The sequence below is a fragment of the Physella acuta genome, unplaced genomic scaffold (genome assembly GCF_028476545.2).
Source record: "Physella acuta isolate Inbredline_101_S28 unplaced genomic scaffold, ASM2847654v3 ptg000243l, whole genome shotgun sequence".
Taxonomy (NCBI): domain Eukaryota; kingdom Metazoa; phylum Mollusca; class Gastropoda; family Physidae; genus Physella; species Physella acuta.
The window spans coordinates 649,580-715,924 of record NW_026731762.1 but is presented as its reverse complement, the minus strand read 5'-3'; the positions used below and the strand labels follow the sequence as shown (position 1 = coordinate 715,924).

Sequence of the window (66,345 nt, the reverse complement as noted above, 5' to 3'; positions counted from 1 at the left end):
CTTAACAAAATGCAGTATACATGTAATATTTAGCAAAACGACAAACAGGAAGGGTTAATTAAATAACGACATTTAAAAATAAAAGCGCCAGAAATCTAAATATGGCTATTAATAAGCTATAGCACTGATCCTGGCGCCCACCGGGATTTTTCCGACGGCCCAGTCCACTGCCTAAAAGAAACATTGGTTGGGTTAGGTCAGTTAATGCTAAGTCAGATCCAGTGGCGGAACTAGAAAAAATGGGCCACCCCGCAAAAATTTTTTTTGGGCCCCCCTATATATGTATATATATATATGTATATATATATATATATATATATATATATATATATATATATATATATATATATATATATATATATATATATATATATATATATATATATATATATATATACACACACACTCAAACACAATACGAATATAGGATACTCCTTTCTGGCCTGATCGAGTTTTGAAAAAAAAATTCAATTAAATCTAATCACACCAGCATGTCATGTGTATGAGTGCATTGGTCTGTTTTGAAAAAATCTCTGTTTTCATGTACATAAAATACTTCTAATCATTAAGTCGGTCAAAAGTGTATGAAGCTTTGTATAAGTAATGGTGTCTCGTGTTATGTTTATTTTTATGTTTTTTTGTATTTATATTATTAACTTTAACTACGTTTCATTTTTATACTATATCAATCTTTAGTACTTATTTTTTTTTTTAAAATAATAATTAAGATAAGTAATTGCTTTTTAATTTGATTATTAAAAAGAGTTTTTGAGCACCCCTATTTGACTATTTGAAAAAGGGAAATAATTTATGCAAGTGGTTTGAACGTTTGCCTATCTTTCACACTACAGCTGTGTTCATTTTTTTTTTAAATTTTACGCAACAGCATGTCTTAGCTACTATATAACATAACTACTGTATTAGATCTGTATTCTGTTTGTTACTTACAAAACCACTATCAAGTTGCCAGTGACGAAACTAATTTATATATATATATATATGTATATATATATATATATATATATATATATATATATATATATATATATATATATATATAACACGCTATCATTCGTGTATTCATTTGAGACGTCTGCCTTGTTCTCTAGAACAGTGGTTATTAAACGTAAACAATGTAGGCATTTATTTCTTGGATATTAGTTGTTGGAGCGCTAGTTTATCAAAACTACCACCGATTCGAGCCAGCGTTGTTGTTGGAGCGCTAGTTTGTCTACACTACCACCGATATGAGCCAGCTTAGTTGTTGAGGCGCTATCTATTCGCTTCTTGTAAGGCTAAGAGCGGGAGGGGAGGTCTGAGAAAGGAACTTAAAAGGGACAACAAAGCACCAATGTGATTTTATCCATCAGTACCAAATTTGGGATGGTCTCAAAATGCCGTCTTAATATCTAGCGGTCTCTCGCGCAATAGATGTTTTTTCAAAAGAATTTTGCCGACAACAGCGTGTGTTTGTAGGAAAAAGAATATACAAGTGCGTGGGATGGTGTCTATAGAATAAAGATACTCCAACCACAGCTACGGTATTCTTTTTCAAAACAACCATCAGGTCAAAAATGCAAGAAAAATAATTTTAACTATAACAAATTTTTTATGGGCGGCTGTGGGCCCCCTAAACGGCTTGTTCCCCCCCCCCCCCCAGGCATTGCGGGGTCTGGCGGCACTGTAGTTCCTCCCCTGGGCTGTCCTCAACAGCTTTCAAAGTTTTCATGGCGATTGGGTAAATATGCAGTAATGCAAAATAGACAGAAAAATGTTTTTCACATGCACAACTGTATGTGGCCAGCTCACGCGTCGGATAACCTTCTGATTTAAGGGGGGGGGGGGGGGGGGGGGGGGAATCCACAAATGACGTCACATTTTTTAACGACTAACAAAAAGCCAGACCCTCACACACCCCCACCTCAATAACATCATTTATAAATAGTAATTGACTATTAATTATATAATAATGTTCAATTAATTTTAAACGTTCTAATTAATTTCTAAATAATTATATAAAAAAATAATCTTACCTTCCTTGTTTTGTGAATTAGATGTGCCTAATACTAATACTATGCAAATAAATCAATATATGTTGACTAGTGCTGTCTAATGTCAGACAAAATGTGCTAAAGTGGTGAATCGTACGGTTAGGAAGTAGTTCATAAACGATACATTGGTCTACTCGATACTCGATAAAAAAGAGGGATGGGATGGGGGTCGGCTCGGGAAAAAATTTTGAAAGAGACAACAAAGCGTCTATGTACCACCGCCCATTAAAAAACTTACTCAGGGGAGATAATTCCAAGTAAAGGCCTTAAAAGTTTACTATGATATTTCTTGTAAAAGTAAAAAACAAGTAAACGTATATAAAAACGAAGTTTCTAGTATTATATTCTTTTTTATTATTTGTAGGATTCAAGATAGTACAGAATACAAATTCAACCACTATCACAAACACATGTACAATGGATTTCGGCGGGTCCCTAATTTATGCCGCAAAGTAGAACCGCGCATCATGAAAGCCACTTCATATGTAGCGGCTTCTCGTGCTATGGTCTTTGTTGTTTTTTTAAAAAGAATTTTGCCGGCGACAGCGTGTGTTTGATTGTGGGGAAATAGAACTCGGCCTTGACGGCCTTAAAAAATACAACTATAAATAAAAAGAAATTTGATCCCCATCCCCTGCCCCATCCGCCACAGTACACTTTGGAGGATCGGTCAAACAGTTACGTGTCCTCTATTTAGCTATTAAAGGGGGGCAACGAGTCAAATGTGTCATTCAAATTTGAAGCGTTGCCTATATTTTACACTGTATTTTGTGTAAAATCGATTTTTTTTTTGCTGAAGAGCGTGGTATAGTGACTGTAAAATAAAGATAATCGTACCGCAGCTACAGTGTTTTTCTTTTACAAACTAAATATCAAGGCAAAAATGCACGAAAATTAAATTCAAAATAAAAAAAAAATACTAATTATGGTCAGCAGTGGGCCCCTAAACGGCCTGCCCCCCCCCTCGAGTTTTTCTCTATATATTTTGCTATGTTTTGCCTTGGTGTCACCCCCCTAAATGGTGTCACCCGGTGCGGTCCACCCCCCCCCCCCCCCCGAAGAAAAAAGTCTGGAAGAAACACTGCCAAAGACCCACCCATATTATAACAGAATATAACCCCTCCCCGTTACGGGCTAAACATGAAATTAAACATTAATACATTCAAAGGTGATATAGATCTTTTGGTTGTTTTTAGGCTTAAAAGCTAGATCATTGTATCCTAAATTTGATTAACTTTAATGTATTTAGTGTTAATAACTAATGTTCAATTAATACGTGTACTAATTATAAAACAATTAATAATATAAAGACGAGCCTTACCTTCCTTGTGTAAATTAGACTCGTCAACAAAATACTTCATCAGGTAAATGAACAACTACTGACTAGTGTCTTTAACAAAATGTGCAGAAGTGGTCAGTTTACAGTTCAGTAGTTCATAGACGGTTCGTTAATCTATGCATTACATCTTATTGTAAGAGTAAGATTGTGGTGAGGGGTAGAGGTGAGGGGTAGGGGTGAGAGGGGGTTGAGGGGGGAGGGGTGAGAGTTGGGAAGGTTCAAGGGAAGGGGACTAGAAAGTGCCGATAAACATCTACATCAATAGTGCCGACTTTTTCCGGTCGTCTAGAAGACCAGAATAGTCGCCGTAACATTTCCCCAGCCCGATTTCAAAGCGTGCCGGCAAAAACTTCAGATGCTTCGCTAAAGGGAGATAACTTAAACTTTCACAAGTTTATTGATACAGTTGTTAAAGTAAAAATGAACGCAATTATAAATGTATGACATCGAAATAAATAATTATATTTTTTGTAGAGTCCAGGCCAGTAGTTTAAACACACAATCATATATATATATATATATATATATATATATATATATATATATATATATATATATATATATATATATATATATATATATATATATATATATATATTTAATAATGTAAACAATATAACAATCCTTTTTTGTTCTCCTAATCGACGCCACTAAAAGTAAAAAGGTAGGTTACGTCTTTGAAGTTGTCTATATGTCTGGCGGTCTCTCGAGCTATAGTCTGTGCATTTTTCTCAAAGACGTTTGCCGACTATCGTGTTTTTTTGTAACTGTAGAAGAAAGATAACTCAACCTCCACCTAATTTAAAAAAAAAAAAATTAATTAAAAAAAAAAATTTTTTTTTACATTTTTTTTAAAAATAATTTAGCCAGGATTTTTGGGCCCCCAATCGGTCTGCCCCCCCCCCCCCCGCATTGCGGTGTCTGGCGGCACTGTTGTTCCGCCCCTGCGTCTTTGAAGTTGTCTATATGTCTGGCGGTCTCTCGAGCTATATTCTGTACATTTTTTTCAAAGACGTTTGCCGACTATCGTGTTTTTTTGTAACTGTAGAAGAAAGATAACTCGACCTCCACCTAATTTTAAAAAAAAAATTTTAATTTTTTTTTTGTTTTAATTTTTTTTTTACATTTTTTTTAAAAATAATTTAGCCAGGATTTTTGGGCCCCCAATCGGTCTGCCCCCCTCCCCCGCATTGCGGTGTCTGGCGGCACTGTAGTTTCGCCCCTGCGTCTTTGAAGTTGTCTATATGTCTGGCGGTCTCTCGAGCTATAGTCTGTACATTTTTTTCAAAGACGTTTGCCGACTATCGTGTTTTTTTGTAACTGTAGAAGAAAGACAACTCGACCTCCACCTATTTTTTTTTTTTTTTTTTTTTAATTTTTTTATTTAAATTTTTTTTTTTAAATAATTTAGCCGGGATTTTTGGGCCCCCATTCGGTCTGGGCCCCCCCGCATTGCGGGGTCTGGCGGCACTGTAGTTCCGCCCCTGGTCAGATCACTTACGTAAAGTTCGGTTAAGTAGTTAAGGTATGTTGAGATGGTGATCGGTAATACTTAATTAATAGGCCTACTAATAAATCATTATGGTTTTGATAATATAGTCTTGATCACTGATAAGCCATGCCCGTAAAAGCGTAGATTATGTAATCTTTGCTACAAATCTGAAGACAAGTGAAATAGATGTGTACTTTATAAAAATCGCTAATATTAGGTAGATATAGGACTACTGTTAATGTTATAGCTGGTCCTAAAATTGAAAAAAAAAACCTAATGTGTTATTAAAATGTATCTGAGGTTAGGTGCCTAAAAACAGCATTTTACACTATACTTAACTAGGCCCTACACTTTATACTAGCCTAAACGCTAACAGCGCAGTCGACTCTCTAGCGAACAGCCAATCGGTGTTGATCCAAGCTAGCCTGCCAGTTAATTGACGTTTCCATGGTAAAGTTTGTGGGAAGTATCCACTTTCGTTTTCTCCTTCGACGCCTTTTTGTTAGATTGGGTAACTGCACTAACTGGTGAACCAGACTAGATGTGTAGTGCAAGTTGATTAAGTCAATAAACTTATGTAGCAAACATAAAGGAACTATTATGTATACCATAGAGTGGCTCTATAGAGATTTAGAATAAGCCTATCTTTTAATAATTTAATTACTAATTCAGCTGACATCACGAGAGTCGAGGCCAGTCGAGGGGTAAAAATAAATTTTTAAAAATTTAACAAAGTCACCGGGGACGTTGTGTTTTACTGTTTTACTGTACATTTTACGGACACTATCGCATTTATAGTTTATATAACTCTGTGTGATTCAGTCTGCCTTCTCAGTTACAGTTATTGAGTTTCCGTTATGTGCGCCGTTATTCCGGGTGTTACTAGACCGTAACGGCTTGCTTGGATACCAACAAAATCCATGCCTGTCCCAGTGTTACGACATTCATTTACCAGACCAACACTAACAGTAACAGCAGCAGCAAATGGTGTCAGTAGTCATTGATGAATTTTTCTGAGCTTAAACTAAAACTGTTCAGTAATTTGTTAGATTGACAGTTGATATTTTGTTATAAAAATGGCTGACCACAATGAAGAAGATGGGGGTCCTGGTGAAAAAGAAATAAACAAGGCTGATAGCCCAAAGCCAGACACAGGAGATAATGATATTTCTCCACCTCTAATTAGCAAAGATCCGGATCAAGGTAAAATTGATTTAAAACTATTTTTATATGCAATTTAAGTTCATGTTTAAATTGTTTATTTATATATAAATTATTATATATAATATTAATATATTTTATGTATGATATGATTATGATAATAATGATATGAATGGCCTTCATGGTCTGTAACTATTACTATAGTCAGTCGTTTATCAAATAAGTGGGTCTAATAGTATTAGATTTATAATTTATAAATAAATTAGGTTGATGGCGAGGGCATTTAGAAGCTATTTAGCATTTTAAATTAGCGCTACCCTACATTAGACCTAACCTTAGTCCTGACTTTACAGAACCCTGATCCTCTTCTCTAAGCAAAATCTGTTCAGAACTTTTCACTATGATACTGATACTAACATATATCACCTATCCCCAACCTCATATGATGTAATAATTTCTCTAGACCAACACCCCTAATATTATATGACATCAAAACACCCTCCACACCTCCTCCAATGATGTTGCCACAAATAGGCAGTAGGTACCACAAAATGTTGGGATTTTAAAAAAAAATTATGTGAATCACATTATTTCAAAGAAAATTACTTTCTCTATTATCATTAGAAATGGTAGCTAAGTTTTATATTGATTAAAAAGAAACAAAATTTGTGATAGACAGTGGTATCAACTTATTCAAAATGATTCAAAATAGTACAAATGTTGCAAAAATAAAAATAATAATATAGACAGTTACCTTTACATTAAAGCACCCCTACCCTATATAACTCTAGCTAACCTCATAAGATAGTTTGTACCAGCCAGATTTACTGTTAATTTCTTATTGATCAATACTTTGAGAACTCTGACCAGATGATTTATTACATCTTTATTCTCCATAAGTGGTATTCTCCAATGAAAGAACCTTGAAGCGAAATAAATTGCTAAATTGTAAATAACTAATTCATTTTACTTCTTCGTCTTCATTCTTAATTGTAGTGTTGGATGAGACTTCCTCCAACACAATTAAGTATGTAAACCTGTAATGTGCCATATACAAAGTTGACTCAGATTTAGTCTGTTTTTCTTTTTGAATTTGCTTTAATAGCTTTGTCCATCCAAGAACAATCTAAAATGCAGCAGTTTGATGTTTTTTTTAGTTTACAACTATTGAGCCTCGTTTATCAGGGGTTCAAACTCAGGTTTTTTGGTTAAGCAACCTTGAGTTTTACTGACCAGACAATTTGACCCCCTTCATTTACTGTAAACTTTATTTTTACACAAATTCAGTAAACATTATATAGATTCTACATTCATATACAATAAAAATGTCTAGATTTAAAAAAAATGGACTCATTATTCCTTATAACCCTTGACCCCCTATGGGGTATTGAAAATTTACAAGTCTTATATAAAGTAAATAAAGCATGTGAAATTTTAGCTTTGACAACACATCAACTGTATAGAAGACATATGGTATTTGTCAGTTTTTTTGTATAATCAATATTTATTTATATTCATATTGGCTCTAAGGCAAGCTTGTAAAGCATAGAGTCAAATTAAAAACTATAGAGCAATTTTATTATGAGATTAATACTAAAAATGATTCTTTCTCATGATTTCATTATTTGGGTACTACATATAGTACCAATTAGTCCTCAATATATTTAGTATGTTCTTGTATTTTAAAATCTAGCTAAGAGGGATTTTCATCAGATAGGTACAGGCTCATAAAACAATTGCAAACAACATTAAAAAATATCAAATGCACTTCTTAATCCAATATCAAATATTTTAATAGAAATATATTGCTTTGTTAAATATTTGTGTTTGTGTTTGTATTTTCATTTTTTTAATGTACTATTTTCTCTGTATTCAATACCTGTAGCTCATTGAGGAATGATGTTTTATTTTTATAAGAAAAAATAAAAATCGATGTTTCCTTTTATTGAATGCTTCATGTGTCACAATTATTGTATTAAATTACAGTTAAGGACACCCACAAGTGTTTTATTTTTACTGATAATAAAAAAATCAATACCTCAGTACATAATTGACCTGATGCTTTCAGATGCAGAGAAAGAGAATGAAACTGGGGAAAAGAAGGCTGGAGGGAAGGTGTGTAATTAATTATCAATGTACATTAGTATTGATTGAATGCCACTTCGATCTAGAACTTTTGAAACTTTAATGTCCGGCTCAAATCAATGTTTTTTTTTTTTAAATTGGTACCGTAAGGTTTTGTTTGTTAGGTGTTTAATTAGATTTTTAGATATAGAAGTAGCATTTCTTTTATGAAGATGAATTATGTAGCCTACTTACAATAATATAATTTTTACAGTCAAGCAACATAAAACCTAAGCCCACTGCGGCTCTTGCTGGTGATGCCATGAAACTTAACAAGGCGAATAAAGATGAGCGCCGCATGACGGTAACCTTCTACCTTTAACACTTATATAACATCCAAAACTCGTTTGGATTAGAAGCTGTTTTCTATACATTTGCCTGCTTTTTAAAAGAATGTTTCCACCAAATTAAGAAATACAATTTGGCATAGAAATTAAAATCTATGACTCTAAGTTTTAAACCTTAATACTATAAAAGTAGGATACAAAAAAATAGGATGCCTTAAAGTTACAACTCAACCACTAACAGTCTAATGCTCAGTGTTTCTTTCTGGCATCTCTCCTCCCCTGAGAACATTTACAGCTCCCCCCACCCCTTCCAGACAAAATAGTAAAAGTATATTATTGATATTACAAATCTATACTTTAATCAGTTTCCATTCATACCCCAAGGTTTCAAGTCCCTCCCTCTAAAGTTTCAAGCCCCCCCTCCCCCTGAAAAAAAAATTACTGAATCACATTAAGACCTAGAGAAAACCAATTGATTTATTCTTACACTATTTTCTGACTTGGTCTACTAGGCAAACACTTGAGACTTATACATTTTAAATTGGCATCAAAATATGTTTTTAGCTAGAGTTTGAGAACTTGTAACTTTGATAAAAATCTTAATGCTACACTTGTGACTAAAAATAGGCCTATACATAAAATTGCCAACATATCTTTGTATGAAAACAAAAAATCAGCTCTATTAAATCAATGTCTTTCAGGTGAAATAAAAAAAAAGAAGTAGTAAACATAGATTCTACATGTAACAAAACAAGTACAGCTTGTCATAAACTTTATTAAATATTTTATATCTTTCTTTTCCCCAATTACATTCATCTTTTTACCAGTAAAAAAAAAACGCCCTATTTATTTTATATAGCCAAGGCATTCAGTTGACATAAAAGGTTTTTATTTGCTTCATCTGTTGTATTAGTTTTGTGTATGTAGTCCTTGGTTCTATAGTCTGGAGTCAAAGCATAGTTTCTTTATAATAAATCAATACCCACACCTTTGGTATTGGCTACTTGCCAACATTTCTATGACAATGGGAAAACAATGAAGTTCTCTTTTTACACCATTACCCTAAGCCAGGTCAACAGGCTACAAATCTAGCAGAGGAAAATATAATCAGCTAGAGATAAAATGGCAGGGAATATGGGTTAAGTTGGATACTTGAACACATAACTAACATCCTAGATCTATAAAGAAACTACTATTTCTCCTTTTCCTACATTTTCTTAAAAGATGTTAATATTTTAAGTACAAATTAGCTTAAAAAACCACAATTTAAAAAAAAAATGGACAATTGAATCCAAACTAGCAGAAAATTAATGTAGGCCTATTAGTAGTCCTATATAAATATATTTCCTACAAATTTTAGGTATTATTTAAAAAAATAATGTATGTTTTGCTTTCTTTTCATAATAATAACATACTTTTATTTGCTCCTAAAAATTATTTTATCCAAATAATTTAAGTGTAAGTAAAATAAAAATCAGCTTTATGTAAGAATACAGGTTTAGTAATAATTTCCTATAGGGCATAGGGCCAATGCCTAACTACAAACATTACTTAGGATTTTTAGCTTAAGTTTATCTTTGCTACAGAAAGAAATGAAATCTGAACTAATCTCAAGAATTTGATTTGGTTGTAAAAATAAACATTAGGAAAGCTCTAAAAAAATGTAAATTTTATGTCTAGCCACAAATGAATGCTTTCTCATTAAATAATTCAATACATTGGCTTGCAGCTTTTAATCATTGCAACTAGATTATTCAGTTTGCGGCATACATTCTCGGCTATATGCAAGTTACGCTGTGACTTTTATTTAACTAATGACAATCAAATAGCTCTCATAAATGTAGTAACACAGACTGTTTGACGTTTCTATACAAATGAATATAATAGCTCCCCCACAGCTGTTCAATAGGCAAAGCTAAGTAACATAATACAGGACCTTATTATCCGTGGTTCCTATGCATATGCTCAGTGGACCAGAAAGAAATTCAATTTAGTCAATGAAAAAAACTGGCTATTCCTCTCAGACCAGCTTAAAGGCAAGCCTGGTGTGATATTTAATTCTGTTAGATTGTAGATCAATAAGCTGAAACAAGGCATTGATTTTATTTGACAGATTGCCAACAGCATATGTCAGAGAACAGAATTTGTGATAGCTAATGATCAAGCTTTAAACAAAATTCCTTATACACTATACATACAAAATAAAAGATTACAATCCATTTTCAACATTGGGGTTTTAATGTTGAAACATTCATTTACATTTTTAAAGATTAATACATATAATTAAAATTAAAATACATCTGCATAATAGTAATTTACAGGTAGCAATAAACGATCATGACACCGATTTGTTCTTGAAATACCAAAAAATAAAAATCACTAAATTACTTATCACTTGGCCTTAAATATTCAATTTCTAATCTTACATTGTAGGCCTGTTTGTTACACTTACAGTTATTATGCTTGAAACAAAGGTGTATGTTATGAAAAGATAAAACCGGAATCAACACATTTTTAAATGGCATTTTCATTATGAGCACTGTCAGAAAGGATTAAATAAAAACAAATTGATTGCTACTCAGAAGATTTCATTCAATGCCCATAATCAAAATGTAGTTAGGAATTTTAGCTTGTTAGTAGCACTTATAAAGGCTAGGTTGGAAATAGTTTAGACCCCTAGGATAGAGAATGTGTGAGTTGTGGTTAGTGTTGTTGTATTATTTGCTCTAAAGTTGAATGTGGGTATAAAATGTGTGTGAACAAATGTTTGGAGGGGATTTAAATTAGATGGCTAGAATTTTTGGCACAATTTTTAAACCACTTGGGGCTAAAAATTGTTAACTGGTGTTGTTCATTGTAAAAATCTTTAGTAAGCTGTGTCTTCGTATAAGTTTTTCTAATGAGCACCATATATATGCTAAAAATAGTACAGTACTCATAATAAAAATAAAATAAAAAAAGAATTTTGAATTAGGAAAAATGTGAGTACAAGTTTAAAATTGACAAGTGTTGTTAAGGTTAGATCACCTACATCTGACCCACCATAACTCCACCAACATGATTGCAAAAACAAGCATGTACCTAGTATGTGATTTTCAAAAAGAATATAAATCAGAATTGTTAATACATAATTTGTAATTTTAGATGGACGCTCGCCACAAATATCTTGTTGTTCAATTGGCGACTGCCCTTAACCTTGATGCTGGGGCAGTGGAAGAATTTATGGTTTCAGATGACAGAGTAAGTAGTTCAAATAATTAATTTTGTAAATAAATAATGAACAAAATATCAAATTATAAAAACTGCTCCAACCCTCCTGCCCTAGCACTAGTCAGTGCCTCCACCTGGCACTTTAGAAACTGTTACTCTACAGGATGTTGGTTTGTCCCATCCAGCTCTGATAAATATCTAACGTAAGTTAGGGAAAGAATAGAAACTTGTTTGATAACAAAAACATTGTTGAAACAAATAAAAATTGAAATAAAGTTATTTAAATAGGTTTACCATTGGTTTTGTAAACTGTTTATTTATAATGGAATATTTTTAAAACTGTATTGTTTGATTTTTTAAAATATCTAATTATTTATTTTAATATCTTAATTACTTCTAGTTTGACATGATTGAAGATTTTTTCAAAGCTGATGGATCTCGCAAAATTATGTTTTTTTATCAAGATATTGCAGTAAGTTTGAATTTTTAAAATCATTCAGCTCTATCCTTTTTATAAAATGTTCATTTGATGTCAAGTGCATTTTTTTTACCACAAAAATTGTTTTTGTTTAATCAGAAAGGATCATCAGACAAGAAAAAGCTGTTCATCACCCCAGGAGATTCAGAAGTAAATTTCTAGCATATATTGGTTTTTTAAAGAAATTTTTTTTATACTTTAACATATCTCTTTAGTTATTACGTTTTTTTAACACACAACAGTAATATACAACATTCCTACAATTAGATATTTAAAGTTTTATAATATTTAATTTAATATTAAGATGAATAGTGAAATGCTACTTTTCTTACATCTTTTAGGGTCTACATGGCATTTGCTTATTTTTCCTGCGAACCACTACAAAAGCTATTACACCAGCTAACATTGCTCAGGAAGTTAATTTTAGTACAATGGATTGTACTGGTGGGAAAATCCTGGCTGGAGTCGAGAAGCATTTATCAAAGATAATTTTGCCTTCACTTAAATCTCTTGAGGCAAGCTAACAAAATTTACTTACTTACTTTAAGGTTTTAAGGTTTTCTAACACTCTTTGTTTATGCATTGATGCATCATTTAGATTTCCCTATAAAAAAAGTATTGATTTAATTTTTATAATGAACTTTTAGGCTTGGGGTACACTATCAAAAGAAAATGGAACCATTGCCCAGGCAGAAGATTTCTTGGAGCACCTTGAAAAGTTCATTAACAGTATTATGTCTGCCTTGAAAAATATGGAAGGGCAAGTAACTCTAAAAGAAAATGGACACAGCACTATCATTGACCACATTAAAGCACCAGCCGATTATCAAGACATTGGTAAGAAAACATTTATAATGTGTAAAGATGATTGAAAAATATTTTTACAGGTTAAGCTTAAAATTGTTGAAATAATTAACATTGTAAACTATTTTTTAAACCTGTTTTACCCAAACTGTTCTGATATGACATAGCTAAAGTTTTTTTGTCTGAATGGAAAGGGATATGATAAATAAATTAAATATCCACATCAGCTATAAACTTTTAGTGTTTTACATTTCATTTGAAAACATTATTTTGTTTTAGCAAGCAACAGTGAATACCTGGAAAAATTGGAAGAACTGTTAGTTCTGTGGTCAAAACAGATTGAGCAAGTCCTGGCAGAAAGTGAGCAGATGAGACGAGAAGCAGACGATATAGGACCAACAGCAGAACTGGCGTATTGGAAAAGTAGGATGGCTAAATTCAACAAGTAAGTCTTCAATTTTAACTATTTGATTAACTCTTGATGTTATTTAGCCTTCAATTCAGGGTTTATTGGGTTAAACTATGGAACTTTTGCTAAGGTTAGATTGCTAGACCACATTATCAAAAGCACTGGTGAACACACATTCTGCACATTCAGAATGATGAGAAGACAATTACTAATACACTTTTATACAAATGTAAAAAAAGTTGGTGTAACACCTTTTTCATTTTAAAAAATAATTATTTAACCCCTAGCCTCCTAGAACAGATGAAATGTCCAAGAGTAAAGGCTGTAATTGGTGTACTTCATGTTTCTAAGTCAAAATCTCTCAAAAAGTGGAAAGATTTGGTAGGTTTTTCTTCATATTCTTTATAAATTTGTATATTCTTACATAACTTGTATTAAGTCATTTTTTAATACTCTTTATGCTACCGTCTAGGATGCCCGTATTACTGATGCTGCCAATGAAGCCAAGGACAATGTCAAGTACCTGTACACCTTAGAGAAGTTTTTTGGTCCATTGGTCAAGTGTACACCTGTAAGTTCAATTTTGTTTTTAGAAATTTGATTCAAATACTTTAATGCTACTGAACAATGCTTCAACTTTGTTTGGAAAATCATTTTAAAAAAATAGAAGTTCAGTAATTGCAATATTAAATATATACTGTTATTTCAATGATATAAGCAGACAAAGATAAAGAAAATAGTCATAGTAAAGACTAAATTATTTAATTAGTGTTAAAAACCAGCAACCCTTACAGATTCATACAATTTTATTATCAAATTAAGCCTGTGTTGATGCTTTAATGTCTAAATTGGTTAGCCACTGCAATGACTTAACTATTCACACAAAAATTATTTATTTCCACAGGCCTCGATGATAGAACATATCCCAAGTCTGATGAATGCCATCCGCATGATCTACAGCATCTCCCAGTATTACAACACCTCAGAAAGAATGACCTCACTCTTTGTTAAAGTAACCAATCAGATGATCACCACTTGCAAGGCCTACATCTACCAGGGTGTTACCAAAATCTGGGAACACCCAAAGTAAGTGTTTTTAGAATCATATAAATTTGGCCACACCCAAAATAAAATTATTTAAAACCATTTGAATTGAATGTAAACACACTATTAGATTGGAATGGCGATTATAAGGAAAATGTGCAAAGACCACACGATCTTCCTTAAACTAAGAATGGGTATAGCAGGGGGAGCTTACTGGATCTAACCAGTTAAAGCACTAAACACAAAATGTTGTACAAAAAGTGCTTGTAAATTACTCTTCCTTTCAACCACCCAATCATTAGTAGGAAATAGTTTTATACATTTATAAACAGACTTATATAAATTACATTTGTGTGTTCCTCGTCAGAGATGAGCTCTTGAAGAGGTTGAATGAGTGCATCAACTTGAACAATGAGCACCAGCGACAGTTCCAGAAAACTAAAGAAAAGCTTAGAGAAACACCGTCTGAGAGGCAGTTTGAGTTCAGGTAAGCTGGGAACCTTTTTAAATCAAATAAACAGGTAACCAGTTGAGTTTAGTTTAAAGATGAATTAATTTTTTTCAGTTATCTAACAGAACTGATTAAATTGCTACTGACCATAGTGTCACTTTTTACTCAAGAGGTAATTTATTTTTATTGAAAGCTCATCCACAAATTCCCAAACATTTTCAGTGAAAACTACATCTTTGGCAAATTTGACACCTTCTGTAGAAGACTTGAGAAAATTAAAGACATGGTGAACACCATGGAACAGTTTTCAGGTTTGGTCAACATCAAGATTGAAGGCATTGACACCATTGTTGTCAGATACAAAACTATTGTTGAAACTACCAAGAAGAAGAGCTATGACATCCTGGATCATAGGAAAGGGGAGGTAAGTGACCACATACACTGTTTATATGCTGAAGTCACAGTAACATGATTTCTAGATTGTTTGCCTCTTAGACCATCAAATCTGATAGACCAACTTTACATTCCTTTTACTTTCAAGATTTGATTTATAATGTATACTCTTGTTATTTCAGTTTGACAATGACTATGTAGATTTCAAAACACAGATTGAAAATTTGCGCAGCTCAATTCAAGCTTTTATGGACTCCTGGTTTACTCGATCACTCACTGTAAGTAGTTATTAATTATTTTCTTTGTGAAAAGAAATTAGAAATCAAATTTAAAAATTAGTTAGATAATTATCAGTGATACTTTTCTAATAATATAAATTGTTAATAACTTTATTAAAAAAATTCAAATGCAATTATCTTTCACAGTTTGCTTTTTCATATCTTGTATCAGTGAAGTTAATAGTTTATTCTGAACTTAGCTTTATTTTGTGTTTTTTTTTCTAAGACCGAGAAAGCCTTGGAACTGATTGATAAATTTGAGGCCATTAGTGCAGCTCAGCTGGACTTGACAGAGAAGTACATGCGTGTGATGAATCAGTATGGACGCGACCTTGAGTCTATCCGAAAAGTGTACCAGAAAAACAAAAGTGACCCGCAGATTCCAAGAAATCTGCCACCTATTGCAGGAAAGATTGCCTGGGCTAGACAGTTGTACAGAAAGATTGAAACACCAATGAAAATTTTCAAGAACAAGCCTGAAATTTTGAAGGTAATTTCTTTTTTCATTTGAACTTAGTATTAATAGACAATTGTATAGTATTTATAATTTTTATGAAATTTAAATGTTTTTAGTCATCCAGTCATGTTTTTTACTTTCTCGTATATACGTAGTATAGAGAAAGTATTGTAATCGTGCAAAAAAAAAAAATCGAGATTTTTACAAATCTCGACGTTTTACACCTCACTGATACGGAAAAACATAATTTTGCAATCTTGTCCGTATGTCTGTGTGTGTGTGTGTGTGTGTGTCTGTCTGTGTGTCCGTGTGTAAACACGATAACCTGAGTACCGTTACTGCTAGGTTGATGAAATTTCATATATAAGTATTTTATCAAAATCGTAGATCCGTATCAACTTTTGAGCGATTTCCGATAACCGGAAGTGGTACTTTTTCTACTTTGAATTTTTCAAAAGCCTATAACTTGAGTACTATTTCAGATAGATAAATGAAATTTCACATGTAAGTAAAATATCTAATTCTCTACCTTCTGTTAAATTTTGAGTAATTTCCGTTGACCAGAAGTAGTAATTTACGCTACTTCCGATTTCTCAAAAAACTAATGTAAATTTTAAAAGTACTAATAATATTGCGCACTATTATGCGCTTTTTTATTTCGCGTTCACTTGGTGTGCAATTAATTTGTCTACGAGATTTTATTCTATTTTTAAAACTTTAAGTATTTAAAATGGATTAAAAATCATGTCTATAGCCCGAGTTCCCATCCCCTGTTATTTTATATAAAAATATTCGAGAAAGTTTAGGGGAGATCACTCCCGGTTTATTTTATTAATAGTCTGAATTTGTATTTGTAGAATCCAGAATCCAAGAAAATAGTGCGGAACTTCAACAAAATGGCTGGTGTTCTTTTAGAATATGAGGTAATTTAAATATTTAAAAACTATTAAAAGGTTTTGTTTTTCTTTTAATTATTTCAAACAAAATGGTGGTTAATATTTTAAAATTATTATTCAAAACTTGTATTAATTTAAAAAAAAAATCTTTTTTTTTGTATTTCGTAAAAATAGATGCTGTACCACAGAGGTTGGTATAGAGCAGTAGAGGCTGCTAAATCAGGACTCCATGCCTCTCTCCTTGTGAAACACCCTGAAACAGAGGAACTCTATGTCAACTTTGACACACAAATTATGGAACTTATCCAAGAGGCTAAATGGCTTCAGGTAAAGCAATTTATCTGATAATAGAAATTGGCCTACAGCTGTTTCCTAAAAAGCTTCTGTCAGTTAAAAACATTACTATAAGTTTTTACTACTTTAAAAAAACAAAGATTTCTGTACTTTCTTCACATTGGCTTCTATAAAATTTCATTTCTATTAACTTTATGTTTACTACATTAAACTTCCTCCATCTTTAAATATTTTTGAATAGCTTTATGCCAAAATAGAATATTATTACCATAAAGGCAAATTGTTTTTTCTCAGGTGATGAACCTTGATGTTCCTGAAGCTGCTAAAGAGCTGATTGTGAAGGAGGAGGTCATGAAGGAAAACTTTTTAGCGTAAGTCTAGCAGTGATAAGAAATATTTCTTATTTGAAAAATATTTAGTTTAGTTTAGCTGATCTCTAATTTTGTATCGACTTTTATTTTTCTTACAATAAAAATGTTCTTTCCTATATTTCAGATTGAATGAAATGCTTAGTGAGTTCCAAAGGATTGTTCAAGCAATTCCTACTGTGTTACTTCCCCTGATGAAGCCCTACAAGCAGAGAGTTGAAGAAGCTCTCAAACCAGGGATAACAACTCTTACATGGACCTCACTCAATGTGGACACATGTAAGCTACAATCTGATTCATTGGTAGTTTATATTTGATTATTGCCTACCTCCAAACTTACTGATATCATTGTTGAAAAATAACATCGTGACATTAGTGAATCATTTAAAGTTGCACTGTTAAATTAGTAATCTACAAGATTAATCAAATAAGCCTAAGTTTAGTTTAACCTACATAATTACTTACATTTAGTATTTTTATTTTTTACCTAACAATTTAAATTGTCATTTAACAATCACTTGGATTTCCCTGACAGACATTAAAAGTATTTACCTGACAATGCATGACCTTGAGAAGCTGTCCAAGACGGTGAAGGACATGCTGGATTGCCGCATTGAGGCTGTGCTTGACGACATGTCCGCCACCGCCCTGTGTGACCTGCCTGAGGATGAAGCTGTGACGGCTGAAAAATTTCTCCAGCTGACAACAGATATTGTCCAGTCTGCTTCGGAGATCTTGGCTACGTATGTTTTTAGCTGTCCAGTTTTTTTTGTTTTTACAACAAACACATTACTCAACTGTTTACTAATACATTTGCTCTAAGCCTTATACATTAAGTTATTTCCTTTATGTCACTTTATATTGCTTGTGTTGGTAATTATTTTTTTGCTACATGGAAAACATTTTTTGAACAGGCAGAGCCAATTGGTTGAAAGAGCTGTCAATGAACTGGTGGATACACTCAAGCTAAACCTTACAGCTGAAGAGCGTGTTGGAATTTCTCCAGAGGAAGGTTACGCATGTGCTCAGCCTGATACCAAGAATAAGAAATTAAGATGTCAGGAATGCTTGCCATGCTGTTTTTACAATTTTCTGAATTATTTCACTCAAAGAAACACAGAGGCTCTTGTTAAATGTAAGTTATTTCTGACAAATCAAAAATGCCAAGTGTTTGTACTTTAAAATGTTTTTTTTTTAGATTATTAATTCGCTTGAAAAAATTACTGAGGCTGTTGTTGAATTAATGTTATTTCTATATAATGTGGAATGGAAGATGTTGTTTAATACTTCAGTTGATATATTTTGGTTAAAATTGCTTTTAAATTCTTTGAATATTCTTGTTCATATTCAATATGTGGTTATATACATATAATTTTTAAAAGATAATATTTAATTAAAAAAACTTTAAGAAAATACAACATTTTTTCAAATAAAAAACACAATTAGGTACTCGCTTGACTATGGATGTGCTAAAGCGCAGGCTGCAAGCCAACCGCTACATCATTGGGGATGAGTCACGTGAAGAACACAAGGCACCACTGTTCCGTGTGGATGTTGTTTTGGAGATCCCCAACATTGTTGTCAGACCAAGCCTTGATGAGCTCCAGCACACATTAACCAAGGGTGTTCAGATCATTCTCAGAGCCTCAGAGAACATGAACTTGTGGGAACATCAGATTTTACACCAGCGTCAGCTTCAAAAGGTAGAGGAACATTTTGTTACACATGGACATTACTTCCTGTCACTTTCTGTAACTATTTTTTTTATCAGTTGTATTATCTGTTAAAAATTAGTTAAGGTTTTTAGAATTGTTTGAATTGTGACTAGTATTCACATTTTTCAAATATTGTTGTTTGACGATGTAATTTTATTTTTATTTTTATCAGAAAAAATGTGCAACATAAATATTTCTCTCTCTTTTTAATGTAGGAATTAGAACTGCAAGCCCTTGAGGATAAAGATGAAGGTGCTAAAATCATGCCAAGTGCAGCGCAAGCCAAGCCTCTTCACAAGGTAACTCTTCTGTTTCTAAGATTTTGATGTTAGTTTTATGTAGAGAGTTGTTTGGGACCTGACCAATCCTGTTCTCCGCTTGTCTTGGTTAGGTGATCAGTGAACACAAGGACATCACCAAGATTGTCATCCAGCTCAACTCTATCATCAGCACATTCAAAGGAGACGTGCAAGAGTGTCTAGAAAACTTTACTAACTATTCTGAGCTGTGGACACAGGTCAGGTTTCTTCAATCTTAGTTTTTAACTGTTGCACATTTTTGGAGATATCAACTGAGAAAATATAAAAATAAAAATTCTACCCAGTTGGCTTAAGTATAATTTTTTAATAAATGCTGATTGATTAAGATACAAATATAATTTCTGTCATTTTTAAAGATTTTCTTTTAATTAACAGGAGCCTGAGACTAAAGTCAAAGAGTTCATGGCAAACAAACCAATCATGTCAGAAATAGAAGCTCAGATTCGCTACTACCAGGTGAATTCTTGAACTGTCAGATATATACACTCTCATTCATTTGTCATGAAACTTTTAACTGTCAGATATATACACTCTCATTCATTCTTCATGAAACTTTTAACTGTCAGATATATATACTCTGATTCATTCATCATTAAACTTTTAACTGTCAGATATATACACTCTCATTCATTCTTCATGAATCTTTTTACTGTCAGATATATATACTCTCATTCATTCTTCATGAAACTTTTAACTATCAGATATATACACTCTCAAACTTTTGCAAAAATCCAATGTTATTGTCTTTTTAATCAGCCTTTTTGAAAAGTTTATCAAATAGGATCAAATCTTACAAGTTTGTAACTAAATTTTTAGAATTTTTGGTTGAACTGAAAGATTATTAGTATCAAATAATGAAGCTACTTATTTTAATAAACAACAGTTGGTAATTTAATTATGTTACATTTTGGTTTTCTTTTCACAATGTTTTAAGTATTTATTGTTGGTGTATTCAATACTTACAGAACATGGAGACAAAAATTGAGGAAATGGTTCCATCATTCCGTGTTGGCTCTGTAATTTTCCTTACGGAGCAGTTGAAGATGGCTCTAGTGACTGAGACCAGAAACTGGAAGATGGGCTACGCTAAAGCTCTCAATGAGAAGTGTGGCAAAGAGATGGACTCAATGAGCGAGTTTGTGGACAATCTGATGAAGCGCCTATCCCGTCCAATCAAGGACCTTGACGATGTCCGTGGCGCCATGGCCTCTCTCAATGAGATCCGTGAAAATGAGATTCGTATAGACATGACAATCACACCCATTGAAGAAACATATGCATTGCTACACAAGTACAACATTTTCTTTAGTGATGGGAATGCTGAAAGGGTCGACTCCTTGTCGTATGGATGGAAAAAACTCAATGCACAGGTAATTACATTTTGTTGTCACTAGAGTGTGAGATGTAGTTAGATACTTTTTGGGTGTTGAAACCTACCTGAAGTATAGAACCCATTTCTATATAAATACAAAGTCAACATGATCTAAACATGGTTACAGGGGAGGTAATTATTAAGAGAGAGAAACATAGTTAAAGGGGAGATCATTTTAAAAGAGACTACTATTAACACTTCAGTGTTAGTTGATAACTAGTTTTCAAATCTTGAACTGATTAATATTCATAGGGTTACTTTTTCCCCCCTAATTGTAGTTATTAACTTCGGATAATCACTTGAGAGAAACGTAGTTGTAACATCATCAATTTCTTAAGTGATGAGTGTGCACTAACTGGAGTTTGCTTTGTATTTTTTACTATTTGGCTGTTGCGTGCTGTGACTTTTTAAAAATAACCCCATGACTTTTTAAAATATAAATAATTTCTTTTAGTTTAATTATAATATTAAATCTGTTTATAAATAAAATAAAAATTCTCTAATCCAACAATATAAAAAAAAAACTCTTCAAATAGTCTAACATTACAAATTTTCAGTCTCTCAATAATTAATTATTTTTTTTAAAAAATCAGCTGCTTCTGTATTCTTACTTGAAGGAAAATCTTTTATTAAAACATTCTTTAGAAATCACAAACAGATTTGTAGTCCCATCAATCACACAATTAAATTAACTTTGTGGAGTAATGATAGCCTACATCTTGTCCAAGATATCTTTAGTCATATTCTGTGTAAGTAGTATGTCTTCTGCATTGAAAGTATCCAATGTTTTAATAGGTTCTAATAATTGGGACCCAGAAAATAAGGTAACAAACAGGAGAGGTTAATCCAGTTTAATCTTAGATAATAATTGCTTGTGTAGTTAAAATTTTAGACTGCTCTAGAGTTTTAGACCTTTGTCTTGCTACTTTGAAATAAATTATTCTCTTGTTTCTAGTCTACTCTTTTGAAAATACATATTTTCCTTTTCATAATTATCAAAATTAAGTAATTTAACAAATTAGATTTTCTACTTAATAATTATGTAAACAGTTATTTATTAATTAAAAGTGTACAATTTGTATTGCTAGAACATCAGCATCAAAGGACCTTTATTGTAATGCTAGAGTAGCTACAAAATATTCCATGACAAAAATGTTAATCTAGTATCTGCTTTTGATTTAAATTATTTTCTTAAATTTTCAGCCTGCTGCAATCTGTTCCAGTAAATTTCTTTTCAGGTTACTTTAAAATAAATCATTGGATTTTCCCTTTTCATGTTCAGAGTTATCTTTCTTAACAGCACCTACCTTAATTATAATGTTGGTGTTTCATTAAAATTCTACTATTTGTTTTGTGTTTGAATACCGTAATTTGGAATTCTATTTTGTGCTGTATAAATAACTCATATAAGACAATTTAATACTATAATTAATTTAAAATCAACTATTTAAAATCCTCATACCAAAAGTCTTTTCTTATTTCCCCCATCCCCATATTATCATTATTGACTCCTATTAAAATTCACATGCTTATATAGTAGATATATTTCTATTTAGAAAATTCCTTTTAATTTTTATCTTTATTTATTAAATTATAAAATGATTCATTTTAGTGTTTATTCAAATTATGCACCTATATTTTCTATCATCGAAAATGCTTTTACAATTTAAATTTAAAATATTTTTTTTTATATGAATGTATTACTAATTTCACTTACCAATTGAGTAAAGCAATGATGCTTATTAAAATGTCAACAAAATAAATCACTTATTTGTTAGTATGAACACACCATAATATAATAGGAAAACTACTTGCCTTTTGTAAGAAATAGCAATCACATTTGTAATTTAATTTTTTTACTGAATTTTAAAATATTATTTTAATCTTAAACTTTATAACATAGCTAAGAATTTAATATTTGAGAGGGACCTGAATATAGAAAAACTTAATTTACTTAAAACCAAATGAGTTTGTGTAATCCAAAGTTTTGAGAAAATATGTAAAGACTTGTGTCACTTTTTCAGGCTACACACATCCAAGAACACCTGCTACAAATACAACCCACATTCAAGGCTGACCTCTTGGCTGGGGTTGAAAACTTTGTTCAAATTAATAATGAATTTGTCTCTTCATATGACAAAGCGTAAGTTTAAAAAAAACCCAACTATCTATTGAATTATGTAGTCATGAGTAAAAAGCAAGCAGGTAAAAAAGAAAAAAGTGCAGTGGTTCATTACATCTTTTTTATATCTTTAAAAAAAAATATATGTATATAAGAAATATATTTGTATATTTGTACACTTTATATGATAAACTCATACAGAAACATACACTTGTGTGAATACATTATATATATATATATATATATATATATATATATATATATATATATATATATATATATATATATATATATATATATATATATATATATATATATATATATATATATATATATATATATATATATATATATATATATATATAATGTTTCCTTTTCAGTGGGCCCATGGTAGATGGCATAGCCCCACGAGAAGCATCTGATCGCCTGAACATCTACCAGGCCAGGTTTGATGAGCTGTGGCGCAAGTATGTGACCTACTCCGGAGGTGAGGAGCTCTTCGGCCTGACTGTGACAGAGTACCCTGACCTGATGAGGATTAAAAAAGAGCTGAACCTGCTGCAGAAGTTGTACCAGCTCTACAACACTGTGCTGGAGAATGTCAATGGCTACTATGATATTCTTTGGTCTGAAATCAATATTGAGAAAATTAACTCTGAACTTCTTGATTTCCAGAACAGGTGAGTTACACAAACATAATACTAGATAAGCCAAATTTAAACTCCATTCATAAAACTTTGGAATACTTGCTCATTAATATGTGTAATATGTTATTTTAACATTAAAAACAATTATTTAAAAAATTATTTTAGATGCCGAAAACTTCCAAAAGCACTCAAAGAATGGCAAGCTTATGAAGACCTCAGGAGAACAATTGATGACTTTAATGAAACTTGTCCAATTCTGGAGATGATGGCCAACAAGGCCATGCAGCAGCGCCACTGGGAGAGAATAGCCCAGATCACAGGCCACACATTTGATGTGGAGTCTGACAGTTTCCTGCTCAGAAATTTGATGGAAGCTCCACTGCTCAAGTTCAAAGAAGACATTGAAGTAAAAAACATAGCTAAATATTTTAAAGATACTCTAAAAAGCTATGTAAAAAACTACTACTAAAATAAATTGTGGTGTATCACATACATAAACTACTTAGTTAAGTGATAAAATACTACTGAAAGTAATTCTAATAATTTATTTTGGAAAAAAATAATTCATTAGTGTCAATTAAAATTGTATATATTTTTATTATTATTTTTCCATTTTCTTAGGATGTTTGCATATCTGCTGTTAAAGAAAAAGACATTGAAGCTAAACTCAAACAAGTCATCAATGATTGGAGTGCACAATCATTCCAGTTTGGCAGTTTTAAATCAAGAGGAGAACTTCTACTCAAGGGTAAACTACTCTGTTACACTAAAAAAAAAACAACGGATCAATCTTGTTTTATTTATAACTTGCTCTGTTTATAATTTTGTTTTAACTTATAAAAAGTTGTATGTACTTTCTGAACTATGTCATTGTATTCAACTCAACATCAAAATAAAGTTTGAAATATCCACAAAACTCTTTCTAAATTCTAAATAAATTACCTTCTTGTACAGGAGATTCCACAACAGAAATTGTGGCACTGATGGAGGACAGCTTGATGGTACTGGGTGCTTTACTTAGCAACAGGTCAGTTTAAAAAAAATATTATTACAAGTCATGGAGTGTAAAAAAAATCTTCTTACAACTAAACTCTGATGAAATCTGTGATTTTGTATGCAAACTTTGTTTATCAACATGTAGGTACAATGCTCCATTCAAGCCCAAAATCCAGGAGTGGGTTCAGAAACTGACTGGAACTACAGAGATCATTGAAAACTGGCTGATTGTACAAAACTTGTGGATTTACTTGGAGGCTGTCTTTGTTGGAGGTGACATTGCCAAACAGCTACCACAGGTTTGCATCAGGCTTTTCTTTTAGTATCTAGAAAATACTAACTTTAAAAAAAGCCAAAATAGTCATCATAATGTAACAAAACTTAACTTCACAATTCTAACTTGCCGTGACCAAATCTACTAGTTACATTATTTTAGAAAAGAATAATTAAAACAGTTATCTATTCAACATAAAAAATACATTAGTGTATAATACATATGAATTATAATTTTCTCAATCATAAGGCAACTTGGTATTTTAATACATGTTTTCACTGTACAATAAATACTTGACTAGCTGGCAACTGGCAAGAAAATATTTTTGACAAAAAAACAACGATGAATAGGAATCATACAAACCAGTATGTTGTGTGTATTGAAGTTTAAGAAAATACACAAGTTATTACAAACATAAATGAATTAAGTAAACAAAACAACATGTCATAACATTAAGTGATTGTATTTCTTTACTTAAGCCATGGTTTAAGGTAAGCTTTAAACAGATGTTTTTATGTTAAGATATTCAACTATCACCAGGGCTGCTGAAAAAAAATGGTGTGAAATGTGTTTAAAATCACAGTCACATTTTAATGAGTTTTATCACCAATGTTTTAAATCACATGCCTGCATTGTCAATTATTTTATTATTTTTCAAATTCTATTTGTTTAAAAGATACATTTTTATTATTGCTCATATTTTTGTAAGCATCATCACACAAAAGATCACAGTTCTTTGTAACTACCTACATACAAGTGTTATTTAAATACATATATTGCTGTTATTTAAACAGAAATAAATAGAATTTTTTCTTTTACTTTGCTATGTATCAACTTATTTTTTAATATTCCAAGTAATTAGCTGTATACAAATGTTTAATAGCCTGTTTAAGTCTTACACACCTATTATGAAATTCTGTCTTGTTTTTTAAAAAAAACTATGTATTAATATTTACTTATTACTTTTTAAAAATTTATTTTAAAATATGTAAAATAATAACAGAGTTTTAAGTAAAGACCTTTGTTAAAATTGTTGTACTGCTACTTGAACTGTTCTAAAATTTGAGAATCACTGATACCTTAACCAGGAAGCCAAGAGATTCAGCAACATCGACAAATCCTGGCAGAAGATCATGCAGAGAGCCCATGAGAACTCCAACGTTGTGGGGTGCTGTGTGGGGGACGACACCCTGAGCCAGCTGCTGCCCCACCTCCTGGAACAGCTGGAGATCTGCCAGAAGTCCCTCACTGGCTACCTGGAGAAGAAGAGGCTGCTCTTCCCCAGGTTCTTCTTTGTGTCTGACCCTGCCCTGTTGGAGATTCTGGGTCAGGCCAGTGATTCTCACACTATTCAGGTAGAGAATGACTTTGATGGTTTTAATTGGTTCATAATGAATACGCATAAAATATATAAGCTTAATAATATAAAATCTACTAAAAACATGATATTATTGACAAAATTTCAAGACCAAAAGCAACATATAATAAAAAAAAATACTTAATCTATGAACTAAAAAGTAACTTAAAAAATGTAGAAAAATACATTTATTATTGCAATCAATACAATTTTTCTCACATCAATAATTCTGTTCATTTCTTTTTGAAATCAATGGTCAAGTTTTAAAAAGTAAGAAATATGCTTTTTTTTTATTTTATTTAAATGACTGAATTGATTTCTTAGAACCACCTGTTGAGTGTTTTTGACAACACAAGACTTGTCACATTTGATGAAAAAGTTTATGACAAAATTCTGGCCATCAATTCTCAAGAGGGTGAAAAAATTGATTTGGATGAAGCTGTACTGGCACAAGTAAGGTCTTCTTTTGAAAGTAAACAAAACAGAAAATACCTTTGTTTCATGTGTATACAGGGCCTAACTAAAAGTCAATTATTTATAAAAAAAACCTGACTGTTTTGTTTTACTCTGTATTGTAGGGCAATGTTGAGCAGTGGCTGGGAGATTTGCTAAGAGTGGGTCGTCGCTCATTACATGGCATCATCAAGATGGCAGCTATAACAATCCAGGACCAAGGTTTCAACCTTCTAGAATTTGAAAACACTTTCCCATCTCAGGTTGGGTTTTATATCAGTCTGTTGAGTTATGTTGTTTTTTTCAGTCAGTATCTCTACCATTATACTGTTTTCTGTTTTTTGTTGGCTGATAATTTTGTACATAGATTCTGTGTTAATTCAGGGACTTATAGTAAGTTATGATTTATAATTAAATGAACTTTTAGTAAAATATTGGTGATAATGACAATGTATGATGTCTAAAACTGCAACTTTCAATATAATTTCTAAGTAAAAGTGTTAGACTGATTATGAAACCATGATTTTTATGAAGAATCTTGTAATGTACCTTGAGCCTACCTAGCCGTAAAAGTACCCAAAAATATTTGTTGAGAAATAAAAATTGTAATGCAAAGTAAACTCTACATGCAGACTAGACAGTAGATGGGGCAGGGGAAGTAGGGTTCCTCTGTTTCTCTGACCTTAGCCTTTAAAGGGATCGTGTGGTCAGCTCTTTACTTCCATTCACCTGAGTCAGGTACCCATTATTGCTGGGTAAACTCAAGTTTGTGAACCAAACTCTAGGCTATCAGTTTAGCAATTGATTGCTTACCACTTGACCATGATATTCTCAATTTTTACTTAAGATTTAAAAAAAAAATTGTTATGGTTACCTAAACTGTATACAAAATGTTTGAATGTGAAGGTCGGTCTCCTGGGCATCCAAATGATCTGGACCAGAGACTCTGAAGATGCCCATAGTATGGTTACCTAAACTGTATACAAAATGTTTGTATGTGAAGGTTGGTCTGCTGGGTATCCAAATGATCTGGACCAGAGACTCTGAAGATGCCCATAGTATGGTTACCTAAACTGTATACAAAATGTTTGCATGTGAAGGTTGGTCTCCTGGGCATCCAAATGATCTGGACCAGAGACTCTGAAGATGCCCATAGTATGGTTACCTAAACTGTATACAAAATGTTTGCATGTGAAGGTTGGTCTCCTGGGTATCCAAATGATCTGGACCAGAGACTCTGAAGATGACCATAGTATGGTTACCTAAACTGTATACAAAATGTTTGCATGTGAAGGTTGGTCTCCTGGGCATCCAAATGATCTGGACCAGAGACTCTGAAGATGCCCATAGTATGGTTACCTAAACTGTATACAAAATGTTTGCATGTGAAGGTTGGTCTCCTGGGCATCCAAATGATCTGGACCAGAGACTCTGAAGATGCCCATAGTATGGTTACCTAAACTGTATACAAAATGTTTGCATGTGAAGGTCGGTCTCCTGGGCATCCAAATGATCTGGACCAGAGACTCTGAAGATGCCCATAGTATGGTTACCTAAACTGTATACAAAATGTTTGTATGTGAAGGTCGGTCTCCTGGGCATCCAAATGATCTGGACCAGAGACTCTGAAGATGCCCATAGTATGGTTACCTAAACTGTATACAAAATGTTTGTATGTGAAGGTCGGTCTCCTGGGCATCCAAATGATCTGGACCAGAGACTCTGAAGATGCCCATAGTATGGTTACCTAAACTGTATACAAAATGTTTGAATGTGAAGGTTGGTCTCCTGGGTATCCAAATGATCTGGACCAGAGACTCTGAAGATGCCCATAGTATGGTTACCTAAACTGTGTACAAAATGTTTGTATGTGAAGGTTGGTCTCCTGGGCATCCAAATGATCTGGACCAGAGACTCTGAAGATGCCCATAGTATGGTTACCTAAATTGTGTACAAAATGTTTGCATGTGAAGGTTGGTCTCCTGGGCATCCAAATGATCTGGACCAGAGACTCTGAAGATGCCCATAGTATGGTTACCTAAATTGTATACAAAATGTTTGAATGTGAAGGTTGGTCTCCTGGGCATCCAAATGATCTGGACCAGAGACTCTGAGGATGCCCATAGTATGGTTACCTAAATTGTATACAAAATGTTTGAATGTGAAGGTTGGTCTCCTGGGCATCCAAATGATCTGGACCAGAGACTCTGAGGATGCCCATAGTATGGTTACCTAAACTGTATACAAAATGTTTGAATGTGAAGGTTGGTCTCCTGGGTATCCAAATGATCTGGACCAGAGACTCTGAAGATGCCCATAGTATGGTTACCTAAACTGTATACAAAATGTTTGTATGTGAAGGTCGGTCTCCTGGGCATCCAAATGATCTGGACCAGAGACTCTGAAGATGCCCATAGTATGGTTACCTAAACTGTATACAAAATGTTTGTATGTGAAGGTCGGTCTCCTGGGCATCCAAATGATCTGGACCAGAGACTCTGAGGATGCCCATAGTATGGTTACCTAAACTGTATACAAAATGTTTGGATGCGAAGGTTGGTCTCCTGGGCATCCAAATGATCTGGACCAGAGACTCTGAAGATGCCCATAGTATGGTTACCTAAACTGTATACAAAATGTTTGTATGTGAAGGTCGGTCTCCTGGGCATCCAAATGATCTGGACCAGAGACTCTGAAGATGCCCATAGTATGGTTACCTAAACTGTATACAAAATGTTTGAATGTGAAGGTTGGTCTCCTGGGTATCCAAATGATCTGGACCAGAGACTCTGAAGATGCCCATAGTATGGTTACCTAAACTGTATACAAAATGTTTGAATGTGAAGGTTGGTCTCCTGGGTATCCAAATGATCTGGACCAGAGACTCTGAAGATGCCCATAGTATGGTTACCTAAACTGTATACAAAATGTTTGAATGTGAAGGTTGGTCTCCTGGGTATCCAAATGATCTGGACCAGAGACTCTGAAGATGCCCATAGTATGGTTACCTAAACTGTATACAAAATGTTTGAATGTGAAGGTTGGTCTCCTGGGTATCCAAATGATCTGGACCAGAGACTCTGAAGATGCCCATAGTATGGTTACCTAAATTGTATACAAAATGTTTGAATGTGAAGGTTGGTCTCCTGGGCATCCAAATGATCTGGACCAGAGACTCTGAAGATGCCCATAGTATGGTTACCTAAACTGTATACAAAATGTTTGAATGTGAAGGTTGGTCTCCTGGGCATCCAAATGATCTGGACCAGAGACTCTGAAGATGCCCATAGTATGGTTACCTAAATTGTATACAAAATGTTTGAATGTGAAGGTTGGTCTCCTGGGCATCCAAATGATCTGGACCAGAGACTCTGAAGATGCCCATAGTATGGTTACCTAAACTGTATACAAAATGTTTGAATGTGAAGGTTGGTCTCCTGGGCATCCAAATGATCTGGACCAGAGACTCTGAAGATGCCCATAGTATGGTTACCTAAATTGTATACAAAATGTTTGAATGTGAAGGTTGGTCTCCTGGGCATCCAAATGATCTGGACCAGAGACTCTGAAGACGCCCTGAACAATGCCAGAACAGACAAGAAGGTCATGGCCAACACCAACCAGAAGTTCCTGGACATGCTGAACCTGCTCATTGACCAGACGACCAAAGACCTGACAAAGATGGAGAGAACCAAGTACGAGACCCTCATCACCATCCACGTCCACCAGAAGGACATCTTCGATGACTTGGTCAGTTTGTTTTTTAAATTTAACTCACTTTCACCATGGCATGATTAGGTTATAATTAAATTTATTGCAACAAATGGCCAGTTTTATAGGGTTAATTTTAGACAATATCTAAAATAATTTTGTTATTTACTCAAATACATTATCATAAATTAAGTGGGAGGTGGGGAAAAAATAAATCTAGTAGATTCTATTTTTAGATCTTGGGCACACAGAGGTCAACTAATTCTGTAAGGGAGTGAACTATGTTTATTCAAGTCTTTTTTTTTCTTATTTCCCTTTAGGTCCGCCTACACATCAAGTCTATGAATGACTTTGAATGGCTGAAACAGTCCAGGTTTTACTACAAGGAAGACATTGACACCTGCATCATCTCCATCACTGATGTCGACTTTACTTACATGATGGAGTTCCTTGGTTGCACTGATAGGCTGGTCATCACACCTTTAACTGACAGGTGAGTCATCACATCCCTAACTGACAGGTGAGTCATCACACCCCTAACTGACAGGTGAGTGAGTCATCACACCCCTAACTGACAGGTGAGTCATCACACCCCTAACTGACAGGTGAGTCATCACACCCCTAACTGACAGGTGAGTGAGTCATCACACCCCTAACTGACAGGTGAGTCATCACACCCCTAACTGACAGGTGAGTCATCACACCCCTAACTGACAGGTGAGTCATCACACCTTTAACTGACAGGTGAGTCATCACACCCCTAACTGACAGGTGAGTCATCACACCCCTAACTGACAGGTGAGTCATCACACCCCTAACTGACAGGTGAGTTGACAGGTGCTAGTCACCTTCCCTTCACTGATATGAGAGTTGATGAGAGGTGTTAATTATCACATCTAAAGAACACAATTGAATTTCTTACTTTAAAAAAAAATACCCACCAATTCAACATGTCCAATATTTCTTCAGATGCTACATCACACTAGCCCAGGCTTTGGGTATGGCCTTGGGAGGGGCCCCCGCTGGTCCTGCTGGAACTGGGAAAACAGAAACAACCAAAGACATGGGACGCTGCCTGGGCAAGTACGTTGTGGTCTTCAACTGTTCTGACCAGATGGACTACAGAGGACTTGGCAGGATTTACAAAGGTCATACAAATGTATATTTATAGATTTCTTAAGCTTATCACAATACTAAAATAAACATAATGGTCACATGAGAGTTAAAAATAGAAATTAAAATTTTATTTTTTCTTTCCCAGGTTTGGCCCAGTCTGGGTCATGGGGTTGTTTTGATGAATTTAACCGCATTGAGCTGCCAGTGCTTTCAGTAGCCGCACAGCAGATTGCTATAGTTCTTCAGGCAAAGAAGGAAAGAAAAACTGCATTTATCTTCACTGATGGCGACAATGTGGACCTAGATCCTGAATTTGGCCTCTTCTTGACCATGGTAAAAAAAAATAACATTTGTGGTGTATTTTACTGAATGCAATATAATGTTAAAAATAAAAGATTTTGTAAGGATTTGCCATAAGAGCCACTTGTTATCTAAATAATATTTTAATTTTCTCTACAGAATCCTGGTTATGCTGGTCGCCAAGAGCTGCCAGAGAATCTGAAAATCAACTTCAGGACGGTGGCCATGATGGTTCCTGACCGTGCCATCATCATCCGTGTCAAACTGGCCAGTTGTGGTTTCCTGCAAAACATTGTGTTGGCCAAAAAGTTTTTCACTCTGTACAAACTTTGTGAGGAGCAGTTGTCCAAACAGGCAAGTCAGACCTGTGTTCATGACATTACACAACATCATTTTCTTCTTATTTTTGTAATTGTTTTTGCTCCTCTGTAAGGCTGACACTATTTTTCTTCCAACAAGCATAATTTGCAGATTTTTTCTATATCCCACACATTATTATTTCTTTATTCCACATTTTTAGTGCTATGTTACTGCTATGTCGTTACCATGCAATTGCTGTTGTTGAATTGTTATTTTATTTGTTTATTTTAAAACGGCCAATGTGAAAAAAGGCCTTCATGCCTACTATTGTTACCGTAATTGAATAAATTGAAAATAAATTGAATAAATTGAACACTCATTTAAGCATCCCAAATATTTTTTCAACTTATCATCTCCAATTTGTCAGATGAATATATTATCTCCATTAATTTGTTAAATTTTATATCTAAATTTTTGATCTAGTTTTTATTTTGTGATTTTTTTTTCTCCTCCACCCCAGGTCCACTATGACTTTGGCCTGCGTAACATCCTGTCTGTGCTGAGAACTCTGGGAGCATTTAAACGAGCCAACCCAGAGGACGGGGAGCCCATGATTGTGATGCGTGTGCTGCGAGACATGAACCTGTCCAAGCTGGTTGATGAAGACGAGCCCCTGTTCATGTCACTGATTGAGGACCTCTTCCCTGGCATGACCCTTGACAAGGCTGGGTACCCAGAGATGGAGGCAGCCATTGAGAGAAAGGTAAATTCTAGCAGAATTTTTTTTGTTAACTGTCACATAAAGCTTTTACTGATGGTTTTAATGCATTTATTGTTTGATGAATCTATTCATGATATTCATCCTTTAAAGTCAAGAATATGGAAAAAAAAATTATTTAACATTACAAAATTCTCAAATATTAAAAAATAAAAAATTGAATAAGAGTCAAAACAAAAAATCAATAATCATCTGACCTGGAATGATGTAAAAAGGCTTAACTATTTCACAATTTACAAAATAAAAGTTTTATTAAAATTATTAATATCACGTTTGTTTAAATCATTGATCAATAAAAACGAAAGAATACATTTTGTCTTTTTGAATCTTTGGCATACCTTTGGAAAAAATACTTTGCTATAACATGAGTTATTTTAGGACTAATGTTTGATATTTTCATTTAAGACAGCATATAAAAGAATGAGGTATTTCAATAACAAAGCATTGTTAATTTTTCAGGTAACTGATGCTGGACTGATCAACCATGCACCCTGGATCCTGAAGCTGATCCAGTTGTATGAAACACAGAGAGTCAGGCACGGCATGATGACCCTTGGCCCCAGTGGTGCTGGGAAGACTTGCTGCATCCACACCCTGATGAAGGCCATGACCGACTGTGGCACCCCACACAAGGAGATGAGGATGAACCCCAAGGCCATCACGGCCCCTCAGATGTTTGGCCGTCTTGATGTGGCCACTAATGACTGGACGGATGGAATTTTCTCAACACTCTGGAGGCGAACTCACAAAACAAAGAAGGTTCGGACATTTTGAATTATTTAAAAAAAAATACAGCTATTGCCACCAGTAACATTTTAATCAAGGCTTATAAACTTCAATTATTCTACTGTATCAGTTAGAATTTGTTGATGTTAATTGTTATGATAATTAAAAAATTAATAACCGTAGCATGTTATTTTAGTTTGTCAATAAAGCATTCTCAAAATGGTATGATTAAAGTTGGACCATAATTCCATGTTCTTGATTAGTCATTTATTTTTTACTTAGGGTGAGCATGTCTGGCTAGTCTTGGATGGACCAGTCGATGCCATTTGGATTGAAAATCTAAATTCAGTCCTTGATGACAACAAAACCTTGACCTTGGCCAATGGTGACAGGATCCCCATGGCACCAAACTGCAAGATCATCTTCGAGGTGCACAACATTGACAACGCATCACCAGCAACTGTGTCCCGCAATGGCATGGTCTTTATGTCCAGTTCCATTCTTGACTGGGAACCCATCCTCAAAGGTGTTTATAGAAATTGTCTTTATTTTTAATAGATCACAAAATAAAAAATAAAAAAAATTAATTTTTTGAACAGACGAATGAAATTTAATAAATATAATATTAATGTTTTAGAAAATATCTATTGTTTTTAGAAGGTACAAGGCTTTAATGAACGATTATTTAATGAACAAATAACAGTTTGAGTTTCTATTTTTAGGTTGGTTGTTGAAGAGGCCACCCCAGCAACAGGACTGTGTGTTCAATGCATTCCAGTCTGTCTTCCCTAGACTTTACAGCTACATCACACAAAGTCTGGAGCCCAAAATGGAGGTATGATTTTTTTTTTCAAAGTTTTTTCAAAATAATGTATGGCTAAAGAAATTATTAGTGTTATTGTGTATCTAGAGACAATAAAATTAAGGATAAGTTACAGACAATTGAAATGTTTTTTTTTTAAATCAGGTTTTGGAGTGCAACTACATCCGCCAGGCCATTGACCTCTTGGATGGGCTGATGCCAGGGGGAGAGGAGCCTAAAGACATCAACAGTGACCACATAAGGAAACTGATTGTCTTTGCTCTCATGTTCTCTCTTGGATCCTTGCTTGAGCTTGAAGACAGGAAAAAGGTTAGAAATAATTTCATAATCTGCCGGTTTCATGTTTGGGTGAACTATGTGACAATTTAAGTTTTTATTTAGCTTTTTGTAAACTCACTAAAATTTTTTCTTCTTCCAGGTACAAGATTGGCTGCAGGAGAACAGTGATCTCCCCTTGCCCAAACTGTCCAATGATGACACCATCTATGAATATGTTGTAGGGGATACAGGCCAATGGGAGCACTGGAAGACAAGGGTCAGTTATCTTTTGTTTTCTGTCATGTCCATCATAATTTAATTAGTGCTGATTGAAGATTCAGATACTGTTTGTTTGTAACAATGATGCACCTCTTTAAAACCAGATAATTTTAAGTTTTGAGGATCAGCACATTAGTAATATATTTGTATTGATACACATTTTCCGCCTCACATAATTTTCATTTTATCTGACAATAATAATTAAAAAAGGTTGTTAAAATCAATATAAATTGAAAAAAAATCAACTTTGTTTTAGAAAATTATGTAATAAATGTTTCAATATTAAATACAGTATATTATTCAGTTGCAGCAAATGCCTAATTACAAAACTAAAAGAAAATAATTAACTCCACAGGTTCCAGAGTATGAGTACCCCACAGACTCAACACCTGAATACACCTCCATCTTGGTTCCCAATGTGGACAACATCAGGACTGATTTCCTCATTAAAACAATTGCAAAACAAGGAAAAGCTGTGCTTCTTATTGGTGAACAGGTACCTTATCTTAGTACACAATCTGTAGCTGGTTTATAGATTCATTTGTAAACTATTAACTAAAAATATTTCTGGTTGAATAAAAATTCTAGGTTCCATAAAAAGATGCATATTTTGGTAAATTAAAAATATGCCACTCATTAAACGAAACAAATGATTGTTTGTAGGGAACAGCCAAAACAGTGATGGTGCAGGGTTACTGTAACAAGTTTGATCCAGAGGCTCACATCTTCAAGAGCTTCAACTTCTCAAGTGCCACCACACCCATGATGTTCCAGGTAAAATTAGCCAAATAATCTTTTTTACATTATGTCATAATGTTTGTGATTTATTATCACAATTTTCTTACAGACCTGACTTATTTACTTGGATAATCTTTTACATCATGTCATAAATGTTTGTTTTTCATTATCACAACTTGCTTACTTTAATGTTTTTTCTATGAGTTTTCATCTTTCAGAGTATTGCCAATAAAAACTTTTTTTTTGTAGTTTTAACTTTAAACATATCTAATAGTGCATCTTTAAAGTAACCAGCATTTAATTTATCCATGTATATTTCTTTTTTTCATTACAGCGCACAATTGAGAGCTTTGTTGACAAAAGGATGGGTACAACCTACGGCCCCCCTGCTGGCAAGAAAATGACTGTGTTTGTTGATGACATCAATATGCCCATTATTAATGAATGGGGTGACCAGGTTAGACTATATGATTACAGAACAGTATATTTTTTAATATGAAATTATTCCCACTGTTTCTTACTTTTTTCTATTCAATTACCAAATTTTTTTAAATTAGCTGAGTAATGTCTTGAAGATTTGTTTAAGTTTTAAAAACCTAGTCCAACTATAGAAACAACTTGAATTACAGTTGACCAATAAAAAAGTAGTTCCACCACTAAAACATCTTAACTTACAGGTAACCAATACAAAAACTAGCCCCACCACTAAAACACCTTTATTTACAGTTGACCAATAAAAAAGTAGTCCCACCACTAAAACACCTTAACTTACAGGTAACTAATACAAAAACTAGTCCCACCACTAAAACACTTTAATTTACAGGCAACTAATACAAAAAGTAGTCCCACCACTAAAACACTTTAATTTACAGGTAACTAATACAAAAAGTAGTCCCACCACTAAAACACCTTAACTTACAGGTAACAAAAACTAGTCCCACCACTAAAACACTTTAACTTACAGGTAACAAAAACTAGTCCCACCACTAAAACACTTTAACTTACAGGTAACAAAAACTAGTCCCACCACTAAAACACTTTAACTTACAGGTAACAAAAACTAGTCCCACCACTAAAACACTTTAACTTACAGGTAACAAAAACTAGTCCCACCACTAAAACCTTAACTTACAGGTAACCAAAACAAAAACTAGTCCCACCACTAAAACACCTTAACTTACAGGTAACTAATACAAAAAGTAGTCCCACCACTAAAACACCTTAACTTACAGGTAACTAATACAAAAAGTAGTCCCACCACTAAAACACCTTAACTTACAGGTAACAAAAACTAGTCCCACCACTAAAACACTTTAACTTACAGGTAACAAAAACTAGTCCCACCACTAAAACACTTTAATTTACAGGTAACTAATACAAAAAGTAGTCCCACCACTAAAACACCTTAACTTACAGGTAACAAAAACTAGTCCCACCACTAAAACACCTTAACTTACAGGTAACAAAAACTAGTCCCACCACTAAAACACCTTAACTTACAGGTAACAAAAACTAGTCCACTAAAACACCTAAACTTACAGGTAACCAATACAAAAACTAGTCCCACCACTAAAACACCTTAACTTACAGGTAACAAAAACTAGTCCCACCACTAAAACACTTTAACTTACAGGTAACAAAAACTAGTCCCACCACTAAAACACTTTAATTTATAGGTAACTAATACAAAAAGTAGTCCCACCACTAAAACACCTTAACTTACAGGTAACAAAAACTAGTCCCACCACTAAAACACCTTAACTTACAGGTAACAAAAACTAGTCCCACCACTAAAACACCTTAACTTACAAACTTACAGGTAACAAAAACTAGTCCCACCACTAAAACACCTTAACTTACAGGTAACAAAAACTAGTCCACTAAAACACCTAAACTTACAGGTAACCAATACAAAAACTAGTCCCACCACTAAAACACCTTAACTTACAGGTAACCAATGAGATCACGAGGCAGATGATGGAGTACAAAGGTTTTTACAACCTAGAGAAACCTGGTGAGTACACAAACCTGGTTGACGTGCAGATGATTGCTGCCATGATCCACCCCGGGGGTGGCCGCAATGACATCCCCCAGAGGCTCAAGAGGGCGTTCAACATTTTCAACTGCACCCTGCCCTCCAATGCTTCTATTGACAAGATCTTCAATACTGTTGGCCTTGGACATTTTGTGAAGGTAAATTTTCTATAAAATAAATCAACGTTTTTATATTGTGAAATTTGTTTTTGTGTTATATAAGCTAACAATTTTATCAGGATACACATTTTGGTAATAATGTTTTTATATTTCTTTTCATGTATTTACTAATACTTGATTTAATATTTGTTCTGATATTTCACTGATTTGTTATAAAATTTGTAAACTTTTTGAAATTTAATGTGTTGATACATGAGTTATGCTGTTTTATTTTAGGAGAGGGGCTTCCCTGATGAGGTGCATGAGCTTGTGAAAATGTTGGTCCCTGCTACAAGAAGCCTCTGGCAGAAGGTCAAAGTAAAAATGTTACCCACACCAGCCAAGTTTCATTATGTCTTCAACTTAAGAGATCTTTCTAGAATCTGGCAGGTAAGCTATTTTTTTTATCATTCATTAAATTGTTTATTTTGTTGCATTTTTATGTTTTTGTTTTATAAAAAAAAAATAATCAAGCTTCACATTAGTTGTATCCTTAAAATTGTGTTTTTGTTTATTTAAAGTTCAACAGATTCTTTGAGATTCAACTTGTTTTTTTTTATCAGGGCATGTTGAAAACCATTGGCTCAGTTGTGACCACTACAGGAGTTCTGATGTCCCTGTGGAAACATGAAGCTACCAGAGTCATAGCAGACAGGTTCACAGAGCAGGCAGACAAAGACTGGTTTGAGAAAACAATCAAGCAGGTCAGTCTAGTTAACTGTTTAAACAATCAATCAGGCAGGTCAGCCTAGTTAACTGTTTAAACAATCAATCAGGCAGGTCAGTCTGGTTAACTGTTTGAGAAATCAATTAGGCAGGTCAGTCTAGTTAACTGTTTGAGAAATCAATTAGGCAGGTCAGTCTAGTTAACTGTTTGAGAAATCAATCAAGCAGGTCAGTCTAGTTAACTGTTTGAGAAATCAATTAAGCAGGTCAGTCTAGTTAACTGTTTTAGAAATCAATCAAGCAGGTCAGTCTAATTAACTGTTTGAGAAATCAATTAAGCAGGTCAGTCTAGTTAACTGTTTTAGAAATCAATCAAGCAGGTCAGTCTAATTAACTGTTTGAGAAATCAATCAAGCAGGTTAGTCTAGTTAACTGTTTGAGAAATCAATTAAGCAGGTCAGTCTAGTTAACTGTTTTATAAATCAATCAAGCAGGTCAGTCTAATTAACTGTTTGAGAAATCAATCAAGCAGGTTAGTCTAGTTAACTGTTTGAGAAATCAATCAAGCAGGTCAGTCTAGTTAACTGTTTGAGAAATCAATCAAGCAGGTCAGTCTAGTTAACTGTTTGAGAAATCAATTAAGCAGGTACACATAGTAAGCTGTTTTAATTTAGGCAAATTACCTTCTTGTAAGATAGGAAATAATATTTGCATAGTAAGCATGGGCTCTTTTTTTTGCGAGTAAATTAAATATTATGAAATGGAAACTGATGTTGTCTCAATTAGTTTGGGTTTGTTTTATTGTAGCAAATTAAATATTTCCTGTATTAAATGATCCTAATTTCCTAGGTGGCTGATGAGGTTTGTGGGTCTGTTGTGTCCAACACAATGGATGCTGAGCCTTACTTTGTTGACTTTATGAGAGACGCCCCTGAGCCAACAGGTAAAAAATTCATTTTATTTCACAATATGTTGATTTCTTCTTACATTTTAAAGCTTTAAACATTTAAAACAGCACCTGTCAATGTAAGTACCTACTAAAAATAAGGATTAAAAAAAATTTAAACCTGCGAATGACAAATGGAAAGATATTTCACATACTCTGAGAATGACATGAGTTTTTTGTGTGTCTAAAAATCAGGTGAAGAGTCTGAAGATGCTGACCTCGAGGCCCCCAAGATTTATGAACCTGTTGCCACACTGGAAACCCTGGCAGAGAAGCTCCAGTTCTACCAGACAGGATACAATGAGAGCATCAGAGGCAGTGCTATGGACTTGGTCTTCTTTAAGGTAAGTTCATGTCAAAAAATCTGGGGAATGGACACACAATTCATGTCAGTACACATAATCGACACAATTAATGTCAGTGCATGTAGTGGTTAAACAGTTAATGCTAGCACATTAAGGTGACACAATTAATTTCAGCATATGTAATGGTTACACTGTTATTGTCAGCACTTGTATTGATTACATAATTAATGTCAACCTATAAAAAATATATAATAAATACAGTATTTGTAAAATATAAGCCCTGATATTGAATGCAAATATTCGTTGTTAAATGTGTCTGTAAAATCATGTGAAGTAAACAAGTCATTGCCCTGGTTGTTTAGTTGATTTGTTACAATATGTGAAGTAAACAATTCATTGCCCTAGGATGCCATGACCAACCTTGTGAAAATCTCTCGCATCATCCGCACACCACGTGGACACGCCCTTCTAGTGGGTGTTGGAGGCTCAGGCAAGCAGAGTTTGACAAGGCTTGCCTCCTTCATTGCTGGCTACTCCACCTTCCAAATCACATTGACCAGGTACATTTAAAAAATATTATGCTCTATTTCACCTTCACTTTTAAAAAACATTTAAAACTATCAGATTTGAATAATCTCTTAGCTCTTGTGAATAGAAAAGAGTCAAAATGTTTGATCCACTGTTTAGATCCTACAACACCAGCAACTTGCTGGAAGACTTGAAGAACTTGTACCGCAGGGCCGGACAGACTGGCAAAGGTGTCACTTTCCTCTTCACAGATAACGAGATCAAAGATGAGGCTTTCCTTGAGTACATGAACAACATACTGTCCTCTGGAGAGGTAAGTCTGGTCATATCATTACCAGCCAGTGATAAAACATCATTTACTTGAAACAGTTAAATCCATGTTCAGAAGTGTTATCAGGGATGAGCAAAGTCTTGAAATAAAAAATTGTAACGATAATTGGGTGATATTTTGTTACACATTTACCCTTTATATGCCTAATGATTGGCATCAAGGATACAGTAGCTTTTTTTTCCTTATCTCTTTATCACCACTTGTTAATGCTAGTTAAAGTTGTCCTATATTACAGTTAGAACATTTGAAATTAAATAATCAAAAGCTTAACCTGTATTTGCATTGGTTTTAAATTCTCAATTTACATAAATTTTTATGAATATGTTTACTTAGACAAGCAAATACATATAATATTACACATAGGCCTGTATAGTTTGATATGTCTAAATTTATTCTGTTTGCCTATCAATGTTAACTTTTATAAATATCCACCAGGTGTCAGGCCTGTCCATATTATTTGTTCTATAAACATCCATGTTAACTGTTCTATAAACATCCACCAGGTGTCAGGCCTGTCCATGTTATTTGTTCTATAAACATCCACCAGGTGTCAGGCCTGTCCATATTATTTGTTCTATAAACATCCACCAGGTGTCAGGCCTGTCCATGTTAACTGTTTATAAATATCCATGTTAAGTGTTCTATAAACATCCACCAGGTGTCAGGCCCATGTTAACTGTTCTATAAATATCCACCAGGTGTCAGGCCTGTCCATATTATTTGTTCTATAAACATCCACCAGGTGTCAGGCCCATGTTAACTGTTCTATAAACATCCATGTTAACTGTTCTATAAACATCCACCAGGTGTCGGGCCTGTTTGTGTTAACTGTTCTATAATTACCCACCAGGTGTCAGGCCTGTTTGCCCGTGATGAGATGGACGAGATCCTGCAGGAGCTGATCGCTGTCATGAAGAAAGAACATCCTCGCAGACCACCCACCAATGAGAACCTGTATGACTACTACATGTCCAGAGTCAGGGAGAACTTGCATGTGGTCTTGTGTTTCTCACCTGTAAGTTGGACTCGTTTAGACATGTAAATTTGACAGTAAATTTTTTAACAGTCAAGTTCCCTTTCAGACCTAATGATCCCTTGGGCATGAAGTAGAATTCATCTATTTCTTTAGCTAAGGCATACGAAGATACAGCACTATGACCAAATACTGTAAGTTACGTGTGACCAAATACTGTAAGTTACGTGTGACTTGAGTCAGGTACCTGAGGACTTTGGGGCTTCATACAACATATAGCATGGAAACAACTTGAGGCTTCAGGGTCAACAATATTAAGCTCGACTACCTAAGCCCACTGTTTCAGCACTAATATTAATACTTACTTACATAAAATGAATATGAAAATCTCCAGAAAAAGAAAATATTTATTAAACAAGGTGATAGGTTTCTCAAATGTATTATGTATTCTGATAAACCTTTTATGTATTATAAACCACACACGTTTTCTTCTTATAGGTTGGAGAAAAGTTCCGCAACCGTTCCCTCAAGTTCCCTGGTCTAATCTCCGGCTGCACCATGGACTGGTTCCAGCGCTGGCCCAAAGATGCTCTAGTGGCCGTCTCTAACCACTTCCTGTCATCTTTTGACATCAGCTGTACGGCCACAGTCAAGTCTGCTGTTGTCAACACAATGGGCTTGTTCCAGGTAAGGTCACATGACCCCTTCCCTTGCCTGTCAATACAATGGGCTTGTTCCAGGTAAGGTCACGTGATCTGTCAACACAATGGGCTTGTTCCAGGTAAGGTCACATGATCTCTTCCCTTGCCTGTCAACACAATGGGCTTGTTCCAGGTAGGTCTCATGATCTGTCAACACAATGGGCTTGTTCCAGGTAAGGTCATATGATCTCTTCCCTTGCCTGTCAACACAATGGGCTTGTTCCAGGTAGGTCTCATGATCTGTCAACACAATGGGCTTGTTCCAGGTAAGGTCACATGATCTCTTCCCTTGCCTGTCAACACAATGGGTTTGTTCCAGGTAAGGTCACATGATCTCTTCCCTTCCCTGTCTATACAATTGGTTAGCTCCCTGTAAGGTCACTTGATCTGTTCTCTTCACTATTAAAACGAGCTGAAATTTAAAAAGCCTGTAGTGCTAAATTCAGTAAACGTTCTTATTTCTTAAAGAAAAGAAAACACAGAATTGATTATTAAATTTATTTAATTATAATTATATCAAATTGAATTTTAAAACATATTCCACAAATACTTTACTTTTAAATAGATTTTTGACCAAGCACCAGAAAATAATAAAATGAATAGGCTAAAATTTTAATTGAACTGTATCTTAATTATTTATTTTTTTAATTGAATTTACCTATTCTGTCTTGAACTGAATCATATTTGTAGGACATGGTGGCAGAGATGTGCGTTGAATACTTCCAAAGGTTCCGTCGTCAGACCCATGTCACTCCCAAGTCTTATCTGTCATTCATTTCTGGCTACAAAGTTATCTACAAGGAGAAGAAAGAAGAGATTGGTCTCTTGGCCCAGAGGATGAATACAGGTGCTTAGGCTAAATATTTATATTTTCTTTGAACATATTGTTGAATTTTCATTTATTTTAGTCAATCATTTAATCTTCATGATGTTTGGGTTAAAGGTCTAGAGAAGCTGATTGAAGCCACAGAGTCTGTGAATGAGCTAAGTAAAGAACTGGCTGTCAAAGAAAAAGAGCTGGCAGTGGCCTCAAAGAAAGCTGATCAGGTATTGGCTGAGGTCACAGCTAAGGCTCAAGCAGCTGAGAAGGTCAAAGCTCAGGTTCAAAAGGTCAAGGACAAGGCTCAAGCCATTGTGGACTCCATTTCTGTAAGTGTATTGACAGGTCATAATCTAGAAGTGAATTATTTTTAATCATGTATTTTCTGTTGTATAGGTTGACTTTAAACACAACAAAATCTTCAGTGTAGGTTTAGTTTATCCCAAATTTTAGCTGGAAAATAGTGGGTTGTCTTATACAACCAAATTTTTATCCTATATGCCAGAAAATTATTATTAAAAACTGAGAATAACTCTTGATAAATTCAATCAACTTAAATTAACTCACCGCCACAGGGTTAAAATGTTTATTTAAAATATAATTTTAGGCGGACAAGGCTATCGCAGAAGAAAAACTTGAAGCTGCACGTCCAGCTCTAGAGGAGGCTGAGGCTGCACTAAGTACCATCAAGCCTGCGCACATCTCCACTGTGCGTAAACTGGCCAAACCTCCACATCTCATTATGAGGATTATGGATGCTTGTTTGCTACTTTTCCAGGTACATTTTTTTTACCACCATTGAATGCACTTAGCCTACAATAATTTTAATAGTGCGTAATATTTTTTTTCTTTTAAAATAAAAAAAGCACTTTATATTAATTTAAATTGTAACTAAACACAAATCTTTGGAGAACTATAATCCAGTGAAATATTAAAAACTTTCTTCTTTAGAAAAGGCTGGATACTGTAACAATGGATCCAGAAAAAAATTGTGTGAAGCCATCTTGGGGTGAAGCTCTGAAGTTGATGAATTCTTCCAACTTCCTGGGTATGCTGCTCAACTTCCCTAAGGTCAGTAAGTTCTGCCTAAACAGCTCAGTTGTTGAATACAACATTTATTCTTTCTATAATCATACATCTACAGGATATATTTGGTGGGAGTTTTGAGTGTTGAGCTGACTGTATTATGGTTTACATCAACTTATGTTGTTCTTTATGGCACTTAAGTGGACCATGTTACCTTTAATTAGTTCATTTATTTTATGTTAACTTGGCTTTTTCCCACTGTGTCAGATTATCCATCATATATTTTGAGTATGGCTTATGTCCCCTTGTACCATCTGATGATGAATATGGCTTATGTTCCCTTGTGCCATTCTTTGTAGACTATGTCTTATGTCCCCTAGTGCCATTCTATGTTGAGTATAGCTTGTCCCCTAGTGCCCTCCTATGTTGAGTATGGCTTACGTCCCCTAGTGCCATCCTATGTTGAGTATGGCTTATGTCCCCTTGTGTCAAACTATGTTGAGCATAGCTTATGTCCCCTTGTGCCATCATATGTATACTATGGCTAATGTTCTGTTCTAGGATTCTATCAATGCTGAAACTGTGGAACTGCTGGAGCCCTACTTGACAGCAGAGGATTACAGCTTTGAGTATGCTAAGAAAGTCTGTGGTGATGTTGCTGGGCTGTGCTCATGGACATCGGCCATGTCCTTCTTCTACACCATCAACAAGGAAGTCTTGCCCATGAAGGTCAGTGTGTAGATGTACTGAATTTTGGGTGCTTATGAGAATGCAGGAAGGTCGATAGAGTATAATGGTTTTTACTGCTGTTATGAGTATTAATGTAAGGTTTAGATTTGAATTAGTATTAAAGCACAATGAGAATATTAGCCAAAAACTCAGTTTTTTGCTATGACTGATCTGTGATTATATAGTTGTTTTGTGACTAACTGTGACTATACAATTGTATCACTATTTGGTATGGTACAGCCACTAGTACATTCACATTTGTAACTCTGGATGTTGACAGGCCAATCTGATCAAACAAGAAGCTCGTCTGAATGCGGCCAACGCTGATTTGGCCCAAGCCCAGGCCCAGCTGGACGAGAAACAGAAAGAACTGGACGAGGTCCAGGCTCTGTTTGATGCAGCCATGGCAGAAAAACAGGTCAGTGCTAGAACTTGTTTGACCTCATTCTTTGGTTTGTCATTTTTACCAACAAATATTATTTTATTTTTCTTGTCACATTTTGTGTATAAATTCTTATTTTCTAAATATGAGTTATAATTACCTATGATTAATTAATAATGGCCTTGTATATGATAATTAGTTCATGGGCACTACTGATGCTACAAAGAAAGATTAAATGTTTAAAAAAATAGCTGTTCGTTTTTTTTAATACATTCTCAAAAAGAGGAAGCACTGTACTTGACATTGCAGTTTATGTTAGAAAAAACAAGAAGTCGAATAACTCCAATAAAGTAGAACGTACTTTTATATGTTGCTGATTAACACAAACATCATCCTCACCCTTAATGTTTACTAAGTCTACTTTTTTTTTAAAATGTGTAAAATTTAGAGATCTGATTTGAGCAAGAATGAATTAAATGAAATATCTTCTCTGTTCTCCAGGCGTTGATGGATGATGCCGATGCTTGCCGTCGCAAGATGAACAACGCTGAAGCTTTGATCAACGGCCTGTCTGGGGAGAAGATCAGGTGGACGCAGGCCAGTAAAACATTTGAGGCCCAGATCCAGAGGCTGGTGGGTGATGTCCTCCTGGCCACTGGATTCCTCTCCTACTCCGGGCCTTTCAACCAGGAGTTCCGCAACTTGATGCTCCGAAGCTGGAAGAAAGAGATGTTGGCTGCTAAGATTCCATTCAGTGATGTAAGAACCATCATTTCTGTACATGTTATGACAAACAAGTGAACTCTACTTCACTTGCCCCATAGACCGTCAGGTTTGAAAGGGAAAAATTTTATGACAAATTAATGAATTGACTGAAGCAAATAGTAATTTGTGGTATAAAGACATGACTGAAGTAAAATTCACACTTATTGGCTGGTTTTTTTAATTACTAGTTGTAAATGTGTTAAATAATTATACCATTCAATTTTACTCTGGCGTTTGTAGAAGTTATAAATAGATGTCTTGTGACTTCTATAATTTACTTTCTTGTAATAATTAAAACATATCACCTGGCTATTTTTAAATTGGTGTCATGTAAACAATTTCAGGACCTGAACATCATCTCTATGCTGGTACTGAACACAACCATCTCAGAGTGGAACCTTCAAGGCCTGCCCAATGATGAGCTCTCCATTCAGAATGGTCTCATTGTCACCAAGGCATCCAGATATCCATTGCTGATTGATCCACAAGGTCAAGGTAAAGCATGGATTAAAAACAAGGAAGGAAAAAATGAGCTTCAGGTAATGTCTGGAATTTTGTTGAATTTGTATTTTTGTATTTAATCATACACCAAATTATTTCTATTTAAAATCATTAAATGAAATGTTATATTTTTAATAATAAATTCTTTTTGTGTTAAATAAGATACTTCTTTAAGGAAAAAGACCATTACGAATGCATCATTTAACCCAGCTCATGTCTTGTCTGTATAGATCACATCACTGAACCAGAAATACTTCAGGACCCACCTGGAAGATTCCCTCTCCCTGGGCAGACCTCTGCTCATTGAAGACGTCGGAGAGGAGCTGGACCCTGCCTTGGACAATGTCTTAGAAAAGAACTTCATCAAATCAGGCTCCACATTTAAGGTAAAAGCTTTGATTTTTATTCAGTAAGAGCTTTGTTAGTTTAAATTTAAGGCCCCCTTAGATGAATCATTGAATGGGGAGTCGTAATTTTCTAAAATTGATTCTTCAGGTGAAAGTCGGAGACAAGGAGGTAGATGTCATGAAGGGGTTCTGTCTGTACATCACAACCAAGTTAGGTAACCCTGCCTACACTCCTGAGGTCTCTGCTAGAACTTCCATCATTGATTTCACTGTCACCATGAAGGGTCTGGAGGATCAGCTGTTGGGTGTTGTCATTCTCACAGAGAAACAGGTGCGTAGGTTAGACAGTTGGGTCTTGTCATTCTCACAGAGAAGCAGGTGCGTAGGTTAGATAGTTGGGTGTTGTCATTCTCACAGAGAAACAGGTGTGTAGGTTAGACAGTTGGGTGTTGTCATTCTCACTGAGAAGCAGGTGCGTAGGTTAGACAGTTGGGTCTTGTCATTCTCACAGAGAAACAGGTGTGTGGGTTAGATAGTTGGGTGTTGTCATTCTCACAGAGAAACAGGTGTGTGGGTTAGATAGTTGGGTGTTGTCATTCTCACAGAGAAACAGGTGCGTAGGTTAGACAGTTGGGTCTTGTCATTCTCACAGAGAAACAGGTGTGTAGGTTAGACAGTTGGGTGTTGTCATTCTCACTGAGAAGCAGGTGCGTAGGTTAGACAGTTGGGTGTTGTCATTCTCACAGAGAAACAGGTGTGTGGGTTAGATAGTTGGGTGTTGTCATTCTCACAGAGAAACAGGTGTGTGGGTTAGATAGTTGGGTGTTGTCATTCTCACAGAGAAGCAGGTGTGTAGGTTAGACAGTTGGGTCTTGTCATTCTCACAGAGAAACAGGTGCGTAGGTTAGTTGGGTGTTGTCATTCTCACAGAGAAACAGGTGTGTAGGTTAGATATGGGAGGGATGGAGAGAACAATATATTGAGAGGAACAGATGGGGAAAGATAAATGAATAGAAAGGACCAAATATTGTCACCATTGTTTTGTCTTTTCATTATATTAACAACGCTGTTTAGGAGAAAATAAAAAAACAAAAAACTCAATATTTCATGATACATTCTGCAAGACAATCCTCTTTACATAGTTCTGCTTCTCTTTATTTATATTCCTATTTTAATCTTCAGGTTATTTAAAATTGATATTAAGCACATCAGTGCAACAATTAAAAAGAGAACATGCATCAATAAAACTTGTCATATTTAAACCAGGAACTGGAAGCTGAGAGAACAAATCTCTTGGAGGAGGTGACCAGCAACAAAAGGAAAATGAAAGAACTTGAAGACAATCTGTTGTACAGGCTGACATCTACCCAGGTAACTAATCACATTATTGTTTCAATCTGGCTGTTTTGTCAAAACAATAATAGACTGAGCCATAATTGGTTATGTAAGAGATTCTTTCTACTAGTTCGGTACAAGTGATTTGATCTCTGTCTACAGGGTTCTCTAGTGGAGGATGAATCCCTGATTGAAGTGCTGAAAGTGACCAAAATTACAGCTGAGGAAGTCAGTGAAAAACTGACCATTGCTGCTGATACAGAGACTAAAATTAACTCTGCCAGAGAAGAGTTCAGGCCAGGTAAGGTTAACTCTTTACTGGCCTAATAGTTTTGTGGCAGGTTTACTTTTGATTGATTATTTTGAAAAAAAAAATGAAAATTTTTGTTGTTTCACATTACAATGTAATTTACATAACCAAAGAGGCTAACAAAAATTTTAGCCTAGAAATTTTTAAAACACTTTTTTAAATACAGCTGTAAAAATGTTTGCAATGCTGTAATTTTTATCTGTCCAGTTGCAACCCGTGGCAGCATTATCTACTTCGTGATCGTGGAGATGAGCATGGTGAACATCATGTACCAGACATCACTGAAGCAGTTCCTGGAACTCTTTGACCTGTCCATGTCCAAATCTGTCAAGTCCCCCATCACAAGCAAGCGTATCAACAACATCATTGATTACTTGACACTGTCTGTCTTCAAATACACCTGTCGTGGCCTGTACGAGACAGACAAATTCCTGTTCACTCTCTTGATGACCCTGAAGATTGAGATGGCTGCAGGCAGAGTGAAGGGAGAGGAGTTTGGTGTCTTTATTAAAGGTAAGCTTTGGTTCATTAGTTTCATGAATGTTAAATTCAAATTTTTTAACCACCAATTATAATTTGTCTGCCTATGTTTTTACAAATAATATCCTTTCTTGTCATATCTGTTGGGGCATGGGCCATCATATTATTTCTCCTGAGTACTCTGAGTATTCTCTCCAGTATGTTCTAGATGTAGCTACTTAGTTGTGTCTGCCTTAAGTTCTCATTGCCAGGTGTATTTAGGAATTCCTCTCTTTGCACGGTTTCCAATTTAGTTGCTGTCTAGTGAAGTTTGTTGGTGAATTACTGGTCTAATCCAAACCCATTTCTCCCTCCTGATTTCTTCTTCAGCATTGTCAAAAGTTTCAATGGTTTCAGGCAGAAGAACCTTGATAGTTAAATGAATTTTAAAAAAGCCAACATTTATTCCCGTGTTTGTTTGCCAACAGGTGGTGCTGCCCTGGACCTGAATGCTGTAGAACCCAAGCCCAAGAAGTGGATCATGGACATGACATGGCTGAACCTGGTCAAACTCTCTGAGCTGCCTCAGTTCAGTCAGATCCTCTCACAAGTTGGAAGAAATGACAAAGTAATTTTTTTGTCTTATCATTTTAGTATATTAGAAGATTCTTTAAACACCTAAGTAAGATACAAGTTTGCAGTCTTGCAAGGACCATTATTGAAAAAACAAAATCAAAATTAAAATTTAATCAAAGCTGTGTTTATGGCAGACTTGGTCGACTTGGTTTGATAAATAGATTCAATGTTGTGTTGTTAATTGGCCTGGTTTAATGAACTGAATTAATGATCATTTTAGTATATTAGAAGATTCTTTAAACACCTAAGTAAGGTGCAAGTCTGCAGTCTTGCAAGGACCATTTTTGAAAAAAACAAAATCAAAATTAAAATTTAATCAATGTTGTGTTTGTGGCAGACTTTAATAAATGTATTCAATGTCGTGTTGTTAATTGGCCTAGTTTAATTAACTAAATTAATGATGTATGTGTTTACAGGCGTGGAAGGCCTGGTTTGATGAAGATGCTCCTGAAGAAAGTGTCATCCCTGACGGCTACAGTAACAGCCTTGACAACTTCCGGAAGCTTCTGCTGATCAGATCCTGGTGCCCTGACAGAACCATCCCCATGGCCAGAGTTTACGTGGCTGAGGCGATGGGACAAGAAGTAAGATAACTGATCACACCCAGATCAAAATCCATCAACTTTAAAATTAAATTGTTTAGTATCTTGCGTTATATCTCATAAAGTTTACTTTTTTTTAGTGAAATGAAATTTGTTTTTCCCACTCAGTTTGCTGAAGGTGTCATCCTGAACCTGGAGTCATTGTGGGAGGAGTCACACTCAAGGACACCCATGGTTTGCTTCCTGTCCATGGGTTCAGATCCCACTGAGAATATTGAACGCTTAGCCAAGCAGAAAAATCTAAGTAAGTGTTGATGGGTTTTGACCCAACTGAGAATATTGAAAGCCTAGCCAATCAGAAATATCTAAGTTAGTGTTTGTGGGTTTTGACCCAACTGAGAATATTGAAAGCCTAGCCAATCAGAAATATCTAAGTTAGTGTTTGTGGGTTTTGACCCAACTGAGAATATTGAAAGCCTAGCCAATCAGAAATATCTAAGCTAGTGTTTGTGGGTTTTGACCCTGAAGCAAAAATGTTTGAGAAAGTGGTTGAAGCATTTGGTGGAGTTTATGCACATTAAAAAAAGAGTTAATTATTCCATTCCAGAATGTGGATCCATTTCTATGGGACAAGGTCAGGACGTTCATGCACGACGACTGATATCTCTGTCAATGGCAGAGGGCAGATGGGTTTTGTTACAAAACTGTCATCTGGGTCTGGATTTCATGGACGAGCTGCTGGACACTGTGAGTGGGGATGGGTGGATGGTGTTTCATAGTTAGCTACAATGGGATGGAAGATTTGGTGGTACTTTTATGAAAGCTGATCTATATTGAAAATCTTTTTTAGTACTTTTGGTCTATAAGTTGGTCTATACTGAAACTATTTTTTTGTTATTATCGGTACAATATTCCTAGTACCATATTCCTAGTACTGCTTACCATCATCTTTTCCTGTTCATGTCCTAGACACATAGGGCAGATGAAATAGAGTTCATCTGCTTCACTTTATACCACCCAACCTCTTTTAATTTCCCTATCTTCAGTTTCTTTAGCTAAACTTTAAACATCAGTGTTTTAATAAAATAATTAGAACTATTTAATTCTGATGCAAACTTTGTCCTGTTATGTTAGGTCCTGACAACAGAGTCAGTGAATGACCAGTTCCGTATTTGGCTGACCACAGAGGAACATCCCAAGTTCCCCATCAACCTGCTGCAGTGCTCCATCAAGTTCACCAATGAGCCGCCAATGGGGGTCAAGGCTGGCCTCAAGAGGACATACACTGGCGTGACCCAGGTAACCCCCTGACACTGAAGTTCAACATTTTTTATCTGCGCAAGATTATCATTCTCATTAACCTTTTATTTAAAAAAACTTTTTTTGATTTTGCTCATTTTAAACAAAATTGATGAATTAAAATTTTAATCAGTCAAAAATAGCTTACACAACTTACTTTAAAAACAATAGAATTTCAGGCGTTTGTTACGACCTATTAAAAATAGTAATTATACTCTACATTAATCTCATTTAATCTTTTTTAAGAAAAGTAAAGTCATGCTTTTAAAGAATTATAGATTGCAGTTGCTCAACAAATAAAAATTAAGGGAAAATGCAATTCAGATTTAATTAGCCCTTCTATAAAATAGGTTGTAGAAACAAAACAATCAACACCCGAAATTTTGGTTTTATTTTTTTTTATTATAAATTTCTTCCTTCATCATCCACCAAATAAAAATCTAAACCAAAATAATTTCTTTTCCCCCAGGAACAACTGGACTACAGCAACTTGCCAGTTTGGAAACCCATGCTGTACGGTGTTGCCTTCTTGCACACAACAGTCCAGGAGAGGAGGAAGTTTGGTCCCATTGGCTGGAACATTCCCTATGAGTTTAACCAGGGTGACCTCAACGCCACCATCCAGTTCATCCAGAATCACCTGGATGACCTTGACCTTAAGAGAGTTAGTAGTGATTATTTTTTTTTTAATTTATTTTTTTATTAAAATTAATTTTTAAAAATACAATAAATAGAAATAAAATAATTAAAAAAAAAACAAGTTTAAAAGTTTTTAAAATTTTGAAATTTTTCAGGGTGTGAACTGGGTGACTGTGAGGTACATGATTGGTGAAGTCCAGTATGGCGGCAGGGTCACTGATGACTACGACAAGAGGTTGTTGAACACCTACACCAGGGTCTGGTTCAGTGAGACCATGTTCACTGACAACTTTGCTTTCTACACAGGTAGGTCTAGGGGTTAGTTGGTGACCTACACAGGTAGGTCTAGGGGTTAGTTGATGACCTACACAGGCCTGTAGGTTAGCTGCTTCTATACTCATCCCTTAAACCTACTTGGGGTGTTGGGCCACAGAAGTTGGTTTTCTCATAATTTTTTGACATCTATGTCAGTCCTCTGCTGCTCTGGTGAACAGAGTCAATGGATAAGATTGTTTACTATACAGAGTTAATGAATAAGATTGTTTACTATACAGAGTCAATGGATAAGATTGTTTACTATACAGAGTTAATGAATAAGATTGTTTACTATACAGAGTTAATGGATAAGATTGTTTACAATACAGAGTTAATGGATAAGATTGTTTACAATACAGAGTCAATGAATAAGATTGTTTACTATGAAAGTTTGTATGAGGTTCTGTATTACACAATGGTGTGTCCTGGAAAATAAAACCAGTTTAAGTCTTCTAAAAATACTACTTTAAAAATTTACAAAAATCTATAGTAGTTTGACATTTTTTAATACTGTTGAATAGAATCTATTTTCTAATCAAATCTGTATATCACCATATAATTAATGTATCATATTTAAAGCAGCTCTATATATCACCTAATGATCAATGTATCATATATTTGAACCAACTCTCTATATAACCTTATGATCAATGTATTATATATTTGAATCCACTCTGTATATAACCTTATGATCAACGTATTATATATTTGAATCCACTCTGTATATAACCTTATGATCAACGTATTATATATTTGAATCCACTTTCTATATAACCATATAATCTATGTCACCAGGCTACAAGATCCCTAAATGTAAGAACCTGGAAGAGTACAGGAACTACATTGAGTCCTTGCCTCTAGTGGACTCGCCTGAGTGCTTTGGTCTACACCCCAACGCTGACATCACGTAAGTTTCCTCATCCTCTCACATAACATAACGTACACGTGAGACTATTATTGATGCTGGTACATGGGTATCTTGATGTTAGCTGTAGCACTCTGCCTAGGTGTGAGAAAGAAATTTTTTTTTAAAAATTGGGTGAGATCAAAGGATGATAAGAAAAGTGCATACAATAGTTCAAGATAGAACAATTCAGCTCTACAGGATCTAGTTTTGCCTTGACATTAAACACACTGATGCAGTGAAAGATGTAATGTTGCTTTCAGTGTTATTGTTGACACTTTACTTAGCTGGTTAAGCTCATGAGTTTGAACCAGGTAAATGAGGCTCAGTAACTGGGGATAGCAAACAATCTAGTAGAGAAAACTCTAAAATCAAACTGCTGTCTTGTAGTTTGTTCTTGGATGGACAAAAGCAAATGCAGAAAGATAAGCAGGTTGAAATTGGAGTCATAACATGTTGACACATAATACTTCATTCTTTTAGAAGAAATCATGTCCAACGTTATAAATCAAGAATGAAAAAGTATTATTTTTACTGAACAACGAACTATGTTGAAATTAACCCTGGAAGTTGTTTGTTTATTGATTGAGTTCTGGTGTTTCAGCTATCAAACCAACACGGCCAACAAAATGTTGTCCACCATTGTTAACATCCAGCCTAAAGACGCTGGCAGTGGGGGTGGGGAGACACGTGAGACAGTTGTCTACAGACTTGCAGACGACATGCTGGAGAAGCTACCACAAGATTACGTTCCTCATGAGGTTGGCGCCAAACTCACTTCATCTTTTTATCTACTTCTTCAACTACTTTTAGAATATTATTACTTTTTGTTTGGCTACCAAATTTAGATTTTTGTTCATTTGTCAATTCATTTTAGGCATATTGAAACAAATGTATAAAAACATTTTTAAACAATATTTTAGGTAAAAGAACGATTGAAGAAAATGGGATCCCTCCAGCCTCTAAACATTTTCTTAAGACAAGAGATTGACCGCATGCAGCGAGTAATTGGTTTAGTGCGCACCACCCTCATGGACCTGAAGCTGGCCATAGATGGCACAATCATCATGTCTGAGAACCTCAGGGACGCCCTGGACAACATGTTTGATGCTAGGGTACCCAACAACTGGAAAAAGGTTCGTTCAAAACTTGAAAGGTTTTTCTTAGGGAACAAAATTTTTTATGTTATGGTTAATTTTATTATATCAGAACTTTGGATTTTTCACATGATTGAATTTGAATGTTAAAACCAATTTGTGGCCAGGTATCTTGGCAGTCCACAACACTGGGGTTCTGGTTCACTGACCTGCTGGACCGTAATGTCCAGTTCAACTCCTGGCTCTTTGAAGGTCGTCCAACAACGTTCTGGATGACTGGCTTCTTTAATCCCCAGGTGAGATTCTAAGTTTATTACCAGCACTAGACCATTGACTGATGTAAAAATAGGTAAAGTTCCATTTTCGAACCTGATGGTCCATGGGACAAGTGGAGTTTACTTGTTTCTGTGACTTCAGCATATGAAGAGATAGTGTGGTCAGCACTATGCCAAGCCACCTTAACTTTCCCTGTGTGGGGGTCAGGGATTCAATTGTGAGACTTTCGGGTTAGCAGTCAAGCCCTTTACTGCTAGGCTAAGCAGTGGTGTAACTGATGCTAATTAACTATCAAGTCCTATAGGAAACATCTGATGGTGGTTTTGTACAAGCTAACATGTTGTCCATCTTTGTCCAGGGTTTCCTGACGGCCATGAGACAAGAAATTACCAGAGCACACAAGGGCTGGGCTCTTGACACTGTCTTCTTGGAGAATGATGTCACAAAAATGATGAGAGAGGACATCACCTCTGGTCCATCTGAAGGTCAGTTTTGTTTTTAATTGACCCATCTGAAGGTCCGTTTTGTTTTAGTTGACCCATCTGAAGGTCAGTTTTACTGTAGTAAAGCACAAATATTATAATGATTTCTTCTAGGGCTTCTAAACTTAATTAAAAATTTTTTTTTTATTTTTTGGTGTTGTAGTATGTTAAAAGCAACACCTTAACAAATTATAATAAAGATGTTTTTTTAAATATAAGTTTTATGTGAAACAATTAGGAACTGCACAAAAATGTAAACAAACTGAAGCTACAAATGAAATAATGATATAAGTGATAATAATATAAGTGATAATAATATAAATGATAATAATATAAATGATAATATAAATGATAATAATACAAATAATAATATACCTGTAAAAAACTTCAAACTTTTATTCGGTAATGAACACTGTTAAATAACCTAAAAATTAAAAATAAGGCCAGACTAGATTTACCAGCATGATTATCCAAGCCATGGTAGCCTATCAATGATCTCTTTCAGGTGTGTACGTGTATGGGCTGTACCTGGACGGTTCAGGCTGGGACCGTCGTAACGCCAAACTTATCGAGCCCACCCCCAAGGTCTTGTACACGCCCCTGCCTGTTGTGCATGTTTTTGCCAGCAACCAGGACAAAGGCCCCAGCGCCAACGTCTACCAGTGTCCAGTCTACAAGAAGCCCAACCGCACAGATCTCACCTACATCTTCCCCCTGTCTTTGAAGACCAGTAAGAACCCCGACTACTGGACCCTGCGAGGTGTGGCGTTGCTGTGTGACATCAAGTAGATTTTATCCCACACACATTGTTTTTTTAAATTTTGGTTTCATGTGGCTCTAAGCCATACCTTGGCCAGTTATAATTTTATCTCATAATCTGAACAGATATAATCAGTTTTATTTAATTTATGGATGTTTTTAAATATATTTCAAAATGACAAGAATGTGTTTTGAAATATTTTGACCATCTTAAGAAAAGTGAACGAGTAGCCCAAATATACCATGAAATTGGTATTAATTAGAAAATGATAAGCCATTTATTAAATTAAACTTGTTGGTTAATAAATTATATAGATTATATGCGCTGTTTTCTTAAAAAGTTTTTTTTAAAAATACATGAATAAATATATATATATATATATTGTGATATTCACAATTGAAAACACCTTTCTAAGAGGAATGAATTTAATAGAAAATTGTCAATTCATGATAAAAAAAGCCTTTGGAGTTATAGAACTATTATTCTGACATTCATATTTTTTATTAAACAAATAATCAGTATTGATAATTTAACAATATCAACATTTTTCAAATGTGAAATGTTGTAATGCAATGCTTTCTTTGTGATTTACTGTAAATCTATATTACAGTGTATTTTGTGATAGTAGGCCTATTTGTATAGTTAAGCATTTTCTGTGTCTGCTAATATTTACAGTATATCAAAACAGTTCGGCAGGTCAACAAGTATTCCATTATTAACTGACCACTACACAATTGTTGACTGTAATTGACTTAAGTATTAGTTTCTTTGTGTGTGCAATCTTTATCATACCGCTTAGTATTACTGACACAAAGTTTAAAATTTAGATCAATCTTAACCTCAAAGTGTGCTGTGAAAATATTTTTTTTATTCAAACACAATTTTTCTGTGTTGCTGAGCAGTATTAATAAAAGAATTTCAAAGTAAATTGACTGGAACTGTTGTTGGAATCTGCTAGTTGTTATCATAAAGGGGGGGGGGGGTCTTCTTCCTTTACTGACGTCACACTTTTAATACAGCTATTTGTTCAAACTTTCTAGATGCGTTCCACATCAATGACAATACCAAGATATCAATTTTAAAAAATTTAATTAGATGTTAAATTAGTCATCAAACATTAATTAAACGTTTTTTTTTAAAATTGTCTTATCCCATCTGAAATGTTTCAGCACCACTCGTCAGTGGTAAATCTGTTTGAAGATAATTCAGGTAACATCCCTCAGGCAACATCCCTCAGGTAACATCCCTCAGGTAACATCCCTCATGCAACATCCCTCAGGCAACATCCCTCAGGCAACATCCCTCATGTAACATCCCTCAGGCAACATCCCTCAGGCAACATCCCTCATGTAACATCCCTCAGGCAACATCCCTCAGGCAACATCCCTCAGGCAACATCCCTCAGGTAACATCCCTCAGGCAAAGGCTGTTTAAAAAATGGTGCAGGCTATTAATTATAACGCTAGGACTGATTTGTTAAACTTATAACTGAAAATAACCTAAGCTATATTTTTGTAAAAGTGAAGGGTACCTGACTCACGTTTGGGAAAGTCAAGGCAGCTGGACATAGTGCTGACCACACTGTCCCTTCATATGCCGAGATAACATGAATAGGTGAACTCTACTTTATCTTCAAGCCCGATCAGTGTTTCTTCCAGACTTTTTTCTTTGGGGGGGGGGGGGGCACTTGAAATTTTCGGGGGGACGGTAGACTTTCTTCGGGGGGGGGGGGGGGGCGGACACTGTTACAAGTATATATTTTCTATATAAATTATATACATTTCATTTCGTTCGGGAGGGGGGGGGGGCGGTAGAATTTTTTCGGGGGGGGGGGGGGGGGCGCTTCGCCCCTGAAGAGATGCCTGGAAGAAACTCTGCGCCCGATTCCAAAGAGTAATTTTAACTTTAAGTTATACTAGGAGCAAATAGGATTAAGTCAAGAAAGTCAAGTATACTTTGGAGGTGTTAATTTTTTTTATATTAGAAAATTGTCAATTCACTGTTACGTAGGGGTCGTCCATAAAAGACGTCACACTCGTAGGGGGAGGGGGGGGGTCCGTAATTTTGTGACGGTGTGTGATGAGGGGAGGGGTTCAGATGGTGTGACGTCACTTTTTTGCATTTAAAAAAATCAATGTTAGAAAACGAGTTTTAGCCGTTATTTCGCGTTTAAGAAAACGGTTTTAGTAAAATGTAACAGGAATAGATCAAAATACTCTATTTTGACAGAGTTCTGACAAGATTTGGATAAATTTCGATGTTTTAAGAAAAATTCAAGAGCAGTTTTGAGGGGGTTGTAGGCTGAGGTGTGACGTCATTTTAGGGGGGGGGGTCTGGCTTTTTGTGACGACGTGTGACAGAGGAGGGGGGGGGGGGAGGTAAAAATCGTCAAAAAAGCGTGACGTCATTTATGGGTGACCCCTTAAAACTTTTCAACAGCATGGTTTTAAAAATTGTTGTTACCAAGTGAATCCACGTACATTAAGTACCATTTCAATATGTTTCAGTATCCGGAGAACTAAAAGATGGTCGTGTGGCTTTTAAATAACACCAAAATGAGCCGAAAGAGTTATTCATTCAATACATAGGCTATGCGTGATAAATGTCATTTTAGATACTTTTAGTACACTGATAAGCAGGTTTGACTGGGCCGCCGTGACAGGAAAATTCCGGGGATTGAATTAACCCTTCCGATTTGTTAAGTGACCCGTAGCTTTGCATGCAGTGTTTCTTCCAGACTTTTTTCTCCGGGGGGGGGGGGGGGGGGGGGGCACTTGAAATTTTCAGGAGGGGGGGGGGGGGGGCGGTAGACTTTCTTCGGGGGGGGGGGGCGGACACTGTTAAAGGTATATTTTTTTTGTATTTAAATTTCATTTCGTTCGGGGGGTGGGGGGGAGGCGGACACTGTTAAAGGTATATATTTTCTATTTAAATTTCATTTCGTTCGGGAGGGGGGGGGCGGACACTGTTAAAGGTATATTTTTTTTGTATTTAAATTTCATTTCGTTCGGGGGGGGGGGGGGGGCGGTAGACTTTCTTCGGGGGGTGGGGGAGGCGGACACTGTTAAAGGTATATATTTTCTATTTAAATTTCATTTCGTTCGGGAGGGGGGGGGGGGCGGTAGACTTTCTTCGGGGGTGGGGGGGGGGGGGGGGAGGCGGACACTGTTAAAGGTATATATTTTCTATTTAAATTTCATTTCGTTCGGGAGGGGGGGGGGGCGGTAGACTTTCTTCGGGGGGTGGGGGGGGGGAGGCGGACACTGTTAAAGGTATATATTTTCTATTTAAATTTCATTTCGTTCGGGAGGGGGGGGGGGCGGTAGACTTTCTTCGGGGGGTGGGGGGGGGGGGAGGCGGACACTGTTAAAGGTATATATTTTCTATTTAAATTTCATTTCGTTCGGGAGGGGGGGGGCGGTAGACTTTCTTCGGGGGAGGGGGGGCAGAGCCCCCCCCCCCCCCCCCCCCCCGAAGAGATGCCTGGAAGAAACTCTGTTTGTAGCTTGGATAAAAAAGGGTATTTATTTTCACGATATAGCGATAGCGTTGGTTTTTATTCCGGAATGGCACAACAGTAAAAACCAGTAAAACCATGGCGCAGTCTGTCACGCCTTTCCGGAAACCACCGGAAATACTGTAAATCATATTTGATTTGGCGCCATATTATTTTTGGTACCCTATCGTTTTAGCGTAGGCCTAATCAATTCGACCGGCGCGAGTAATGTAGGGATAAGGTAACTAATAAATATGGCTTGAATATGAATATATTTTTGCATATTGTACAAAAGTATTAAAGACAATTGAATGTTAAATCACAGTTAAGGGTTAAATCAATAAAAATGTCCTGAAAGTAAATTTTAACAACGATGTTCCAGATACTAAATTTGCTATTAAACCAGCGGCTATAATATATTTCGAGTAATTTCCCTTTAATTTCTATTTGTATAAACATATATTGCTGTTCGCTATTAAATTCGATTGTCTTGTTTCTAAATACAAAGCATGCCTTTTTTTTTAAAAACAATCTGCCATTTAAAAAAATAATTGACTGACAATAAACATCAGTTCTAGAATTATTATTAAGAGATGCAACTTTTATACATTAAGAAGTCCCGATTTTTGTAGAAGAGCTACTACGAATAGATCAAATGCTTATTTAAATATTACTATTAGTTTGAGTTTATTGTTGTTTGCTTTCTATTTTCATTTCATGTTTGCGTGTGTTTTTTCCCCTTTAATTAGGGATTTAATTAAAAAATGACATCACGTTTTTTTACGTAATGTCGAAAAATATCCTTTTGCCCTGCCTTTTTATAGAAGTCAAGCCATAATTCTAACGAAAAAAAATGTTTTTCAGCACTGTACGTAACATTTCATGTCTCTTAGCCCTTTCTCTCCCAAAGTAAAATGTCGTCGTCTCAAAGAGCAGTTACACCACCCCTTTTGTGCGTGATGTCATACCCATTTTGAATAACCCTTGTTGTCAAAATGTCTATACCAAGATCAAAACTTCTATAATGATATGCTCAACGAAAATGAGTAACATAAAGTTTTCATGCATACCTTTGCTCGAAATCAATGATCATAACTATTGCAAGCCTGTTGTCTTGAGAGGTGTTAAACAACCTCAGCACATCATCCCCGCCGAAAACTCCTGCCACTAAACGCCTACCCAAGAAAATAGGCCGTAATATATTGACGCCACAGGCAATAACTTCTGACAATAAGGCTCAAATCAAGTAGCACATGGCAACGATATTCGACACAGAGTTCAAGACAATTGGCTTGCAGGTAAAGTTGGACAGAACAGTAAGTTTCACGACGTGGGGCATAATATTTAGGCTTAGAAATAGATGTCATCGAAATATCAAATCCCTATAATACATTATAAATTAAGAGCATAGCAAGGTACTCATTATATGTTATTGAAACAATAATTTAGAGAGTTTTACTAAAAAAAAATTGGACGTTCACATGGGGGAGGGGGGGGAAGGGGGTAAAATTCCAAATTTTTGTGAACGTTATAAATGGGAGACCATTTATTAATGTTATCCATTAGAATAATACGTATAATTTAAAAAAAAATCCCTGCCCTAGCTTAGGTGCGATGGTTAAACTCAATATAGGAGAAGATTATTATTAATTCAATTATCAGAGTTAAGGTTTTGGTGGTTGAATCAGCATGAAAAACACACCATAGATACAGCCGTTTGAATAAAGCACTGTCTTTTTTTGTAATAAAAGGTTATGAGACTGAATGAAAATAATTTCAAGTTTTTCTCCTTTTTGATATTTGCTTCTTTGGAGGGGACAACGTATACATACATGCTTTCTTGTAATGGTCTAGTAGGCGGTTCGTCTAAACAAAGGTGGTACAATCTGTGGATAAAACAAAAGAAAAAACTTCCAGAATTGGGTCTGTGATTGTGATCAGTCAGTTGTTAGAACGTTGCGCCAGACTAGACACCCCCGTCCACCAGCTTCGCCTAGACTAGTTTGTGTGTCGTGTGTGTCTCGTGTGTCGTGTGTGTCGTGTGTCGTGTGTGTCGTGTGTGTCTCGTGTGTCTCGTGTGTTACTTGCTACTGATGACTTGATGGCTGTTTGGCTTCTTACTGGTGACTTGGCGGTTATTTGGCTTTCGCTTTATGATTTGACGACTATATGACTTTCTACTGATGACTTGACTTTTTGGTTTTCTACTCATGACTTGACGACTAAATTGCTTGCTATTGATGACTTGATGGCTGTTTGGCTTCTAACTGGTGACTTGGCGGTTCTTTGGCTTTCTCCTCATGACTTGACGACTATATGACTTTCTACTGTCGACTTGACGACTTTTTGGTTTTCTACTGATGACTTGAGGACTATTTTGCTTTCTTTTGATGACTTGACGACTATTTTGCTTGCTAACGATGACTTTACGGCTATTTGACTTACTGCTGATGACTTGACGACTAATTCTACTGATGACTTGACGACTTTTTGGTTTTCTACTGATGACTTGACGACTATTTTGCTTTCTTTTGATGACTTGACGACTATTTTGCTTGCTAACGATGACTTTACGGCTATTTGACTTACTGCTGATGACTTGACGACTAATTCTACTGATGACTTGACGACTTTTTGGTTTTCTACTGATGACTTGACGACTATTTTGCTTTCTTTTGATGACTTGACGACTACTTTGCTTGCTTACGATGAATTGACGACTATTTTGCTTGCTAACGATGACTTTACGGCGATTTGACTTACTGCTGATGACTTGACGACTAATTTGCTAGCTATTGATGATTTGATGGCTGTTTGGCTTCTTACTTGTGACTTGGCGGTTATTTGGCTTTCTCCTCATGACTTGACGACTATATGACTTTCTACTGATGACTTGAAGACTTTTTGGTTTTCTACTGATGACTTGACGACTATTTTGCTTGCTACTGATGACTTTACGGCTATTGACTTGATGGCTGTTTGGCTTCTTACTGGTGACTAGGCGGTTATTTGGCTTTCGCTTTATGACTTGACAACTATATGACTTTCTACTGATGACTTGACTTTTTGGTTTTCTACTGATGACTTGACTTTTTGGTTTTCTACTCATGACTTGACTTTTTGGTTTTCTACTCATGACTTGACTTTTTGGTTTTCTACTCATGACTTGACTTTTTGGTTTTCTACTCATGACTTGACTTTTTGGTTTTCTACTCATGACTTGACTTTTTGGTTTTCTACTCATGACTTGACTTTTTGGTTTTCTACTCATGACTTGACGACTATTGCATGTTCCGTGCCTCATGTTCCGTGCCTCATGTTCCGTGCCTCATGTTCCGTGCCTCATGTTCCGTGCCTCATGTTCCGTGCCTCATGTTCCGTGCCTCATGTTCCGTGCCTCATGTTCCGTGCCTCATGTTCCGTGCCTCATGTTCCGTGCCTCATGTTCCGTGCCTCATGTTCCGTGCCTCATGTTCCGTGCCTCATGTTCCGTGCCTCATGTTCCGTGCCTCATGTTCCGTGCCTCATGTTCCGTGCCTCATGTTCCGTGCCTCATGTTCCGTGCCTCATGTTCCGTGCCTCATGTTCCGTGCCTCATGTTCCGTGCCTCATGTTCCGTGCCTCATGTTCCGTGCCTCATGTTCCGTGCCTCATGTTCCGTGCCTCATGTTCCGTGCCTCATGTTCCGTGCCTCATGTTCCGTGCCTCATGTTCCGTGCCTCATGTTCCGTGCCTCATGTTCCGTGCCTCATGTTCCGTGCCTCATGTTCCGTGCCTCATGTTCCGTGCCTCATGTTCCGTGCCTCATGTTCCGTGCCTCATGTTCCGTGCCTCATGTTCCGTGCCTCATGTTCCGTGCCTCATGTTCCGTGCCTCATGTTCCGTGCCTCATGTTCCGTGCCTCATGTTCCGTGCCTCATGTTCCGTGCCTCATGTTCCGTGCCTCATGTTCCGTGCCTCATGTTCCGTGCCTCATGTTCCGTGCCTCATGTTCCGTGCCTCATGTTCCGTGCCTCATGTTCCGTGCCTCATGTTCCGTGCCTCATGTTCCGTGCCTCATGTTCCGTGCCTCATGTTCCGTGCCTCATGTTCCGTGCCTCATGTTCCGTGCCTCATGTTCCGTGCCTCATGTTCCGTGCCTCATGTTCCGTGCCTCATGTTCCGTGCCTCATGTTCCGTGCCTCATGTTCCGTGCCTCATGTTCCGTGCCTCATGTTCCGTGCCTCATGTTCCGTGCCTCATGTTCCGTGCCTCATGTTCCGTGCCTCATGTTCCGTGCCTCATGTTCCGTGCCTCATGTTCCGTGCCTCATGTTCCGTGCCTCATGTTCCGTGCCTCATGTTCCGTGCCTCATGTTCCGTGCCTCATGTTCCGTGCCTCATGTTCCGTGCCTCATGTTCCGTGCCTCATGTTCCGTGCCTCATGTTCCGTGCCTCATGTTCCGTGCCTCATGTTCCGTGCCTCATGTTCCGTGCCTCATGTTCCGTGCCTCATGTTCCGTGCCTCATGTTCCGTGCCTCATGTTCCGTGCCTCATGTTCCGTGCCTCATGTTCCGTGCCTCATGTTCCGTGCCTCATGTTCCGTGCCTCATGTTCCGTGCCTCATGTTCCGTGCCTCATGTTCCGTGCCTCATGTTCCGTGCCTCATGTTCCGTGCCTCATGTTCCGTGCCTCATGTTCCGTGCCTCATGTTCCGTGCCTCATGTTCCGTGCCTCATGTTCCGTGCCTCATGTTCCGTGCCTCATGTTCCGTGCCTCATGTTCCGTGCCTCATGTTCCGTGCCTCATGTTCCGTGCCTCATGTTCCGTGCCTCATGTTCCGTGCCTCATGTTCCGTGCCTCATGTTCCGTGCCTCATGTTCCGTGCCTCATGTTCCGTGCCTCATGTTCCGTGCCTCATGTTCCGTGCCTCATGTTCCGTGCCTCATGTTCCGTGCCTCATGTTCCGTGCCTCATGTTCCGTGCCTCATGTTCCGTGCCTCATGTTCCGTGCCTCATGTTCCGTGCCTCATGTTCCGTGCCTCATGTTCCGTGCCTCATGTTCCGTGCCTCATGTTCCGTGCCTCATGTTCCGTGCCTCATGTTCCGTGCCTCATGTTCCGTGCCTCATGTTCCGTGCCTCATGTTCCGTGCCTCATGTTCCGTGCCTCATGTTCCGTGCCTCATGTTCCGTGCCTCATGTTCCGTGCCTCATGTTCCGTGCCTCATGTTCCGTGCCTCATGTTCCGTGCCTCATGTTCCGTGCCTCATGTTCCGTGCCTCATGTTCCGTGCCTCATGTTCCGTGCCTCATGTTCCGTGCCTCATGTTCCGTGCCTCATGTTCCGTGCCTCATGTTCCGTGCCTCATGTTCCGTGCCTCATGTTCCGTGCCTCATGTTCCGTGCCTCATGTTCCGTGCCTCATGTTCCGTGCCTCATGTTCCGTGCCTCATGTTCCGTGCCTCATGTTCCGTGCCTCATGTTCCGTGCCTCATGTTCCGTGCCTCATGTTCCGTGCCTCATGTTCCGTGCCTCATGTTCCGTGCCTCATGTTCCGTGCCTCATGTTCCGTGCCTCATGTTCCGTGCCTCATGTTCCGTGCCTCATGTTCCGTGCCTCATGTTCCGTGCCTCATGTTCCGTGCCTCATGTTCCGTGCCTCATGTTCCGTGCCTCATGTTCCGTGCCTCATGTTCCGTGCCTCATGTTCCGTGCCTCATGTTCCGTGCCTCATGTTCCGTGCCTCATGTTCCGTGCCTCATGTTCCGTGCCTCATGTTCCGTGCCTCATGTTCCGTGCCTCATGTTCCGTGCCTCATGTTCCGTGCCTCATGTTCCGTGCCTCATGTTCCGTGCCTCATGTTCCGTGCCTCATGTTCCGTGCCTCATGTTCCGTGCCTCATGTTCCGTGCCTCATGTTCCGTGCCTCATGTTCCGTGCCTCATGTTCCGTGCCTCATGTTCCGTGCCTCATGTTCCGTGCCTCATGTTCCGTGCCTCATGTTCCGTGCCTCATGTTCCGTGCCTCATGTTCCGTGCCTCATGTTCCGTGCCTCATGTTCCGTGCCTCATGTTCCGTGCCTCATGTTCCGTGCCTCATGTTCCGTGCCTCATGTTCCGTGCCTCATGTTCCGTGCCTCATGTTCCGTGCCTCATGTTCCGTGCCTCATGTTCCGTGCCTCATGTTCCGTGCCTCATGTTCCGTGCCTCATGTTCCGTGCCTCATGTTCCGTGCCTCATGTTCCGTGCCTCATGTTCCGTGCCTCATGTTCCGTGCCTCATGTTCCGTGCCTCATGTTCCGTGCCTCATGTTCCGTGCCTCATGTTCCGTGCCTCATGTTCCGTGCCTCATGTTCCGTGCCTCATGTTCCGTGCCTCATGTTCCGTGCCTCATGTTCCGTGCCTCATGTTCCGTGCCTCATGTTCCGTGCCTCATGTTCCGTGCCTCATGTTCCGTGCCTCATGTTCCGTGCCTCATGTTCCGTGCCTCATGTTCCGTGCCTCATGTTCCGTGCCTCATGTTCCGTGCCTCATGTTCCGTGCCTCATGTTCCGTGCCTCATGTTCCGTGCCTCATGTTCCGTGCCTCATGTTCCGTGCCTCATGTTCCGTGCCTCATGTTCCGTGCCTCATGTTCCGTGCCTCATGTTCCGTGCCTCATGTTCCGTGCCTCATGTTCCGTGCCTCATGTTCCGTGCCTCATGTTCCGTGCCTCATGTTCCGTGCCTCATGTTCCGTGCCTCATGTTCCGTGCCTCATGTTCCGTGCCTCATGTTCCGTGCCTCA

At 36.3% G+C, this 66,345-nt stretch overlaps 1 protein-coding gene across 1 annotated transcript; it reads left to right on the top strand.

Annotated features, from left to right (window-relative positions):
• Nucleotides 1–5,765: 5,765 nt before the first annotated feature.
• LOC131938386 (dynein axonemal heavy chain 5) lies at nucleotides 5,766–57,014 on the top strand. The gene is made up of 85 exons (XM_059296385.1): nucleotides 5,766–6,085; nucleotides 8,112–8,158; nucleotides 8,382–8,471; nucleotides 11,599–11,694; nucleotides 12,065–12,136; nucleotides 12,242–12,292; nucleotides 12,484–12,657; nucleotides 12,790–12,979; nucleotides 13,226–13,391; nucleotides 13,643–13,736; nucleotides 13,828–13,926; nucleotides 14,260–14,441; nucleotides 14,767–14,886; nucleotides 15,073–15,274; nucleotides 15,426–15,521; nucleotides 15,748–16,011; nucleotides 16,836–16,901; nucleotides 17,049–17,201; nucleotides 17,463–17,539; nucleotides 17,664–17,815; nucleotides 18,072–18,279; nucleotides 18,451–18,671; nucleotides 18,983–19,239; nucleotides 19,467–19,550; nucleotides 19,643–19,768; nucleotides 19,947–20,027; nucleotides 20,537–20,941; nucleotides 22,968–23,086; nucleotides 23,446–23,745; nucleotides 23,878–24,118; nucleotides 24,334–24,460; nucleotides 24,667–24,739; nucleotides 24,854–25,007; nucleotides 26,071–26,337; nucleotides 26,664–26,792; nucleotides 26,918–27,055; nucleotides 30,318–30,542; nucleotides 30,824–30,996; nucleotides 31,473–31,651; nucleotides 31,765–31,952; nucleotides 32,079–32,273; nucleotides 32,740–32,982; nucleotides 33,457–33,756; nucleotides 34,006–34,249; nucleotides 34,446–34,558; nucleotides 34,691–34,855; nucleotides 34,965–35,081; nucleotides 35,439–35,579; nucleotides 35,747–35,857; nucleotides 36,156–36,278; nucleotides 37,772–38,014; nucleotides 38,252–38,404; nucleotides 38,578–38,718; nucleotides 39,530–39,623; nucleotides 39,822–39,970; nucleotides 40,337–40,491; nucleotides 40,619–40,772; nucleotides 41,641–41,805; nucleotides 42,262–42,450; nucleotides 43,155–43,311; nucleotides 43,408–43,613; nucleotides 43,892–44,062; nucleotides 44,236–44,355; nucleotides 44,872–45,039; nucleotides 45,320–45,457; nucleotides 45,923–46,180; nucleotides 46,531–46,725; nucleotides 46,918–47,073; nucleotides 47,183–47,365; nucleotides 48,301–48,405; nucleotides 48,532–48,670; nucleotides 48,887–49,192; nucleotides 49,627–49,766; nucleotides 50,191–50,358; nucleotides 50,485–50,620; nucleotides 50,924–51,063; nucleotides 51,451–51,615; nucleotides 52,085–52,279; nucleotides 52,410–52,560; nucleotides 53,365–53,476; nucleotides 54,078–54,234; nucleotides 54,397–54,609; nucleotides 54,738–54,866; nucleotides 55,205–55,331; nucleotides 55,834–57,014. Exons 1-85 carry the CDS (start codon nucleotides 5,959–5,961, stop codon nucleotides 56,115–56,117), a joined length of 13,827 nt encoding a protein of 4,608 aa, XP_059152368.1. The 5' UTR covers nucleotides 5,766–5,958; the 3' UTR covers nucleotides 56,118–57,014.
• Nucleotides 57,015–66,345: the final 9,331 nt, after the last annotated feature.

What these genes read in the sequence shown, in the direction of transcription:
- LOC131938386 (XM_059296385.1), top strand. Translation starts at nt 5,959, where the DNA reads ATGGCTGACCACAATGAAGAAGATGGGGGTCCTGGTGAAAAAGAAATA. An exon ending in GCTTCGGAGATCTTGGCTAC is followed by an intron (nt 18,280 to 18,450) that starts GTATGTTTTTAG and finishes TTTTTTGAACAG; the next exon opens with GCAGAGCCAATTGGTTGAAA. An exon ending in CATACACTGGCGTGACCCAG is followed by an intron (nt 51,616 to 52,084) that starts GTAACCCCCTGA and finishes CTTTTCCCCCAG; the next exon opens with GAACAACTGGACTACAGCAA.